The following is a 64,956-nucleotide window of genomic DNA, read 5'->3' as shown; positions in this document are numbered from 1 at the left end:
TGAAATTATGATTTTCTTCCTGGATTATTCGTGTTCCTCATGATATGCGCCGACCTCATTTGTACGCTAGAATTTTTCCAGTACGGTTCTTATCATTCAGTTTTTTGCATCTATCATAATATCTTACCATAACTATACCAAAACCATACCATACCATAACCATAACCATACTACATCATATCATATAATCATCATATAATCATATCATATAATCATATCATACCATAACTAACCATAACCAAATCATACCATACGATAACCATATCATACCATACGATAACCATATAATCCCAAAATTATATCACACCATACCATACCATGACCAAATCATGCCATACGATAACCATATCATACCATAATTATATCACACCATACCATAGCATAACCAATTTATACCATAATTATATCATACTATACTAATGATTTAATTGGATATTTTATTGTAACATGTGCAGGTATTAACAGAACTGTGTACGTACCACATTTTTATTGGGCAAGATGAACAGGTAAGAACCTGCTTCACTTTATTTTCAGCGGTTGTCTGTTCTCGCTTAAACGTTGTTGTATATTTCGTCTAGTTTTGTCTGATGCGTACTTTGGAGATTGGTTTGGTTGCTCATTCCACGACGTTAAGCGTATCTTGTCTCACCATATGTATGTTAGAAATGTCTTCAGTTATGGCAAGGTATGGCTACTTAAGATTGTCTGGAATTTGAGACGTTTTTTATGTCCATTAGCACTTTGTAAAGAATGAAGTTGATTTAAGTAATTGCAGCGTTTTTGAAGTTTATTACTTTGGAGATATTTGAAATCGTGCCTTGATAATGTGCTCAGTGAATTTACAGAAATGTTTTTCAATAAACTCCAGCCTAAATGTAACGTCTCTTGTTATGCGAGATACTCCTTCACAAGATTATTTGGGTAATAATGTCTAAATTTTCTGTCCTTAGGCTGCTCCCAACATATCTGGAAAAGTTTACTAAACTTTCGCCAACGCCTCAAGTTGTCATACCACTGTTAGAATTTCTCTCTGGTATGTTTCTTGAAGTTACGTAAATTAAGAAATCTTTTATGAAATATCAATGTACCCCCTAAGGAGAGCTAGGTTGTATAAACACTCAATCGTATTCGACGAAAAGTTGCTAATTCTTTTAAAACGTTTAAATAGCATTGTCAAAGCTTCGTGATTAGTACAAAAACTTCACAGCGATCCATTTGAAACAAGTCATTGGAATATGTTTGCCTTACACAGCATCATCGAGGTTTGTTTAACGCGATAACATCTCAAACTTTTTATTATTGGTTTTGTGAAATTGAATAAAATATAAACGAACTGATATGTTTCACCTTAGATACTCTCAATACACGGTAACTCTTGCTGATAATGTCATTTCATCCTGGTTTGTCAACTGTCCACTGTTGTTAAGAAAACAATTCGTGCCATTGATTACAAAAGTAAGTCCACATGTCATTCTATGGCCACGGAGATTGCTTGCTAAATTTTCAATAGATATTAAGAAGTGGTGTTTAAACTTTATACAGCTTAGGCAGTGTTGTTACATAAACTTGTCCATTTCATGTTACATAATTTTGCTTATATGCAAGCTCGTTTTCAATCATTTGTCCTTGTATTCCTTTAGAGTCTTAACAACGCAGATATATCTTCAGATGCTGCAAACCCATACCCTTAGTCACTAATCCCCCCACCAAATTCCATTCACTCCCAAACTCCTTGAGAAATCAAAGGAAGACTCAAGCAACACACTTAGTTCAGAGATGATGGAAATCGTGGGTGATATGATGGTCAAATATACATTTTCTTCTTATTTGACCCAACCAAAAAGGTCTGTATGTTGGTTTCGTATTTTTCTGCACTGTGTTTCAGGGAAGATGACTATTTTGTTGTTTTTATAGAGCTGCAGTTGTTGAACGACTCCTGCGCAATGGAGCGTCAAGAAGTTGGTTGCTTGGCAATGTGTTGATCACGGTTACAGTCAACAAGCGGGCAACTTCGAACATGTCATGCGCATATTTTTCGGCAGGAAAAGTGTTTGTGTGAGATGATTCACTGCAGAAGGGCACGGAGCCTGAGGTTTTAAAAGTTGAGCTTAAGAGAAACAAAAACGAGGCCTCAATTAGTCAGGTAAGGAAAATTCTTTCAGTATCATTGTTTAAATTGGCATACACTGTCTGCCCAGCGTATTCATGCTTAAACAACAAAATATATTTGCAAGAGCGACCAAGTTTTAATATTCTTCTAGTGAAAGCTCTTAGGAACGTATTTGACATTTCCATTGATAACGACAGTAATATCGTGTGTTTGAACGTTAAAGATGAACTCAGGGATATTCTAAACAATACAAATTATGGCCCTAGAGTTATTTCCGATAAAAACCTGTCGAAGTTGGTTCGTCATATTGCAATGCATGTTAAATAAATTTGGTCAGTAACTTAGGGTAATTTAAATGTCCGGATGTGATATTGACGGTATACGAATGTTTTTCTTTTTAAGATTGCGTCAGTTATTCACCAAAATCAGAAGAAAACTACAGATACCTAGGCTGTAATTGGTTACAAAGAATACGTCAGATCAAGAGGATTCGAGCTAGAGTTTCTCATGCGGTACCGGAACAATGTAGGTCGCTAGACTTAAGGAAAGACGCTCGTAATATAATAGATTTTACAAAATATATCCTTTGGTAATTCTTATGAGTTGCAATAAAACCTTTACAATTGTTCATCCTTCACTGATGAGCTCAGAATGTTTCGTTATCACGTGGTCAATGCACGACTCTTGCCCTGGAGGAGGAACCCAATCCGGATATAAATGACTTTTTTATCTAAAGTACTTCACGGAAATGCCTTCAGTTGAAATATGAAGAAAGTCGGGCTGATGTTTCAAAGATTTTATGACGCGAAGTTGAATCTTGGTTCATCGTTTCTTCAACGAAACGGGCACTGATAAGACTTCACAGATAAGATATCACAGTGGAAGCCAGTGCTCTTTCGCTGTAGCTTGCCTAGCGGCACAGAGGTCTCAACAGATGGTAGGAAATGACAACAGAGAGCGAACATGATAAAATTTTTATGAATAAAATTATTCCGAAAATAACAAAAAAGATCAACCTGGTTGGGTGACATCTAGAGGTCTAATTTTATTCTTTCTCCAACTATGAGATTTGATGTGAGCCTCATTTTTGTTTCTTCTGTCCATCTATATTTCTTGAAAACAAATACCATGAAACATGGTTCAAAATATTGAGACATTTTATAAGCACGATGTTTGTAGAATACTTTGCAACGCTTAACAAAAATCCGTAACTGGTATTTTCAATTTGTGTTTATAGCTTCAATCTCGTTCTACTGCAGTTTCCGATAGCAAAAATGAAAGTAGGATAAATTAATTGTAATTTAAATTTTAATTTAAATTTGATGAAGTATCGTATACCTCAAAACCTTCAACACCACTTTGCTGGTATTACTAAATGACGCTCAGAAAACTTCGAAACATTAATTTTGCACTTTAGCGAGTTTCGAATTATGGAGTTTTTTATTGCTGAGAGAAGAAGCACTGGCTGAAGCCGTTGCTAGATCATTCCTCATTTTTTTCATTTTCAGTAATAATCAGTATTATTCACTCGCATATATTTATGTATCTTTCTCTCTGTAGTGGCATTCGCAAGTAAGTGAAAGGAGTGAGCCGTTTGAACCCGTTCTTACTTACGGTCACTTATTGAAAATTACTAGCTATACTATTTACAAAAAGTGCTGAAAGACTTCTCTTTAGGCCTCGACTGAAAACCATTATTCCATTGCACTCTTTCATTCATCTCTATAAAAAAAATCACTTTATATTTTGAAACATCTATGACATGAAGAGAAAGTGCAACATTTGGAGAGAAAAACTCACAAGTGGAAAATTATCAAAGAAAGCCAAGTCAAACCTTCCCAACCTTAAAATTTGCAACCCGTCACCAGAGTTTTCGATGGGAATTAAAACATTTGTTGAAGTTTGCAAGTCGATTGTATTGCTACAAATATCACGAACATTTTTTTTTAATTTGTTTTTATTCTAATATCCATTACTAGCTATATATACTATTTACAAAAAAGTGCTGAAAGACTTCTCTTTAGGCCTCGACTGAAAACCATTATTCCATTGCACTCTTTCATTCATCTCTATAAAAAAAATCACTTTATATTTTGAAACATCTATGACATGAAGAGAAAGTGCAACATTTGGAGAGAAAAACTCACCAAGTGAAAATTATCAAAGAAAGCCAAGTCAAACCTTCCCAACCTTAAAATTTGCAACCCGTCACCAGAGTTGTCGATGGGAATTAAAACATTTGTTGAAGTTTGCAAGTCGATTGTATTGCTACAAATATCACGAACATTTTTTTTTTAATTTGTTTTTATTCTAATATCCATTCTACTTTACATATTTCAGTATAAAGTTGTTTTGTATTGACAAGCAATTGCTTTTGACTTACAGATGTGATTTACTACAATATTGAAAATGGCTTGAGTGACGAAGGTGGACTTGGTGGAGTTGTTGAGGATTATGCCATTGCAATGGCGACATAATTGATGAAATCAATGGCGAAAAGAATTCTTTAGTCAACTAGAGTCGTGTTAGAGTACCATGTTTAGAAGGCGCTTGCGACGACGACGAAAAACAGCGATTAAATTTGCAAAATATGGCTGAAATTGTGTTTAGTGGGGGTTAAGTGAAATGAAATATGTCGTATCGCAACAAAACATCGTTATTTCTTTGGAAATTTATAATAAATATATTAAAAGCATTTTTTTCATAATATGGCGAACATTTTTAGAAAATAGAAAAAATTAGACTTTTCCGGGTGAATCAGTAATTTTATGCCTAATTAGCAGTTGACCTGGAATGGTAAACATAATTTGCTTGTAAAATATAAAACTGATGATAATTTCACCCTCCAGTGACCACCCCTAAAAGCAACCATTCTGAACCATATAAGCAATTCAGAAAGACTGTAGCTTTGATAATTCAGGATTTAGAGCTATGGCGGTTATGACCGCCATGGTCATTTTACCCTAAAACAATTGAGATAACCTGTTTTGCATGAAATGCACACAAACTCCTTTACAGGGCCTTGACTAGTAAATATACCTGAGTTACACGGGCTGTTGATATCACAATTGTTTATCTCTTCACGCACTTGCAATAAATCACATCATTAGCAGGGGATGGGTTAACTTTGCAATTCCGGACTTGACTTGATATGTTCATATCAGAGAGATGTCGGTATTGGAGAGGTACATATTAAGACATGTTTACATTTTCAATTGCTGCTGCCATCTTCTTCTTTTGATATATGTGAACGAGTAGATAAGTTATGGATTTTTCTGATAACAGCACCGATTTCATGTATTGAAATGCAACGCTCAATACCCTACACACAACTAGTAGCGTAGTAAAATTCAAGATAAATGGTACGATAATTTATTCAGCTTTAGAGAGATTACATGTTCTGACGTTTTGGGTTCATTACGAGAGCTAAATCCCAACAAGGCTACAGGACCCGATATTATACCTCCTATTGCTTAACGAAAGATAGCAGAAGAAGTCTCTACTATGCTTAATGCTAGCCTCCTCCGCAAGCATATCTTATGTATTAATATTAGGCATTTATATTTCGCTTGGGTTAGCTGTGTCGGGGAAGGCGAGGAAAAAGTGGGAGAGATCAGCAATTTTTTTTCTCGCTCCCCGACAAAGCTAACCAAAGCCAATTATAAATGCCTAATATAAATACATAAGAGATGCCTGCGGAGGAGGCAAGCTTAATGCATTATACAATAAAGTAATCCGACATGGAGTGTGACCGTTGGACTGGAAACGGGATGAATGGATTTCAGTGCACAAAAAGGGCGATCGCCTTTCCAAAACCAATTAGAGCACCGGTTACCATACTGATAACCGTTGACAAAATTTTCGAGCATCTTCTTTGAAAGCAATTGAGTGAACTGACGGAAAAGATCTTTGACAACTTTAATTGGTAAAATACGGAAATATAGCCATGCCAAATTGCCATATTTTGTATTTCGCGCGGAAATTGAGTAACTAATTTAGTTACAAACTTCCAGCCGTAAGATTCCGGCTTTTCTCTATCCTTGTTTTAAAGATCCCGGCTTTTCTCATTCCCTGTTATAAAAATTTCGGCTCTTCCCATTCTTTGTTTTTAAGATTCCGGCTTTTCTCATTCCTTGATTTAAAGATTCCGGCTTTTCCCTTTCCTTGTTTTAAAGATTCTGGCTTTTCCTATTCCTTGTTTTATCGTCCCCCGTTCCCTTCCTCGATTCCCCGTAACTGGTTTTAAGGCTAGTTTCCACTCAGGAAAAATCTCCTTTGGATCGGAATGGACAGTAAAATTTCTTTTGTCGCTGAGTTCTCAGGCGGCGTTTATACAAAAGAAACTTTTCCGTCCCCTCCGATCCAAAGGAGAATTTTCCTGAGTGGAAACTAGCCTTTAAAGATAGCCCTTTTCCGCCCCTCCCTTGCATATGAACTAACCGCTAATTAAAAATTTTTGCGCTGTCACATGACCAGCCTTAACCAGGGTTTTCGCCGCAGCGTGGGTCGTGGAGCGTAGGTAGAATAGCCTGGCCTGCGAAGTTGGAATATGTCAATGTACACACACACCCGAATTACGAAAATTGCACTTGTCAGCAAATCGTCACAAAGGTTTAGTAAAATGTCACGTACCCTCAATATTCCATTATGAATAGGAAAGTTTACTTGAACGAGATCCGCATGTCTTCGGTTATTTGATACAAAAATCAATTCATATGAAGAAACATTGGCGTTGAATTAAAATCGTATCATCATGCACATGGGATAGAAACTTCGTCATAATTATTAAGTCGTTTTTTGGCTTCACCGAAAAAATAAGCCTGGAAAAATTTGGCATAAAACGATAGACAAAAACATGATTATCTTTAATTTAATTTCAAGATCAAAGAACGTTTTTTGGATCAATATTTAAATATAAGTTACGCTTGTGTTCCTTACAACGGAAACAAGACCACGTGAATGAAACAGCTCACAAATTTTATAAATCTAGCAACATCTATTGTTTGCTTTACTTTAGTTTATTGAAAGGGTTCCTGTTACTGTTTCAGGAGTAGCGTAGTATATTTACTGTGTTTTAGGCAGAAAATGGTTGTTTATAACAATTGAGTCTCATCATAGGTAAGTGAAGTTTCCTTCTCTTACAACAACAATAGGGCCATTATGGGATACCAGATATGGATACTGCACATCGACAACTTTACAAAAGAAGGTAAGAGTTTCCAGCTTCCCGCCTGCTTCAGGGTAGCGCAGAAAGAAATAGGAATTTTTTCCCCTACCACGGTTAGAACCAATATTTTACAAATAACCTAGTGAAATGCCACTCTGACAACTTTATGATGGTCTGGGACTTTTATTGTTGTCTTCAGATTTCCTTCCTTGGTGTATATTTGAACTGCCGTATGATCGTTTGTTGGTATCATGATTTCATTCTGCTGGGAAATACTCAATGAAAATGCCTCACTTGAGTCGTTGTCAAATTTGTATTTCAATTGACACATCTTGTTACAAACATACACATCAGGCCTCTGTGTTGGATGATGATGATATCATCGTCTTTGCATATTGCGATTCTAACTACAGAAGATATTTTGTCCTCGAGCAAATCTAATTTGTCTTCTGCTTTTACATTGTAATTCTCGTTCAATATCGTCAACAGGAATCCTTCACCAGTATGTTTTTAGCACGTAAACATTGTTATTGATATCAACAGAAAGGGCCATTAAAATATTGCCTGTAAATTCAGGTAATTCAATCCGTTTAATTTTTCCTTCCTCCTGGATAATCATAATTTTCTCATAAGGCGGAGTACGAGGGAAAGTAAGAACACCCCCTGACTGTTCACAGCATATGGAGAAGCTCTTTTTTTTCATGAAGGGTCTGTTCGTTTGGAGGATGAGGCAATTCCTCTTTTATAGAATTTCTTGCTGAAATTTCGTGCCAGCTTATTATTGGATGAAAACTGCGAGTGGGAAGTTCAATCGTTGGCATGCAGGCGGACACTTCAAATGAACATTTATTACTGAATTTGCAAACATATTGAAACAACACATAGTTGATTAACATAACCGACAGACGTTCTCCACCCGTTGAGTTTTATTCAACAACGATTTGACTCCATCGTTCAAAGACACTGAGAATATCTCTTGAATCAGTTGAATGGCTTGTAAGCTATGCAGCTTCTTCCAAAACGATAAACATTCGGTGATTGCGGTCTCAGGATAATCGAGATGTTCCACTATTTTTGAAACTATTCGTAGCTTCGCTGCAAAAAATTCGATCTTCGATACTAAATGCCTCATTCCAGAAAGCAGTGGTTGCTGCCTTGCGCGCTTCCTCGAATCTTTTTCTCGCAGTTTCTAACTCTCTGTCCGAGTTGATTTTAAGCTTTTTCCTGGCTGGAGGAAGCTCTATTGCTTGGTTTAAGATACCAGACAGAATAACGCTCGAAAGTTCACCTGGTTCGTCCTGAGTTTCGCTCTCTTTCTGCTAAAGATTTGATTTATCGAGAGAAACACTGAGTAACTCTATTCCTTCTTCTAGAAAATTATAACTGGCGAGTGAGTTGATCTAGAAAGGCCATCGATTTTAGACTTGATATCATTATAACTCGCGTACGACAATCTTACGAATTTCGCCGTCTTTCAGTTTGTCTGCCGTCGAGGCTATGACCTTATTCCATAAAAACAAGTGTTGAACTGAGTATACTTGTCACAATTAAAGTCGTATCGCGTTTCTTATTAACTGTACCCAAAAATTAAGGCTTTATTAAAAGCATCTGCTAAAAGGTGAGGAGGCAAAACATCATTTAGAACCGAAGCTTCTTGAAGCGATACGAAAGCGTGCGTCGTGGTTTGTCTAGAACGTCGTGGCCTTTAACCTCTGGCTTGGACCGATGGTAGAAATTTGGTGGAGGAGAATTCGAGATTTGTTGTGACACTTGAAGATAATCTTGTTTAGGTGCTGACGTAGATAAACCAGGTGATTCGTCATCTAACAGGGAAATAGTTGGAATGGATTCCTTGTTTTCTGCACTTCGAACTCCGGAGCGCAAGAGTACATCGTCGGTAGGAATGTAAGCCATGAATGCTGCGATGTGCATCTTTCGTTCGTCTGATGACATGCCTTTCCAATCGGCATATGTTTTACGAAACATGTGGTAAGCTGGTGCTAGGACGTAAGGACCGTCATCATATATGGCTTTGACAACATTGCTAAATAAACGGATACTGCATGCTTTCAAGGCATCTAGGCACTCTGAAAGTGTCGCGTCTCGATGACTACGACCCTCTGAATGCACGTGGGCGGATATTTCATCTTTTGACAAGACGTTTTGCCACTCAATTGGATTTTGGCCGCACACTCCGTCAATGGAAGCTTGCTTTCGAACGTTTTTAATCATTTTGTCCCTCATTTGCTTCTCTTTATGAGTTTCAAAATAATCCACGAACTGACTCGCGGGACGATTGCTGGTGTGTTCCTTTTCTATTTGAAGCCATTTTGATTTCAGTTGCAATAGCTTACGGTTGTAAATATGAGTACTTTCGCTTCCGTATCTTCTTCTTTGCACGTGGCACCACCGAAAATATCACTCAGGATAATTTTTTTTTGGATTGAAGGAAAATTTAACGACTGCAATTTTTTATCTACATTTGCTTGGGCATGCTCTTTGCCCAAAAGGTAAATGGTCTTTCCACTCGTTTCCTTAAGAATCCCGCTAGAAAGTGCTTCGTCTTCATCTGTACCAAAAGCAAGGATGTTGGCAAGAGCCGGATTCCCTCTTTTCACTGCTTGCCAAAAATATGCGAAATCCTGCGCTGATTGATTTCGATGGATCAGAAATGGTCCTGGAAACCAGGGATTCCTTAAACTCTCTCTTCCAATTACTGACATCTGCTTGTAGGTCGTTTGTGTCACGAGATGATTTGCAATGTTTAATGTAGTGTCACAAGCCAAAGGCGTAGTAAACCTGGGATTTGCTGATGAATGCTTGATTCTTGTCAAGCAAATCTGGGTCCATTTCGTCAGCAGTGGGTCTTTGCTCAAGGAGTTTAAGGATAACTTCCTGAATTTGATCGATACTAGATCTGGTTTTTGTTTCCCCATACAAATAACGGTAATTATACAGCTGCTTGGTATCCCGAATAGTGGTTGACTGTAATGGAGAATCAAGTTAATTCAGATACTTCGATTTTTCGTCTTCAATAACCCTTGGGGCACGAACATCTGTATGAACCGTTTCTTTCACTTCTTTGTTGAGAGAGTGCTCTCTTGAAATAAAGGATTTGGCGTGCGGACGTGTTGTATTTCCATGCGCTGTTGCGACTACGAGGACGGCATTCCCGGTGTTAAAATAGTAATGCATGATAATCGTGGAACATTTCAAAGTATATGACTTCAAATTCTTTAGACGACTATAAGATTCATTATATTCTGCTATTAGCATAATAAATATGACATATCTTGTAAATTCCGTCTGATACATTTTCATCGTATTCTTATGCGTTGCTCTTTTTCTAACTACAGCGTACAAGAGCTCCTTGCCTACGATCTGCCGAACCCAATTTCGAGCATCGCGGACGTCGCAGGTACCACCAACGATAATGCCATTGTCGTCTTTGTTCACCGAGACCTCTGATCCTCTGTCCGTAACCTTAACTTCATAAAACCTAGTTTGCTATTTTTCTCATAGTACCCAAGTGTTTCATAAGTTTCGATATCAAACGGATGCTTTACTTTTGCAAGTTTTTGGCCGACAACGAAGGTTGAGGTTGTAGAAATGCTTGTTGGCTTGATTTCTGCCTTTCGGTCTGCAGGAATATCCTTTTTTAAACAGATCTGGAATATTTTTTTAATGTCAGGGCTGGAATGACTGTAAATTGGAAGCCTTTTATCACCCCTGTAATGGACAAGATTAGGCAAATCAATGTCAAATGAGTAAGACGTATTATCATTTTCACTGTTCTCATGAGTTGACTGATTCGGGATCACTGGAAAATGTGATAATTTTCTTCGCTGTTTCCTCTTTTTATTGTTGGAAAAAAGATTTCATCGTCCTCCGTGAGATCCACAGTTTAGTTCTCTCGCGCTTTTTTCTTCTTTTCGTCGTTTCCCGATAAATTAGTTTTTCTTTTGGACATCTAGAAAAGCGGGTCATTTTTGTTATGTAAGTGCTCCTGTTTCTGCTTTTTTCTAGTCAGATGCCTTAAAACAGTTACGCATGCAGTTAAATATTAGTTTTGGATTGTCATCTTGATTACTGATGATTGACATTCTTGCATGACCCTTACCATGACCAAATTAGTTAGTAGATAATAATACCTTGTCACTTGAAGTACACTAGCTCACCGGCTGATAATATTTTCATATTGTGTTCAACTCCATTCAATAATTGTTACGTATTATGCTAGCCTCATCGAGTAATTGTATAAAGTATTATAGGAAAAATTAAACCTTGAAATAACCTATTGGAATAAACTGTCCAAAATTAAAGGCGTGTGCATGTGAATCTAGAATTCTCCATTACAATTTACATAAACAACGTGTCATATATTAAGGTAATGTTTCGCGAATATTTCACTCAATTTAAAATAAAACATTTGCTAAAAAAGGATTTGGTGAGATCCTGAGGGGAATTCCCCTGTCTCCCGGTTCTCCCATTCCACTGTTCCCTGTTCCCCGGAAAAAGTCTTGTGCAGCCCTACTTCGATTACTGCTCGCCCCTGTGGGATACTTGTGGCAATCTGCTCAGAGATTTCAATTTAGTTGCAAAGAGTTCAGTTTCGTGCAGCGAGGGTTTTAACAGTGCAAATTATGAACCTCTTGAAACTAGACGGTCTGGTGCTAAGTCAGTATTAATGTACAAGATACTTAATAACCATACTGCGCCCGCTCTTCGGGAGTCTTTCGTGAGAAGAGAAATAGGATCCCAAGGCCGAATCGAGAATACCTTAAAAAAGTTTCAAATATAGCCGCGCTATGCTTTGGAATCGGCTCACAAACGAAGCAAAATCAGCTGAGTCGCTCGTTAGTTTAAATCAATTGTTGTTGCACACTGAAATGCGTCCTAGTTACCTGTGTGTGAAACCTATACTGTATTCTTATTACTGTCTTAATAATTAAACACGCCCCTCGTGGAAACCAGCCTAGAGTTGATGGGGCTGGCATGTTTCTTGCGATTTCCACGTTTTCATGCGATTTCCACTTCTGTTCGTGAGCTTTCGTTCGTGTTCATAATTTTTTGATTCCTGTTCACTCGTGTTCGTGATCTTTGGTTCGTGTTCATGATTTTTTGACTCGTGTTCATTCGTGTTCATAATTTTTTTTGTGTTCACTCGTGTTCGTGATCTTTGGTTCGTGTTCATGATTTTTTGACCCGTGTTCACTCGTGTTCATTCGTGTTGATGATTTTTTAACTGGTGTTCACAAGCGTTCATATTTCTTGAGTCGTATTCTGACTCGTGTCCACTGGTGTTCATTCGTGTTCACTCGCGTTCTGACTCGTGTGTTGTTTTTGAACAGATCATGGCAAGAATCGAACCTACGCTTTTGCGATGCCGGTGAAATGCCCTTGCCATTGAGAACGTATATTTGACTCATTTTTCCATCCACTGTTCCTGGCTTGAATTTGAAGTGTGTATAATACCACTCGAAATTAAGACCTTTTAACCTATTTGATTCTTGATAATACAATCGCGTTCTTCCAACAGCTCCGTTTTAACCGTGTACTTAAGGGTAGACGGCTTGGTAAAGGAGACAATAAAACCTGACACGAGTGGGTCATTTTGGTATGACCAAAGCTGGTTCAGGATACTTAGAACATATCATCGTCGTCGTCATCATCATCTCTGCCTTTGTTTTCCTTCACATGTTCACATCGTTTAAAAACTTCTTAATAAGAAACTTTCGCTTATCAACGGCACCTTCTATTGCTTCTTCTTGGTCAAAATCATCATTTGTAATAAACATATTTTCTTATGTACCGGATCTTTCTTCAGTTGTCTCATCCACAAATGGCGCTTTAAATAGATATTTTCTAATTCTTCCTGGAGTCTAGCATGGCATTGAAGTAAGCTTTCTTTTTAGCATAGTGCTCATCAAAACCACTGTTTATAAGGCTTTCTTTCATTTCCTCGAATACTGTGTTACTTCTATGTTATGCTTCTTCTATTAACGGCATCCAGGGATCCAATTCTTCTTCACATTCTGAGTCCGTTGTCGTCGAACTTCCAGATTGCTGAGTGGAAGTGGTCGAGACATCATCTTGGAAATCACTTTCTTGACTGTCCGAGTCTGTTTGAGACATGTTTCTTTCTTGTTCTCGTAGTAGGCAATACTCCCGTTCGGGTCTGCGCTGATTGTAACTGCGGCTGAAATATCTTCTGCAAAATTGGCAGCTCATCCCCTTAGCACTAGAAGTGTGTAAATGCCTTGTTATCGAGCAGCAACGCAGTTTTATGAGCAGATGTCTGCTCATGTGTAGTTATGAGGATGTGCTAATCTGCTCAACGGTACTTTTTCCTAGTCCAGTACATTCACACAAACTAAAATGTTAGCAATCCCTTATGTACTTTCTTCGTTTCCCCCTAGATAGAGGTTGTTCGTTTGCAGTGCTTAGGTAAACATTAAAGTTTCTCTCCATCTCTTCTTGATAATAAATTTCTCTCCATCGCGCTCTAATAAATTTTCCAGACACTCCTCCATATCGAATTCCTTTGGTTCTTTACTCTGTCGAGGTACACATATTCCTTTCTTACTCCACTTTAACCATCTCTTGCGTTCCTCTGTGCCCATATCGTGTACTTGGTCGAGATGATTTGCTAACCTTGCTAAATTTGTACTACCACAGCTAAACACAGGACAGCTCCTACGAGTGCGACGCATATTTAGATGATTGCTCAACAAATTCCTAATAATAATTGGCTCATTTTTTTCGTAAGTCAGGTATTTTATTAGGCCCGTTTGGGCCCTATATGGCCTTATATGGCACTATTAGGCCCGATGGCCCGATTGCTGCATGACTAGGCGTCCTAACCCGGACAAGTCCGGGCTTTTCAATGCAAACTCTTGCTTACGGAAGAAAAAGTCAAACGATCTAAACAAGAAAACAATGTAGTGCCCGGACAATATGTTTAAAATATTTGTAAAATTGTTCTACTTAATTACATTGTTACAAGCGTTAATACGTGTCTTAATTTATGCTTCAAGCATCGCGTTGTCCATAACACCAATATATATTTCGATTCGCTCTAAAAATGCACACATTTTCGCATTCGCTATACCCCCCTTTTTCCTCCCTTTGAGGAGTTTGGGCCTGAAATATCTCATTAAGCGGATGAGCATCTGCTCATGAGCATTTATGAGCATGTGCTCATACACTGTTAATTCAAAAGAGTCATTTTGACTCCTTCAAAGGAGTCGTTTTCTTGACCCCAGGACGACTCCTTGAAGAGAGTCATTTTGACTCATTTTGGGTTGACACCTGTAAAGAGTCATTTTAACCCTTTAACTAGAGTCATTTTGACTACCCATGGAGTCGTTTCAAAATGACTCTTGCAAGAGTTAAAATGCGAATTAACTCCTCAAAAGTGTCGTTTTAAAAGAGTCATTTTGATTTTTGACTCTCTTTTGGCATCAATTTTACTCTTATTTGGAGTCATTTCGACTCCTTTTTGTCATCGATTTTACTCTTATTTGGGGTCATTACGACTATTCTGTGGCATCAATATTACTCTTATTTGGAGTCATTCGACTCTTCTTTAGCATCGATTTTACTCTTATTTGGGGTCATTACGACTATTCTGTGGCATCAATATTACTCTTATTTGGAGTCATTGGACTCTTCTTTAGCATCGATTTTACTCTTATTTGGGGTCATTATGACTATTCTGTGGCATCAATATTACACTTATTTGGAGTCATTCGACTCTTCTTTTAGCATCAATATTACTCTTATTTGGAGTCATTCGACTCTTCTTTAGCATCCATTTTACTCCCATTTGGAGTAATTTCGACTCTTCTTAAGCATCGATTTTACTCCTATTTGGAGTCTTTTGACTCTTCTTTAGCATCGATTTTACTCTCATTTGGAGTCATTTTGACTTCTTTTTGACATCGATTTTACTCTTATTTGAAGTCATTTCAACTCTTCCTTGGCATCAATTTACTCTTATTTGGGGTCATTTGAATTCTTTTTTAGCATCGTTTTTGCTCTTATTTGGAGTCATTTTGACTCCTTTTTGACATCGATTTTACTCTTATTCGGGGTCATTACGACTATTCTGCGGCATCAATTTCACTATAGTACTGTACACCAATATTAGTTTCATGAAGTTTGCATAAAATACAAAAGCAGAGTTTGAGTAAACGATGTTTAATAATGTATGTGCAGTGAGTATTACAGCATACACACAATACATTCCGCAAATCTGTTTCTTTTAAAAGAAAGTAATTATATAATAAATATCTATATATAAGCATGCAGGCTTTAAAATATCGGCCAACAGACCATCTGTCAAATGTCCGGTGTCTTTAAAAAATGAGTCGGATATACATTTTTAAAATTAAAATATGGTAAATGGCCATATGTTTAGTCAACCTCGTACCATCCTCGACCCTCAATTTTCCTATTGGTCGGACAGAACACACAGTGCTTTTCTCGCTATACGTCGCACAATTCACGAATGGGTCAAATCTCCGCGACCGGCCGATATTTTAAGGTCTGCAAATATAGGTATAATAAATATTTCAAAAATATATAAACATATTTAAACATATATAATACCGTATTAAAGTTCCAAATGATTACTCATTGTTTTGTTCGATGGCCATCATAGCATGCACTACCTCCGTCACTCGTACTGGCATTTTAGAAGGTTCAATGCTTAACATTGCATGCTCAAGGAAAATCATGACGTTTTTGACCATGGTGTAGTCAAAATCATACACATAATAACACGATATCAACGCAACTAAAGCATCCACAAGTTTGTCGTCTTTACTCAGGTCACACAGCAATTTATGTTCCCCTGCAATGTAGATTAGATCTAGATGATAAAGATCTAACCCACTCAATAAAACGATGGGCGAAATTGCGTTTTTAATCAAAGCATCCATGTTATCGTTGGTCTAAAAAAGAAAATGTCAAATTAGATAATAGATGTGTTTGAACGGTTTAGTAGAGGCATCTGTATGAAAGGGGGGTGGGTTTTTTAGGGGGTTTGATGGAACTTCTAAAGCTTGTTTTTTAATGCAATTACTTTACTACTGTACAAATGCCATTGGTCAATAAAAATCTTTTGGGATTGACAGTCAATACAACTTTTAGTACAGATTACCTTTAGTAGCATGAGGACCTTCTCTTCCCCGCTGTTCTTCCTTCCACCCCCACACCGTAGTAGGTAATTAGTAATGGCGAAAATTGCTGTTCTGTGGTTGCACTCTAAAAATTAAAAACACAGAAAGGCCCCAGAAATTAATGCTGAAGACAAGTAACTCAGTAGCATGTTAACTGTTATGCGCCTGCAACGCTTACTAAATTTACAATATATATATACTCCGGCAACTTTATAGCCAAGAAGACCATGAAGATGAAGTCTCTCTAAGAAAATATATTGCGTTTCATTTTAAAATGTACTGAATATCATAAATATGTAAAATTCAAAATTGTTGCACACACACTTTAACGAGGGGTGTATAAAAATATGGCTCCAACAGAGAGTATTTAGGGCAGGTCCTTAGTTGTAAGAAAAGGTTTGTGGCGGTTTCTAAATTCTTTTCGAAAGAATATGTCTTTAAGTCTTCGAAACGATTTTCGATTATTTTTTTGAGTTGATTACGATTCGAGGGAAAGGCTCATAGACACGTACTGTACAACTCTGACCAATAATTTTCTCTCCAGAGAGAAAACGGGAAAGAGGGATGCATCTTTCTCCCAATAGTCCGCGCATTTTCGGGATTTGGCATGGCATAATTACCGGATAAAGTCTTTGAAACGTCTGTGATTTTAAAAAGTATTCGAAAGTCTTTAAATCTATTTAGTCTTTGCATGAGACTATACGAAGTTTCCTTGTCAGAGATTTGACTTAATATATAAATTGCATTATACAAAACGCTTAATTTAATGGTCAAGTTATGTTACCGGTTGGACTGAGTTTATCTTCAGAAATCGCCGAGTCCATCTCTTCCACCAATTTCTTGAATGAGGACTTTTCACTCTTCTGTACATAGGATAATATTTTTGGAAGCCATGTATCAATTAAGCGTTCCTTCATTAATCTTGTGACATCTTTGTCCCCCATGACTCGGCACATTTCTTGCTTCAGCTTTAAATAATGAATACAAAATAGATTTTGTTAAATTTAACTTGAACTATGCATGCTTACTATATAGCCATGTTGTTGCTATGAAATAAATTGACACATGACATGAAAAGGTAAAGAGATTTTGTTTTAAAATAAGGTAACGTCATGGTCATATGGTAAATATTTAAAAAATAATTCAAAATTGCTTATTCGAAATATTTTCTGCATTTCAAACTAATTTAAAAAGACATTTCATCCAGTTATAAGCTCGCCCGATGATGAGTGAACATATATATTGCTCTAAAACTGTGAAGGATGCAAAAAAAGTAGATATAAAATGCATTAGCAATTTCCTAGAAGAAAATTTTGTTCAGATTATTATCTTACATGAATATGTTGCAGCAATGGAGGAAAGAGTTTCAACAAACTATCCACGCTCTCGGTCCCTTCAAGAATCATTTTTCGTCTGACAGGATATGTTGATGACATCAGTGACTTTACCAAGGTTTGATCTGGACGTGCAATTCGGCAGATTTTCTTTAGTTGCTGAGTCTTTTCCTTCATGGTATCTTCAGTTTCCCCTTCGTCAAGTGGTGGGATTTTGAGCCAAGGTTTAATATTTAATTTTATTTTCTTGACTACCGGTGTGCCAATTGATTCACCTTCAGTATTTGGCTTACAGTCTTGTGTGTGCTTTAAAGGGTTTCTCTGGAGACGTTTCATTCTGTGCTTTATCTTTTGTTCCCATGATCCCTAACAAATGTACACAAAAAATTGAGTTGCTCTGCAAACTACTGTATGTGAATCCAATGAGGGATGCACTGGAACCGATATTTTAAGTTCCAGCCGGAACTGACTAGAACCGAAGAAAAGTTCGGGCAAAAGCGGAACTGAATTTGTTAAGTATTTATGGTCATGTTTACTTTGTCTACTTGCAAAACAGTTCTCAATGGAATCAAGACATCAGTGGATCAAGGCATTACAATTGTTGTAAAAAAATAAATATTTCAGTAAATTGCAAATTTTCATAGTAGTGATAGTAATTAACATCTTTTTTTGTCTTCTCACGCACACCAATGTGCATGCACCTATGTACTGTATGTCAAGAACACTAGGTGGTTGTTATAATTCAGATTAAGTATGGTGAGAATTATAATTGACTGAAAAACTCTGCAGTCTTTGTACAGAACAATCTTTGGGTGGTCATCGTTCCTGGAAACGTCAAATACTGTAGTGTCCTCTATTTTTAAATTCCCACCCAATATGATTGACATTTTTTAAGTACTGTGTGAACATGTTGTACAATACCGTATTTCGTACACTCAATCTTACCCACTCAGTTGATGTAGAACAAATTTTTGGATCTTTCAGAAATGGGTATTTGGCAACAATCTTTTGGGCAATTATTTGCCTTTCTGCTTCTGTTGGGTATCTAGTATGGGTTGAAATGAGAGTACAGATATCTCTGTTTAACTCATTGCGTTGATTTCCATTCAAATTCCTAGAAGCTAGTCCCATCTCAACATTAACCGAAAACTACAACAAAATAACAAAGCCGTGGTTATAAATTATTAATAGTTGAAATGTTGTTTTTTCCTGTTGAGATATGCACTAAAGAATATAACATTGCAATACAACAATACATTGTATTGTATAAAAACATCCTTTGTTAGTATACCAACCTTGTCGGGAATTTCAAAGAACTGTACCCATCCAAACTTAACATTTTTCTCACCAGACCTTCCTCGCCTTGTTGATGTTGCAGTAAATGAACATGGGGTCTAATACAATGCAATAACATATGCTAATGTTATGTATAAAATTAATACACACTACTGTACTGTTATGTTATTTTAGTGTAAAATAACTGGAAATTGATTGCAATTTAAAGAGTGATCTGCAATTTTCACAATATCTTCAATAACTAGGCCAAAACAATGTACATGCAGTCAATATTGCACAATCAATTATTCATTAATTTGACTAAGTATTTAAACTGTGAATTAATTACCCAATAAGCTCCCTGGAGAGCTTCCCGTTAACAAGTAAAATTAATCGCCTGACATTTGTAAAAAAAAACGCACTGGGGCGCATTGCTAGTTAATGGTTAATATCAATTCACTATAGTTCTGTAATTGGTTGTTCCAGAATCCCCAACCCCCACGGAGGAAATTTTCATCTGTCCAAAGGAGGAGGGAGAAGCAACTTTGAATTTCCTAAGATGTACTAAGGATGCTTAAAGAGGAGGGGAGGAGTAATTTTCCTTTTTCTCTGTGATGGAGGTGTTGACCTTTTCTGGAATGTTATAATAATAATTATCAGTACCTTAGGAATCTCATCTACTGTAAAATTTGATGGGGAACCTTCTGTAGGAACCTCTGGAGATATTGGTTCTATCATCCTATGACAACTGGGAGTTGTTCCAATTTTTGCCGAGGGTGGGTTTGCGATTCTGTGGGAAGGGGTCATAGTTTCTGCATCATCTGTATGACTATCTATGACAATTGCACAAGGTTGTTTACTTTGGACAGGCATACCATTTCCATCAAAAGTCTAGGAGTTAAATAATTTAGCTGTGTCAGGAAATATAGTAGGTTTCTTAGAAAATACTGTATATCATATGTTAGTATAATGCCAGAGCTTTCAAAGTAATCCAGCCCCACTGGCAGCGCTAGTGAACAACACCAATTCTTAGCGTACATTGCAATGACAAGTGCATGATGTCACTGCATATGTGGTATTTCGGACCTGAATCGAAGGAGCTATATTTCATCCAGAGTACAGGTTGATGGGTGTCTGGGCAATGGTCACATGATCCATCCGTTCTTGATCATATTTTGCACTTATTTTTTCTTTATCATTTTTGTTGCACCCTTTTTTGTAATTATTAATGGTGCAGTCCATCAATAATATCATTTTTTACAAATCTGAATTTGTTTGGAAATCATTTTGAGAGTAATTCAGTAATCGCATCTTGTTTTTTGTTGCCATAGCATGATAGCAACGTCGAGTTTTGTAGCTCAAATTATGAGCTGTTTTACGACAAAAAATATTACTTTTATAATGAATAATATAAAAAATTAATCCAGAAAGTCAATTTAAACTTTTTGATCCTTCGAGAGGCTAATTATTTGGAAAAACAGACAAAAAGAGAGCATTTGTTAACTCAATATAAATATACTGGCAGACCTGGCTTGTTTCTTTTGACCACAAAGTCCGGAATCTCTTTACTTCTTTTATGCCTTTGATCATACGCTCAATCATCCACATCTCCAACTCAAAAAAATCCTTTCCATTTATAGATTCACCTATTTAAATATTTAACAAAGAAAATACAATAAGATTTTGAAAAACAGTCTATTCAAAGCATTTTAAAACTTACCCTCGAAACCTTTTACAACAGTCTCGTCGAAGTTGTTTTTACGTAACCAGTGGATTACTTCATGAGGAAAAGAGTCTTTTGAGAGTTTCTCATTCATTTTGTCAGTAATAAATGAATAGATAAATATTAAATGAGATTATATTTTATTTAAAGAAAAGCGTGACACAAACCCAGCCGCCCAGACAGCTAAACGACGAGAGAAGTCACGTCAGCTGTCAGCACGACCCAGTGAGCTCCAGATATATCTGGAGTAAGAACTTAAGACTTCCGCGAGGCCAAAAAGTGAAGCCAAAGATGGCGGATATTGAGGAGCTATAGTACGTCAGTTTCAGTCCTCTTATGTGCGCGGTTTAACTTTATTTTTTCCTATTTTTGAGTAAAAAATGAGGGGAATTTCAATGAAAGGTATAATATTAATGCTTTGTATTGAGATACTTTTATATTTCAATTAAATTAACAAAGAAATAAGCGATATCTTACAAGGAAAGCTAAGGAGTGGCGGATTGTTGACGTTTTCGGCTTTTCGCAAATCACAACATTTACTCACAGAATATGCTTCCCAAAAAACATAAATAAAACTTTTTTTAGTTTAATTCATCTATATAAGGCTTTCATTCATGTAAAAAATTAATAGGAAAGAAAATTATGCTGAAAAACGGACGAGTTTGAAATATGACTAATATATGATTATGAAATTTATAAACAAGACTCAAAATGCAAGTATAAAAAAAACTTTAAAAAAGCCCTATGCTAGGAAAGCTGGCCAAAAAATAAAGGACAACTAGTTTTAAAGCGTTTCGAAACCAAAAATGAAACAAGAAACTCAAAACATGAAAATATATGAAAATAACTCAAAATTATTAAAACAAATCTGAAATGCGCAGTTGAATTTACGGCGGAAAAATGCATATTTACTCACTCGTTCAGTCGGAAAATGCGGCACCCACATCGGGTAGATGCAGAGAAATAGATTCTCAGTAAAATGAATCAATTTTTTCCATTCTTGTGCTCTCAAAATGATGAAAAACACGAAAATCTGAGGGTTTCGATAACCGTCACTCCCGGTCAAAAACAATGAGAAATATTTGGCCGCGGGAGTTAGGGGACTGAAACTGACGTACTATAGCGCTTCAATTTCCGCCATCTTTGGGTTCACTTTTTGCACCCAAAGTTCTTACTCCAGATATATGTGGAGCTCACTGGCACGACCGCGCTCCACATCCGGGAGTCTTGTAAATAGTTCCAAAAAAGGCAATGTTCTCCTTTTATATCTAAATTTAAAATTTATGCCACCCGAATCTTGCGGGTAATTTCACATTTTCCCGCCCAAAACTGTCTAATATTATAATTCCAGATTTCCAGTTTAATATCACTGACTGCAGAGAGCGATGGCTGGACGTAAAATTTAAAAAAGGAAATGTAATTCATAATTGTATTGAAAAATGGCTATGCTCTATAGCTGTGAAATGTGTTCAGGCAATCGCGTGCCATTTGTTGCGCTTAATATGGCATTGATTATTAACCATTATGGGCGGTATCATCGTCACGATCCTGATTTTTTCGTCACATGCAAGGTTGGAGGTTGTACTGCATCATATAAAAAATTTGAAGGCTACAAAAGTCATCTGCGCCGTTTTCACAAAGACATCGACCAGATCCCTATTAACAAAGAAGGAGATGTAGATGATGTGGTGAATGGTGAAGAAGACATTCAAGACGATCAATGCCGTATGATGATTGATGATCATGAGGAGACCATTGGCTATCATCATGTCGACTTGAAAAGGCAGAACGCATTGTTTCTACTGAAGACTAAGGAAATGTATCGGTTAACACAAACGGCGACTGATGCACTTGTCTCTTGCACAACGTCCATTGTTAAGAACTCTATTGAACAGTTGAAAAAGGGTTACAAAATGCTTAGACAACGTTGGAATGCTACTCGGTGACATTCCTGGACTGGAAAATATGTTCAGACAAGATAGTAATGAGAGCAACCCTTTCAATGGCCTTCAAACCAAGACAGAACAGAAGTGTTATTTTCGAGATAATTTTGGGCTTGTGGTAAGTCCATTGATATAAATTTGTAGCTAGCTCTTGTATCACACACTCCTTTTATGAATACCCATTTTTAATGCACCCATCAATGTTAAGCCCGGGGGCCGGGGGAGATCAGGCGTACATATTTGGGGTATTTGATTTTTTGGGCAAATATTTTATTAATTCCCCTGCTATCGGGCAAAAAATATTGGTCAAATGCCTTGCCAATTTGCAATAAATTTTAATAATAACAGTAATTTGGTTCATGTTGCCCATACTCAGTCCCAAAATGCTAATCAAAATCCCCAGGGCAAGGATGCAATTGATTATCAAATACCCCACATATTCCTAGTACATTAAATCATGAAATGCTCAATGATCCTATTTTTAAATTTTTGGAATTCATGCCCCCCCCCCTTCTCCACAGGTGTTTAAACCCTAATCCTAGGCAGAATTCCACTCTTTGAATATGGGCAGAGCTGCTCATACTTATATCTGGATATACAGACCCATACACCTAGTTTATATATACAGCTATATTTCTGCCCCAAAAATACCTTAACCCACTAATGCCCATTGCATTCTTCAATATTTTGCTCTCTCTATAATTGCCAGGTAACTATATTGTCTCGCATATATGTATGGAGTAAAATTCTCTGGATTTTAAACAGTTAGAGTAGTACAATATATACTGTATGTTACTACTGTACTCTTAGTGTTTATTCCAGAGAATTTTACTATATAGTATAACATATAAATGCAAGACAATATAGTTTGTGTACCAAGTTTATACAGCTAGCACAATACCATTATATCAGTGTTTTCATATTGGAACCTATAGGACCCTGAAAGATATATTCTGGGACATAATCATGTTCAAGTTAGATCTGGTGTCCATAGAAAAAGAAGTGCAAAGTTTGATGAAATGGTGATCATTCCTTTGCTAAAAAGCCTTGAGGCAATGCTGAATGAACCCTCTATTCTTTATGAGGTAAATATTATAGTATATTTTGGACGGTAATGTCACATAATTGTCCACAATTATCCGTAGATCTTTATTATCCATAAACTCTTTTATTTAACATAAACTAGAAATACATACCTGCAGCAACCCCTTGCTTTTTAACCAAGAACGCAACTTCATTTTCGGGACATGAAGTATTGGTAGACTGTTGTCATAGCAGCATAGCATTTTTATTCTTTCTGTATCTTTCAAAAAAGTGTGAAAATTCTAATGAAAAAATATCAGTTTTAATCACAAACATTTGTCATTAATTTGCTTTTAGATAAAGCATTCACATAAAAGCAGACAACCTGGTCGAATTTGTGACTTCTGCGATGGTGAGTTATTCCAAAGGCATCCACTGTTTTCAAAAGACAAGAGTGCGCTGCAAATCATTCTCTATTATGACGAAGTGGAATGTGTCAACCCTCTTGGGAGCAAGACCAAGAAGCACAAATTAGGTATGTACAAGTACGTACATTGACAATTAAGTAAAATTATCTGGGATGCATTGTGGCTTGATGTGTAATATGTTGTGTTCCGGCATTTGTTGAGAGGAACAGTTCAAATATGTGATGCAATTGAGCTATGTTGTCAATGTTGTGCTAGGGTGTTGTCAAGCTGTCGCCAATGCGTTTACAAGCTGCTCTGTGATCATTAATTGTGATTGGCCAATCCAATTTATATTCAAATTGTTGCTTCAATGCGTCACTACTTGACTGCCTTTTGCAGTATACATATTTGCCTTATATGTATGCAATAAACATACGCAAGCATAAGAAATAATTATGAACTACTGTAAGATATGCATGCATGCCGTTGTTGTCATCAGAAAAATAGGAGTTTCAAAGGCTGCATCATGCTAATATTGTTCCCATTTTCACCATAAAGTATGTGTGACTGATGTTTATATTGGATCAATCACCCATTGTTTTATAATAAACTTTACTCTTTATTTTCTAGGACTGTTTTACTATACATTGGGTAACATTAGTCCTGTACATCGTTCCCAACTAAAGTCCATTCAGTTGTTAGCTATTGTGAAAAGGCCACTGATAATTAAATATGGTATGAATGCTATTTTGGCACCCATTATGGAGCAGGTCTTGGAGCTCGAGCAAGATGGTGGTTACCAGTTCACTATAAAGGGTGTGAAAGAATCATTTGCTGGGACAATAGCATTTGTCTCTGGTGAAATTTAGGATCACAAGAACTGGGAGGCTTCAAAGTTGGACCTGGCTCCCATCTTAAATGTAGAGACTGTTTAGGTAAAACTGAAGATATTAAAACAAAGGTAGTGTATATGTATAATTAATTATCTACGTTGTATATAACCTGAATGTCAGGCCTTTATTTTTTCGCCTTAACGCTAAAAGGTGAAAAGCGTTAAGCGAAAAAAAAAAAAGGCCTGACATTCACGTTACATTGTATCCCATATGGTTACTTAAGAGTACTCAACATTGTAGAGATTAGAGCAAAAGACGTTACTGACATATGCTGTAGTTACTGACACTGCATGTACCTCAGATACTCACTTTTTGCACTTTTCTGGTACATTTGTAAATTCATGAATGATATATCCTTTGAAATTCAGAAACGTTGCCCTCACCGTCCTATGTGTGCTTTTCCATTTGGACTATTGCTGGGTTACCAGTGTACTTTACTTTATTCTAAATCTTTACTAACATATGCAATAAATGTCCTTTTTTCAGTTTCGAGAAGACCAGTTTGTTCTACGTACTGCAGATGAGCATGATGATCAGTGTGACGAGATTGATGAAGATCCTACTTTGGCTTCAACTTATGGCATAAATTTCCGCTCAGCTTTGTGCCAGTCCAGGTACTTCCATGTCATTGGTGGATTACCAGGTGACTCAATGCATGACATATTGGAAGGTTGCCTTCAGTATGAGGCTAAAGAGCTTTTGAAGTACCTAATTCAGGAGCGGAAATATTTCAATCTTCAATACCTGAATTCCAGTCTGGAGAGTTTCGATTTCGGATACCAAAATGAGAAGAATAAACCATCGGTGATTTCAGATGCAACCCTGAATTCAGATAGCAACAATCTTCATCAAAAAGGTATGTACCATAATTAAATTAATAAAGATCACATGCCTGGATTTGAAGATGATATGATTTGATTTTTTATTGATATTTGGTCTCCTTCGTCGAACGCAATAAAGCACATTTGGTACTATGTATGGTTATGTTTCCCTGACACAGCCTGACAACAACCTCAGCTGCATCCCTATATATAGTGATACATCAATCTCAAGAACACCATATGGCGTATTTTCTAGAATATGGCAAATTGTCAGATTCATGTAACTGAAACATACAACATTGATTAGTTTGTTGTGAAATGAACTTTTAATTTGCAAACTATACAGTAGTATTTCATAAGAATAACATATAAAATAACTTTTTTCCTGTAGCATCTCAGATGTGGTGCCTGGGTAGATTTTTACCGATGATTGTTGGAGCTAAAGTTCCAGAGATGATGAGAAATGGCAGCTATATCTAAAGATGTTGGATATAACTGATATGTGTTCTCTCCTGTAACAAGTGCAAATCAAGCTGCTTATCTAGCCCAACTAATAGAAGAACACCACAAAGAATTTACAGTGTTGTACCCGAACTGCTCTATCATACCCAAATGCACTATATTGTCCACTACCCAAGTGCTATGATCAGGTAAAACTAAACTTGTATATATTTGTTGAGTTCCTGGCTGATGTACAGTGTTGTGTTTCATTTAGTGCTAGTGAGTCATTGCGCTTTTTTTTGAATAGAAAATTATATCACAGCTCCAATAAACCTCATAGAAACAAATAAATAATTGAAGTGAGAATCGGGTTCGTTTTTACTATATACCCAAGTAGTATTAACTGCTGAACACACTGTAGAAGTTGTCACAAGGCTAATTGACAGCTCCGAAAACAACATTGTTCATTTAACAGTAATGTCTGTACTGAGATAGCTCAGCTTCCGCAGTGGGGGCAATGATGTTTCCCACAGATATATTACCTTTCCCCCCCGCACAATATTCACTTACAGATTGAAAACTCTCAAACAAATTGAAAAATATTAAATAATGAAACTCAAAAACGTTGTCGTTGTTCACTGTTTATTATCTCAAATGTTTCTCTCTCAAATTCCCTGAACTAGATGAACAGTAACCTTAGCTATTGTTATGTAAAAATGTCATGTATGGTTTTAAAATTTGCAGTATATATTATATACTTCAACTAATTAATAATTTGTATATATATACTTTAGGTTAGGACCAATGATAACACACTGGTGCATGAGATTTGAGGCCAAGCATCGTTATTTCAAACAACTAGCTACTGCCATTGGTAATTACACCAATCTACCATGGACATTAGCTGAACGACACCAGAGTCAGCAGTGTTATATCTCTGCGGCATACACAAACCTATTGAGTGTGGAGCAGGTGTGTTAAAATTATATGTTAAAATTGTTAAGCATAAGTATGATTTTATTTTAATATATCTAGTCCACTGATTTAATAATACACTGGATAGAGCTTCCATATCCATGAAAAGTGAAGCTGGATGCTATTCGGTTTTAACCCCAAAAGGAGGAAGTAAAACTTCAAAAATGAATATGGTAAACATTTTGGGGGATTTTAAAATAAATAACAGATAAGAAAGATTGTTTACCATATTCGTACTTCAAAGTTTACTTCCAGCTTTCGGGGACCAAATTGAGTAACATCCAGCTTCACTTTTTATAGACAAAGAAGCTCTAGCCAGTGTTTTATTACATGCATCAGTGATCCAATTACATGTATGACAATATCCTTAAAAACGATGAAAAAAGTTTTATTTTCTACACTTAATTACCCAATTACTTTACACAATATATCCACTATAACTTCAACACTGTAATGGGATTATTAGTTTTGGCAAATTCCAATTTTTTCTTCAACCTGAAAACTCTTTTTCCTATTTTTACTGACTTAATTTCAAAATAGATTTAATTTGAAGAAAAAATACCAAGTTCCTCTTAGATGTAGTGTTTATCGTGGTTCGGACCATGGTGTCTACTATACTGAAGTGGTATCTACTACTACTATACTGCATAGTATTTCAGTGTGGAAGATGCTTTTGTATTTTGACTGTAGAAAATGGAAAAAACGATTTCACGAAATGAAATTCTTTTCTGACCTGTACTGACCTGCGTTTTTTTAAGCTTGTTACTGGGAACACACTTTTTTGTACTAACTTGGGTTGGAGGAGGTTGAATAGAGGGGGCTGGGTCTTATTGTTTCACTAGTCACTATTGTAATAAAACTAGGTTGGGTTATGTACTAGTAAAGAAAATTTGCAGATTTGTCACATCCCCTATACTAATCAATGCACAGCTCCTCCCTCTCACTCACAAACACAATTTATCCTCTTGTCCTCCAAAACATAACGACTAGTTCAGATGACTTGAAAACATATTAGATTTAATACGTACGTTACTGTACCTTTACTGCGTATATATATTCATAAAATATCATCCCACAGGTAAACAACATGAAGCAAGCACCAGAAGCTATTTCCAACTACTTCAAGGGAAAGATGTCAACATAAATGCCCACTCACTTGTTAATGAGTAAGTTACTTTCCTTTTGGTCAAAAGCATGCATTAATTTTTATTTTAGAGCAACCTGTTGTACATATTGCTAGTAGTATGTATGACCTAGGTACAAAAAAACAGCCCAATTCTTACTTCAACTATTTATTTATTTCTATGTATAAGTTTTATTTCAGCTAAAGATAACATTTTTAATCAAAATAATGTGTGGTGTTCTACGCATGGTGCAAATGTCCAATCACCATTGTCATGTTAGCCCATTAAGCTCCAGTTTAAGTTTGTAAAAAAAGATAAGTAGGGCACATTGCCAGTTAGTGGGTTAACATCAAACAAAGATTTATACTGTATGCCTTATTTTAGGAATGAATATTTTTCAACGAACGAATGAACACTTTGCTATTTTAAGAGTTTTATCATTTATCATAATGTAATCTTTCACCCACTACTCATGGATTCGCCCTAAAATAATTTATGCATCAATTATTCTTAGAACATTGTGGATTATAATATTGGGAACAAAGTACAAAGTAGGAGCTGTTGTTCAGCATGGATTTCTGCATCTGCTACCAACATTTTCAGTTATAAAGAAAATTGTTGTTGTTGATGGTGAATTAAACAGCTGTTTTTTTATTCTTGAAAGACTACATACTATAGAGTTCAATGAACATTACCATGCATATAAGGTGGAGAAGCCTATTGATATAAGTTTAGGTATTTGCACACAAGAAGAACTTGTATCTTTTATGCCAATGCATTACACAAATCCTGTAAATTCCAATGGATCCTTTGTGAATATTAAATATGACGTTGATTTATATCAGCATGAGTAAGAATTATTAAAATGGATTTATGTACAATATATTTTTATGTGTGCATATCCTGTTCCAGCTGACATTTTCAAGAAACATAAAACTTATATACAGTGTAATATATATTTTATATGTAAATATATTTTTTTATATGTAAATATTTGTATATGATATTTGTGTCATAAATGAGTATTTTTTAATGTGTTGACTGGTTATTTGCTTCAAATACAAAGGATTTGTAATACATGTAACATGCCTAATGACTTCAATTTAATATATTAAACAAATTATTTGTTTTGTATATAAGTGGCTGTTATAAAAGCCAGAATGACTCTAAGAAAGAGTTCCACCACTCCAACAAAGAGTCATATGGCTCCAAGAACGAGTCACATGACTCCATGTGAACTCTATTTAAGAGTCTATTGACTCTTGCGAGAGTCTTGTGACCCTTCAAAAGAACTAAACGAATCCTCCGAATTGTCATTTTGACCCAATGTCGGAGTTAAAACGACTATTAGAGTCGAAACGACACATTAGAGGAGTAAAAATGACCTTTTGAATAAAGGTGTTGAAATGACTCGCCCTGGTCAAAACGACTCTTTTGAATTTACAGTGTAGGCCCGTTTGGGACTTATATGGCCTTATATGACCCTATTAGGCACGATGGCCCGATTGCTGACTGCATGGGCATCTTAACACCCGAATATGGACAAATATTCGATTGAACATTGGGGAATAAATGTTCCCTTAGAACATTCCTCTGCAACACTGCAAATCTATACGTCGTATACGTAAACATTTTTTTATTATATGTATACGAATACAACGCCCATAGGATATGTGACCTTCCACGGGAAAACGTACGTTAACGATATTTTGTTGAAACGGCAAAACGGACGGATAACGAACGGGTAGTGAACGATCTGTAATAACGTTTCAACGAACCCAGAAAACGTTTTGACGAATTCAGCTAAAAATGTGAACGTTTAAAGTCGAGAATACGAACGGATAAATAAACGTTCAATCTGAAGCCGTTTGAACGATTTATGTTTATTAACGGTTTTAACGAATTTGTCTGAACGCCTGTTGCGCGTATAATTGACGCAAGATATTATTGACTAATTTATCTAATTAAAAGAATAGGAAATATTTTCAAACAAGTAACATGTGTTGTTCCAAGTATGTGTGTACATAAATAGCTATACCTTCATTTGAATGTTTAACTAAAATTATTAGCTATACTACCTAAATCCCATTATTTTATACTTTATATACATATATACATTGGCGTTTTGCATCAAAATTCGGGTTATAATCGTTAGGAAGCCTTCAGTTATTAGTATATATTATCATCGTTATGTCAAATTAATGCATCATCTGCAACTATACCCATCAAAATATTCAGCGCGTGTTCATTTGCAACATCGTTACAGGTTTTGTAAATTTTTCCACGAACAAACTCTATGTATGAGTGGTTAAAGACATATAAACAAAGACATACAGGCGATACAGCATGCATCCGTTTTATTAACACGGCTGTAAACCGACAGTAAACAAAAATTGCCGTCTCAGTTTGGTTGAGTTTCAGCTACTGGATACATACTTTATGTTAAACTAAACACAAGAGATTCCATTGTACACTTTTGTTTATACTCTTTGACGCGCAAACGATTAAATTAATTAGCGCAAGGATCAAGTTGTTTACAGATGATAACCAAACATTAATACAGAATATCGCATACGCAAAGTTCGTTTGTATGCGAACCAGCGTAGTAACGTGTGCTTGCATGCTGTCAAAACTTATGTGGTATAAATACTACATTAAATATCCACACCATTTATACACATGAAATCCACATTTCAATTTCAGCAATGCATTGGGCGGTAATAAAATATTTAAAATATAGGCTTGGATATTTACCTAGTGCACACAATATGTTCCGTGCAGCAACACCAGTAGCCTAGCTTTAGCCGCGGTCAAGCTTGTCGCAGAATGTCGCCTATACACAGTACTGTCAGTAGCAAGTCACTAGCAATTAACACGGGACGAAAAGATAGATTTGCCTGTATGCAAATGTATGGGCAAATTTATTGCCAATTTCAAATTCGATCGTATATGACCACATTTGCACCATTGCAAATTTTTAAATTTGCCTCGTGTTTGCACCTAGTGCGATACAGTGATTGCCGCGATGACACCGGGTGCAAATTTAGTGCAAATTTATGGTAAATTTATAACATTGCACATATTGCGATTGCAGTGTGATTTTGTTGTGAACATAAAATTTGCGATTTGTATCACGCGTGTTGCCATTTTCGTGGAAAATGCAAAATGAAACTTGTTCAAATTATGCTGGTCGGTTTGATTTGTTTGCGTGTGCTTTCTATTTTTGTGTCGCGCAATTGAATTTTTTAAAGTGTAAACGAAGGTAAATAAAAAATGATTTTTTTATTATTTTTAAAAAATATATTGAAATCGTACATATATATAAGACAATAATATAAACACGTAGAGTCATAGATTCAATATAAACCTATAGATGTTCAAAAATATCCTGAATAGATCCTAATGCGTACAATAATATAGCTACATGCTATTTATAAACCGATATAATTTATATACATTTAGTTAAAAAATGTCTATACAACAGAATTCGAAGCCGGCAACCTATTTTTTTCGCATATCGTTCTTATATTGTATCTTCTAAAATCTTATAAAATTTTTCAAATTGATTGTTATTTTCCATACTCTCCAGTCATATATACTTCATATTTTTTTATAAAACATGAACATGGAATTTTTCATCATGTAGACCACAGTTAATAGAACATACATGGTTTAGAGACTACATATAATTAATATATACGGTATATAAATATATATATATATAAGTAGTTACAATAGAACTCATTAACTATATATATATATATATATATATATATATATATATATATATATATATATATATATATATATATATATATATATATATATATATATATATATATATATATATATATATATGTCGTCGGGAAACATTTATGCAAAATTGTTCCTTATTCGCCACGTGTCTATCGTATTTTGAACAAATAAACCAATAGTAAGGTCTGAATTAACATGTTGTTCAAGAGGATCTAAACCAAGCTATAATTACTATTTGTCAATTGGGCAAAAATACAATAGACATGCATGTGACGGATAAAGAACAATTTTCAGCATAAACCTGCAGGGCAATAACATAAATAATGAGTTTTATTGTACTTCCATCTATAGTATCCAAACCATGTATATTCTAGCTAATAACTGTATGTAGACTAAGGTGCAAGTTTGCCGGGTTGAGAAATCCTCAACAGTACTAGTACGGAAAATAGCTATGCAAATTTAAAAGATTGATGGCTATATTTGTTTTCCATACTGCTCAGTATGGCTCTACAGCATAGAAATACTGGACCATACGTCGTCAGCATATGTGACTTAATGAGTTGCACATTTTCTTACGTAAAGTGTACAAAATTTACGTAATTAAATTTGGTTTTTCCATACATCCAAAAAATAGGTAGCGCTGAACTCTTATAATATAGTTTAATCATGCAACAGACTAGTTGTTCACAAAAATGGAAACATTTTAACGGTAATTAAGTGTAGTTTAATAACCTGTTTTTAAATTTAACTTTCTTCCATCATCAATGGATGCCATATTTATCTAATTTTTAATCATCCAATCAGGGATGTCACTTGGTGGCAAACAAACCATTCTTTCGCCCTAATGTTTCTTTGAACATGGAGCGAGCCTTCTCGAAATTCGCCTGGTATATTTCCGGTCCAAGCTTTCCAACACGCTTTGGAATCTCTCGCTACGCCATGACAATGGGCGGGTTTTTAATATTTTCTTCGTACCTAAAGCGTCATCGTCGGATTCGGACTCGTCATCTCTTTCAATTACCTCTTCCTCGCTGTGCTCGGGAGACATACATGATATTTTCATCCCCTTTCTAAATTCTGCCTTTTCAGCCTCAGGCCAAGAGGTAGTTTTATATAGTGCATCCAGCCGGCGTCGAAGTTTCTATAAATATACGAGAAAACAGTGCATTAGCTGTGTAATCATTAGCTATGTTGATCTGAACTAGATTATTTTATGATAATTATGTCTCCCATAGATTTCTTGTTATTCTTATAGTTGTATTTAAGTTGAATAAGAAATGCGTATTATTCTTTTTGAGGCCCAAAAATGGCAAAGAGAGGGATTGATGTCCCAAAAATTAACAATGTTTGAATGTCCCAAAAAATTGCGAGAATTTCAGATGAAGTTATATGTGTCGAACGAGAGGTTGGAAACGTTTTGTAAATCAGGTTCGTAATTTCCGTGCATTAAACTAAAGTATACAAATTTGCAAACTTTGCAAAGCCACATTTTTGGCATCTCATGACATTTCGCAACCAAACGTTGCATTTCTACTAATTTCAGTACGCTCTTTTTGCTGTGGTGATTTTAATGGGTTATCTTGCATGTATAAAAAGTTGCCTATAATGCAAAAGGTCCATTTAATCTTTATGTTTGATGATTTAATCTTTGTATTTGGCTCGTGAGAGCAAAACGTGAAATCCGTCTCATGGTTTTGAACAACGGCATATGCTCTGCGAAAATTGGAAAGGCAAACGAGGTACGTTTTTACATTGATTTCTTACATCTGCCTTGCGATGGCGACGTCGTTCATTTTGCAAATATTACTTCTCTGCCCTGAATCGACCTCCTTGCGTCTCCTCCGCATTGTCAAGAAATGTGCCTTCATTGCTCCTAGAAAATGGTATCAGACTGCATGATTCAATCTTGAAAGTTCGTCCGAAAAAGGGCAACGTTCTCATGATAAGTGGGATTCATGCAATTGTCTCATCTAAGAGAAGATTGGTGAGGTACGTTTTTCGTTTATGGCACCAGAGTCAGAGGAATATAAACTCAACTATTCCGGCATATATATAATCAATCACCTAATCATATATTTATCATTTATAGACCAGGGGCCGGTTGTATCAAAGCCGGATAGCGCTATCCACCGAATAGTGATTTTTTCAACCGTTCTAAAAATGCTCGAAAGGGGATAAAATTTCAGCTTGAAAGCAACAATTATTAAAGAGGATCTTCAATTTAGGAATACTAAGATTTAATCAAAGTTGTAGCAAATAACGGGCGATTTTGAAGCAATTGAAAAAACCACTATCCGGTGGATAGCGCTATCCGGCTTTCATACAACCGGCCCCAGGGGCCGGTTGTTCGAAAGGTGGATAATTCGCTATCCAACGGATAACTCGCTATCCAACGGATAAGTTTTATCCAGCGTGTGATTTGCGTTGCACGAAGCTTGCATAACTTTATCCAGCGGATAAAAATCGCTATCTACCGGATAAATTTATCCAAGGTCCGGAGGTGGTTTAAATCCACTATCCAGTGGATAAATTAAAGATACAAGGTAACATTGTAAACATTTATATAAAATAGGACAAAAATGCAATATTCCTGTTACTGTGTTTCAACAAACTAATGCACATAATGATTGCATGTATTCACTATTAAAAATGGTTTCGCGAAGTGCAATTTTTCGCAGCAGCGTTTTACGTTGCCTAGACATTCCTTTCCGAGCGGCGATTTTTTGGACATCCTCGCATTTATAACAGGCAGTAAATTTACTATTGTTTAAGTCTTTCCATTCAGTAACTATACTCGAGAATTCGTAATGATTATGAATTCAATGTTGTAAATGCTTAGCAACAGCTGACGTTGTGGTACGAAATTTCAGTATAATCGAGTTTTCTTCCGGTAAATTTTAACTTATCTATTGGATAGCTATCCACTTCACTATCCACGCTTCGTGCAACGCGTTTTTATCCAATGGATAACTATCCACTGGATAGCAGATTTATCCGTTGGATAGGACTTATCCGTTGGATAAGTTATCCATCTTTAGAACAACCGGCCCCTGGAGCGAGGGGAATTCGATGAAATATTACCCCGAAGGGAAAATATATCCCGAGGGCTTCGCTTCCATATGAACGCAAATTCTCGATTTTTCCCGGTAAGCCGGTATTAAAACACGATCACACACGCTTGCCTGCAAAGGTAGGATAATAAGTGGGATAATAGGCGGTATGAATTGCATATGAAACGACCTTCAAACTCATCTCAGCAAGCCGAGCTCTCCTGGCTAACCGGGCTATCCCACCTCATATGAACAGGCCCTTAGTTCCTTTCGAAATTGATTATTTTTACGGTCTGCTAACATGAATGTATGAATATCAGCATCTCCACTTAACGATACTCCGCCGCAGCTTGTTTTATGCCGTGGGTCAAAATCAAACGTAAGCTATGGGAAGTTTTCAAAATTTCCTACTTCCGAACAACCCGTGTACCGGCGGTAGCAGTTTGGGTCTATGCTTGAAGCAAGAACAAATTGAAACGGAGGCTAGGTTTGATCGGATTCAATTTTTATTTTTCAAGGAACAAGCCCTTAAAATCGTTAGCTATCTCTAAGTTTTGATGTGAAAATTAATAATGATAGATTGATAGTCCTATCACGTGTTGTATCAATCAAAATAATTTGTGACTACACCCCCGGTTAAGCTTAACACGTGCGCCAGACTGATTCGTCATCTTCGTTGCCATGTTTTCGTGTTGAAAAATATTTAATGGCTTGAAAATTGACTCTTGTATTCTATATTTTATCCTATGAATTAATGGGCTTAACGTACTCCTTTTGTGTATGAATATTAATGTCAAAGTAAGTATGTATTAAAATGTATTCAAACCGCATGATTTTGTGTTTGCCTAAGTCGCAATATACATTCCGGGGATATTTTCATTAAATTTTTACAGCTAAAACCCAGAAACAAACGTAATTGAACTGTCTCTCCTGACGGGATAGAAAACTCTACAAACATTCGAATCACCTCAAATATATTTTCATGCATGGATGCTGAGACCTACTGTACACACGTTGTTTACCCTGTCAATACCTGTTTGCATTTTGTCATCCAGGGCTGAAAGTGAAAGTTACTTTTCAAATAAACTTCTTGTATAAACTGCAATATACCCCATCTTTACTAGCTATAATGCTCAATATGCACACCGGTTCCTATTTAGGCATGCATATATAAACAATTTATAGTAATGCAGTATGCCAGATGAGTATACAGGTTATTGAACAAGGCAATAGAGGGTACCATGCAGAATTACTTAGACAGAATTCAATCACTTCTAACTGCCTACCAGAGAATGGCGATAAAAAGTGCTATACCTAACCATTAATTGGCTTAGTAACACCTCATAATTTTGTTATTCTATTTCTGGTACTATACAATGATCCAGGCTCGGAACATTAAAAAATCATTTCTATGACAGGTAAAATTTGCCATTATATATATTTTGAATATTTTGAACAAAAAAACCCCTGATTCAACCCTGTAGTTTGTATGCTATTGAACCATCTAAGGGCTTGGTAGACTTTAGTGCTAATTAATGCCTAGCTGCAAACTATTGCAATTGCTGTTCTACATCTAGCAGATCTTTTTATGGATTTAAAAAGTTCCCTGAGTAACTTAATACGTTAGAGGATGCCATGTAAATGTCTCTTAACACTGGCCTCTTTGACAGAGGATGAGTCTGAATTGCAAAAAAATATATGGTGCTTACAATAATCACTTATTGGTGAAAAACACAGCCTATTGTTGTTGTAATCTATGCTTTTCCTTTACTGCAACTTACTTTCAATTATCTGATCTGACATCTTTTCCATGCCAGTCAATGCCTTGATATTTGTCACCAGGAGTTTGTTGGTGTCTTCATTAGCTGTTGCTCTAAACTACATTATAAATTTAAATACTAAAATGTTGCATGTATCTAGGCAATTATTAATTCTTTTTTAAATTCATTTTATGTACCATTTGCTATATGATGTACAAAACCTATTACATCACAAAATGTGGAATATATATACCCACCTCTGAGTTAAGTCCCATCCCTGTTCTAAGCCTTTTACTGCTGAACGGACAGTACGCTGAGAAATTAAATGTAATTGCATATAGGTTATTGGGTAGTTACTAAAGCTCTCTTCTTTAATCTATATAAATATTGATGTGCATAATAATTATGTCAATATTGTCTGAAATTGTTTTATTTTTAGGAAGTTTCACTTGAAATCCAAATGAAAATGATTATAAATCAATGAAATTGATGTAAGTATTCATCATCATGAAGATTATAATAGCATGCAATATAACAATAGAGTTGATGTTTGCTGGCATAAATGGTTTTTGGCCCGACTCTGAACTTATTTTAGCCCGAGCGTAGCGAGGGTTAAACAGTATTCTGAGGAGGGCCAAAAACACATTTATGCCCAAGAACATCAACTGTATCACTATTATATTAACTTTTTAAAGGGCGATTTTTGTATAGAAACACTACAATGGATAAACACTACAGTCGTTCTTCTGATTGGCTAAGATCAAGGTGGGCTAAAATAGATTTTAGCCTGGCAAATTTATCATTTTAGCCCGCAAAGTACACCGCAATGCCCACCAAAGTTAATATAATAAAATATTAGCTACTACACTTCTTTACTAAAACTGTCTTGTATTATTTATATATATCTGACCATACATAATATTAATATTGTCTAAAATCTTTCATTATTTTATAGGGAGTTTGGATTGGAATCCAAGTGACAAGTATTAATTAATCACTGAAATTACTGTAAGTTTTCATCATCATTGAAATTTACAAGCATGCAATATTCCAGTGGCATGTATGGAGTTCTACCCCTGTTTAATCACCAGAATATTCACATTTAAATTATCATGCTGTTGACAATTTCTACTGTCATCTCTGACCCTGGGCAATTAATTTTCACCCTTTTAAAGGGAAAATCATAGGAAATGGACTAGACAAACTATAAACAGAATAAAATGAAAATCTGAAAAGGGAAATTTGCTTTATATCACTATACCCAATACTCAAGGTCAGCAGCAAACCATATCCTGCATGACATGCTCATGTTTGATTTCATTGTTGCATTGATTAATGATTTGGTTATATGCACCATTATTATTATATGTTGATACTGTAGTCCTTCCTTCCAATCCCTCCTCTTCTTACAAATTCAAGTTATCATACTGTACTACATTGCATTGTTTGCTTTGGGACACCATTGTTGTATACATTTAAGCATTTGCAAAAACTGTATTCTGTTGAAAAGGCTTAGTGGATCGTAATACATACACAGTTTTTCTTCCCCATATAGAAATGATTGATTAAATTACTTTAATTCGAATGAGTAAGCATTTACCTTTAAAATAAGGGGGATTTTCTCTCGGGTAGCAAGCTGTGCCCCGCGCTCTTTAGCTATATTCTGCTCTTGTTGATGTAATATTTTTTGATTTTGTTCAATGATTGTCCGTTGACTTGCCAAAATACGTCGCATGAGTTCCTCATTCTGACCATTGATTGCCATTTTTTTAAAAAACTGGTAGCTTTCGTTAAAAAATTAAATGTTAAGTGTATAAAAACTGGCTTGTCAAAACAACTTGAAAATTTTTCCTTCGAGTTTCCCTCTCGAATTCTAGATTTAGCGCGAAATAAATATGAGGCTTCTAATTGGTTGGTTTAGGTCACCTGGACACTTATAGTGTCCCTGAATAGCATCTACTACCCCCGTTTAGCCCTTTGTGTTTCTTTTAAACTCTTGTTTTTATATCAACATCGCTTATAAAAATCTAAAAACAATCATGGCTGAATACAACAACTATATGACCTTGTGTCCACATTGCGAGACCTATTTACCTGCAAGAACTTTCAGGCGACATAGGGAAGTTTATTTTGACCAAAATTCAAACTCGTGGCAAAGAGATCCAATTTTAGAAGGCAGTAGTGATGATGAAGACAACTTTATTGAGATCGACCAGGTCACTCCATGTTTCCCTCTTCCATCAAATCATTGCGATAGCAATTATACTGAACCTGACTCGGCTGATGAATTGTTCCGCGAAGAACTGCTTGAGCGTGAGATCTGGGATGCGCTTTAAACGACAAAATATTTTTCTCGTCGGAATCATTCCCGGACCTAGTGAGCCCAAGAATAACATTAACTCATACCTTAAACCACTCGTTGATGAGCTTGTTGTTCTTTGGGAGGAAGGCGTGACCCTACGACATTCTGGCTCACTTATTTACCAGAACGCTTTCGAGCTGCTTTGTTGTGCGTAGCCTGTGATATGCCAGCCAGTAAGAAGGTTTGCGGGTTCACTGCTCCCAACTCTAAACGTGGTTGCAATAAGTGCACCAAAGAGTTCGTTACTGGTGGATTCGGTGATGCAACTGATTATTCCGGATTCAATTCGAGTAGTGGGAGAAATATTGTTGACCATAGGAGGCATGTTGAGGAGATTTTAGCGCAGTTGACGCAGGAATTGCGTAATGCGAAGGAGTCTCTATATGGCGCTAGATATTCCGAACTTCTCCGACTACCATACTTCGACTGCATTAGGTTTACTATTGTTGATCTGATGCATAATTTATTTCTGGGAACTGCGAAACGCATGATGGAATTGTGGTTGGAACTTTCTCTTTTGACACGTGCAGATTTGGAACTTATTCAACAGAAAGTAGACATATGTAATACACCTTCAAACATGGGTCGACTTCCGTTCAAAATAGCCAAGTCGTTTTCTGGATTTACGGCAGAACAGTGGAAAACCTGGGTAACTGTCTTCTCTCCGTTTGCATTGTTAGGTCATCTACCTGGTAAACATTACAAATGCTGGTTGAATTTTGTTAAAGCTTGTAAAATTCTGTCACGGCCAATGATTAAAATACATGACGTGGGTCTTGCGCATTCTCTGCTTGTAAAGTTCTGTCGTGATGTCGAAAAGTTATATGGAACACAACGCATTACACCGAATATGCATATGCATACACATTTGGCCGATTGTATTCTTGACTATGGACCAGTGTATAGTTTTTGGTTGTTCAGCTTTGAACGGTACAATGGCATACTAGGTAACTATTCGAACAATAATAAGTCAATTGAATTGCAAATTATGAGAAAGTTTTTGAGAGATCAGAACTTGAGAGAACTTGAATTCCCAAAAGAATGTGTGCAGCATTTTAGCGATTTGACTGATAAACTACAACAGCGCGAAGGCCATCAATCTTGTAGCGAAGTAGTTGATAGCAAGCTTGCAATTGATATTCTTCATTTGTGTGATGGTAGGCTTGACATTCGTGATGAGTTATGGTTTACTCTGGATGGTTACTCCTTGGTTTACCTCACGTTATTGAACAGTTAGATTGTGATGAGCACGAGTACCTGAGTGCTGTTTACAAAATATTTCTTCCTGACATACCAGTCGACAACATTCCTTACCTCTACGACAAATACGCGTCGATCGAATTTTCAGGGGAACGATACGGGTCAGAGTTTTCCCGTCTAAGTCGTTTTGCTTACATTTTAGCAAGGTGGGCAGGACGATTCCATGGAGGTGTGGATATGGAAGGTGTAGAGGAAAGACCGGGCATTATCGATTGTTTCGTACGCCAGTCGATTTCGTATCGGGATAAGGTACATTCGTTTTGTTTTGCGCACGTTCGCTGGTTTCAACGGCACCCTGAACGATTTCATTATGGTAATGATGGAGTTACGCCCGAGATTTGGTGCTCAAACTTGTTCGAGAGTTTTGGTCCGGCGTCCTTTATACCCGTTCAACGCATAGCGCGAAATTTAATACCCGGTTATGATAAAGTTGATGACGAAACCGTCTTGTTTGTTATGCCATTGGAAAGGCGAATTCTTCTGTGATTCAGATGGAATTTGGAGGCTAACTAGTTTAAGTCTGACTATAGCACATTCAAATCAATGCCCTTGATCATGGTTCTTCGTAGTGCTTTAAAGTTCGTAATACCGTGCTGACAGAACTGTGACGATTTAATACCCAGAAATGGGGGCAGATCAGGGTTAAAGTAACACATAATTAACGGCGTTAAGTGGTTTAATACATGAATGCATCCATGCATCACGCTATATAACCATATGCCCTAGATTATAACCGCTATTTGTATTATCGCGTTATTAATTCGTGTAAGCCCTAATGGATACTGAACAATATTAATTTATAGGTTCCTTGAAAGCTTGCATGTTGAAAACAGTATTTTATCGTACGTTTGTGGAAATACCGCGTGAAAAATTTAATTTTGCAATCCTCTGGGGCCGGTTGTATAACTGCATGTACTGTAGTTAACGACAGAATTGGCCAATCAGAGTCGTGTATTGCTCATTTAACTATGCAAAATGTACTTAAAGAGTTTTATACATCTGGAGCCGGTTGTATAAAGCTCTTAACTACATTTTGCATAGTTAAATCGTAGTTAACTCAGAAATACATGACTCTGATTGGTCAATTCTGTTACTAACTATGATTAAGAGTTTACTACATTTTTATACAACCGACCCCTGGTCCCTGATCTGCAAAATTATATTCACGCAATATTTCTCCAAACGCACGATAAAAAAATTGATTTACTAAATGTAGACTTAAATTTAGTTCTCACTGGAACAAAGATATTATCAATTAGGTAATTTAAGCACTCTGTTTATACTATATATGCTATCCGAATTTGCTTTCTTGGTATACAATACCACCTTATACTAGCAAGAGACCGTATTGCCCGCGTTGCTTCTAAGCAGTTGTTTTGTCAGCCACCGAAAACCGGGTTTTTGGTTAGGGGCTAGGACTTTTGTTACTTAATTATATTCTAAGTTTTAAAGTTTAATATATCCTGGTTCCGGTTTATGGTACATATTGGTTGAACGTTTTTCAGTGGTTAGGCCAGCCTGCCAACTTAGTCCTGCTATTCTCGTATTTTGATGTTTAAAGAAATCAGTAATGATAATAACAATATGTTCCCATTCGATTAATTTTTCAGTTTTTAAACGGATTCATTTAGAGATTTTCCCCTTTTCGAAAGGCTCTCACTTTTTGAAAGTGAATAAAATTCTAGTTGATGCTTTTCTAGAGAAGTCTCGAAACGCTACCCGTAAACTGGATCCAGGGTGTTTTGTCAACATTAGGTTTAAGACGTTGAATCCAAAGTTATTCAACGTTTTATTTAAAAATATAATCAAAGGCCTTGTATGTTTAGGTACATTTGTTCATATAGCGTTTTATTTAATGCATTTTAAACTATTTAAACGTGATTAACGTTGTATTACTTTTCCTGATCTTTGATTCTGACGCCCTTTAGAAATCATACAAATCATCAGCCTTGATACTGCCTCGATTAATTAAGGGTCGTGGTCAAACTTCAGATGAAGAAACGGGTAAGGAAAGTCCAATGGGTGGAGTAATTTTAACGTAGTTGAGTAAACTTTATTTTTCAGCTGTTTTGTTTTTAAACCAAAAAGCTTTGTAGTAGGGTATAGAGAGGCTGCTCTGTTTACTGCTAGGCGCCGAAAACCAGGCCTGCGTAACCCTATGTATAGGTTTCGGCTTTTACTGACGTTTTTGAACGACTGCACTGGTTCTGCTCGAAGATTTTAGTTAAAAATGATAAAAATCCTCGTTTGAAAGCAGCATGTACTTTATTACATAATTATAGTGCTAAGGAACGATTTTGGTATTTTTAAACTGATTGCGTTTGAAGGATATCGTCGATGCGAAGTTTTTTTGAATAGCTTATTCTTTCAAAGGAAATAACTCGGGTCTTTAAAAAGCATGGGTAAACAGGATGTAAGGAGCTCTAGGTTTACTTCCAATAGTCAGAAACAAAGGTGCGAGATCATAGCGGACGCTGTCACTTACAACCGCAACCTGTTTCCAGGATCTAGACCCGTAATAATATAACTGTTAACTGTTTACTTTCCGAGATCATATAGTCCAAAAACCTAATAAAATATATAAATCTAACAAAATTGCACAGTAAAACTTGCCAAAATCCCGAGAATTTCTAAACTTAGTTTGCATAAAGAATAGTTTTATTAATTTAGAACAAGTCATGAGGAAATAACATTAGATATTAAAATATTTTCCCCTTAATTGTGCCACGATTATGTGCCTCTGATCGATATGAAAATCTGCTTAATAGGTATGAAGGAGCCAGTCCTTTTAAGCATCGTGAAAGTCATCACTGCATCTTTGAAACGTAACTGACGGGAAGCCAATTTACTTGACGTAACACTGGTGTTAAATGGTCATATTTGCCTTTCGCAGTCACTATTCTTGCAGGAAAGTTGTGTACACGTTGCAGTTTGGCGACATTCTTGTTTCGTGTATTCGCCTAAACAGAAGAAGAGTAATGTACGTAATCTGCTGGATACTAAAGCGTTAGTTTATTATTGTCACAAGGGTATGGTCATCTAGGATATGTTTAATTCGGTTAATTTGACACAGAGATTTCATACATTTCGATACTAAACACCCATCCAATTCCATCCCAAATCGTTTGCAGCGGACAGTGGTTGTAGTTGTTTATCAAGAAAGGACACACTGAAATCTTGTATTCCCTTCAACATTTGTGGTAATCCAAAGCTTTTTTTTTCTGGATTAATAAGCAGACTATTGGAAAAACATGCACCACGTTGCATGCACCACACTGCAATTTTCTGCAAATCATTCCTAAGTTGAGCCTGTGGTAGACTTATTTATAATAAAGAACGACAAGTAGACTTTTGAATAGTCCGCAGAAGATTCCAAAGGGCACGTGCACTTGTCATGAACAGTCGGTAAATGATTTATACAGATGTTAAATAACAATAATGGACTAAGCATGGAGGCCTGAGACACACCATATTCAACCGAGCAAGTATATATCTGACAAATTTTGACCAATTTGACCGACTGTTTCCTTTTAGACAAATAACTCTTAAACCAAGCTATTGTGCGGTAGAAGCACCCATTGAGCGAAGTTTGTTAAGAAGTTCAGATGATTAACGCTTTCAAACGCTTTTGATAAATCTTATCAAGCGACTGTAGTCCATTCCTTTCCATCCATATAGCATCCAAGATCGCATCTGTCAAAAATAGATTTCTGTCGAATGACTCCTTGTCTTACTGCTTTGATGAACGGTAATATAAGGCGTTTTTTCCCTAGTTAAATACTCAGGAAATTGATTTTGCGCGACCACATGGAGCATTTAGCGAAGCTGCTGGGAGCGTGACAGAGGCCGGTTATCATTTAGTATATATTTCAAAGTCTCCTTCTTTTAAAAGTGGTGTGACTTTAACAAGAACAATTAGCGATCTATATCTCTTTTAATGTTGGTAATATAACAGGTAAAGCATCTTTAATCACTCTAAACGATACCTTGTCTATGCTAGGTGCTTTATTTGGTGAAAACGAGTTCACACATCTCATACGTTGATACCGGATAAAAGCGGAATTCGTCCATGTCCTTAGCTAGCCGGTTGTAAACTTTTCGTTCGCCGCACCTTGCGTCCCGCATTTTTACCGCTGATATTTCACGAGGCGAAGCCGATCCCCGCGGCTCACCCCCGGTTTGTGACACATATCGAAAAATTAAATAATTCGATAGATTGAGTTTTTTCAACTTTAATTTATATAACTCGGACACGGACAGGTAGTTACCTTTTTAATGTTCGTTCCTTGTTTTTATGTAGAATTTATTTTTAGCTAAGTTATTGATTGTATTTTAAATTGAGGGCCTACATGAAAAGCACCTATGGGTGATTGTGGCACCCTCATAAAATATTTTGATAATAATAAAAAATAATAAATAACAGGAACTTCGTGTAATGTCAAGCTAAGCATATATAGTCTGCCGCCTCGCTTCGGCTCGAAAAATAATGTTACTTTAAAACGTCAAAAATCTGTTTCTTTATGACATACCTAATGACTTTAAAGTGGTATTCTGATTCATTCCGAGCAGTTAAGCTTTTTTATATAACGAAAAGTAAATTTTTCGGTTTCTAATGTGATATTTCGCAAACTCTGATCTTTTATCAATATTTCGCGCTCTTTATATAAATCTATATCGCTATATAAATTTATATCGCGACTGTATCGATATGTATCGATAATACCAGTATTTAATATGCTCAAACTTATCAAGTAAAGTAGATTGTCTTCCTTCAATGATGTCATCAGGGGGTTCCTTTTATCCCTATCGCCCGGTGACACTCATAACGCTAATCCGCCCCCGCACACTTGCGCTCTAATACTCACGCCACCGATACCCAGAGGTTTACAATCTAATTTAAATTAATCGACAACTATAAAAAAGGTTTTAACGCACTAGAAAAACGCTAAAAATGAAGCCGCGTATAGGTTTCAACCAAATTAATATAAGGTCTTCGTTTAGATGGTTAATAAGTATAGATATAGTTTATAATAGTAATTGTGATTTGAAAATTGAAATTTAATTTAGGAATCGTTCGAAAATTTAATTCAACAAAATTGCAATAGATTTGCTCTATACAGCAAATTTGACACGGATTTGGTATTATATTTGCTACAGTAATATTTATATGCAAATTTGTGTGCCAATTTGTTGCCAATTTGTTGGAAATATATATGCTAGTAACACATGAAATTTTTATTTTAAGCCCTGTTTACAATTTCTTTGAGGTTTTCCATACTTATTTTTGTACGCTAAAGCATAAAAACCGATTTTAACGAACTTACGAATTTACTAGAGAGCCTGATGAATTTGCTCAAAATTGGCACCTATACGCAAATGTCTTGCAAATTTTGGGATAAATTTGCCACGCTGGCAAATTTGTGGCAAACGTGTTGCAAATTTATTCGGTTGCAAAGATGAATACGCAATGGTTGCAAATTCAAAATACGAAATTTGCACCAAATTTGCATCTGGTGCAAATTTTGTGCAAATCTAAATTTTCGTCCCGTGTAAGGGCATCATTACCTTAAGAATATTTTAAATATTGACAATAATCATTTTGTCGATTGCATGCACCATCGCTATATTTTCTTCGCAAAGCTAAAGCTGCAATGTCGCTATTTCTGCCGCCATATTTTTTTCATATTAGTTACATATTTTGTGACCATACGATCACATATGCATGTGTTATGATTTTTAACCAGTATAACAAGTCGCTAATTAATACTTGTGATCTAACTAAATTATTGGTGGTCACTATATTCATTCCCCCCATATATTCGACCATCTACATAGTTAACTGTGTAAAAATGCCTAAGCTAACTGCATGAGCCTAACAATAGTGACCTAAAGACATAGAACGCATAAATTAGTGGGATAATTTTCGAAATCTTCATTTCAAACGACCGCGGCAATCCGCAATCCTAAAGGTCCGAAAATCCGTCCTGCAAAGCAACTTAATACTCAACCCCGGCAGCAAGACAAAAGTGCACATTATTTTTACTAAAGCATATAGCAATAGCACACGGCCCATATAGAAACCGAGTTTTTAAATCACAAAGAGTGCAAATAATTTTTTTCTGCAAAGCTTATAGCAATGCTGCCGCCCATATAGAAACGACAATGCCAAATGCATGCACAGGGGAGTTTATACTCACCATTTTAAGAAACACCCGATCCTTAACATCTTCGAGACATCTACTTGTGACACAATTTGTGCCTCCTGCTTACAATAAAATTAACTAATCAAGATTTCCCCAGACAGATGATTAAGGCATGCATCAAAGCATCAATCCATTTTGTCTTGCGAAAACTTTTTATATCATATAATTATATATATATTTCAAGGTAGCATCTACCCACATATTTTTTGACAAATGTCAGAAAAGTTTGCAAACAATTGTTGTTTCAATGTGAGTAAATGCATCCTATTAAATTGTAACCACCAAGCTAACAACTACTCTAACCTCAGCCAAGCCATTTTAAAGGTCTGGCAACCTTTCATGTCATGTTTATTCGGAATGATTGGATGATCGTGGCCCAACTCGATTCCACCGGCCATGGCAAGTAATCTAAAGGATTATATTGCAGTGCGCATTTATATCCGACTCCATTTTACTCGCGTTAGCATATATACAAAAATGCAATTGAGAACGTCTTGTTATATACAATTGCATGATCATCTATATGAAATCTTACTTCGAATGCGTGTCATATTTCGATATATGCATGGATCAATAGAGAGCTACAGTTTAGCCAGGCAAACACACTCAAGGAAAAAAAACTTTAAATCGAGCCAACCGTAATACGAATTCTGTTGATGATTTCATCGATAAGCCTGATTTCAATGCTGGGAGGGAAATAATTGCAAGCGCGCCTAATAAAGTATGCCCAGTCATGACTTGCCTTATATAATAGCTAATGTTTCGTATAGTCTCATACCTTTATACTTTATATGCAGGGGTAAAACGCCTTGACTTCTCCATATAGATGTTAATATCCAGCAAATATTTGGTTTAGTCTTCGCGAAATTACTGGTAAAGATCTTTACCCGCGCGCTCATATACGCATAAACAGTTGATAGGCGCCATTTCAAATTTGTTCATTTTGCCGCTCTAGCTGGCAGGCTTCAAGGTGCAATGACCATGCATAATTGCAATTTAATATCCGGAATGTAATTTCCTAATAAAGGAGCCCAAATCAAAATTAGTGAATATTTTCCTGTTGCCCAAGCAGCTGATATGTTGTCCAAGCAAGATAAATTCTAATGTTCGTTTTCTGATGAAGTATGGCGAAATATATATAAGCGAAATATCCGAAAGGTCAAACTTAAATGTTTGTACACGTTAGCTTGGCAACTTGCCCTTGGGCTTGGGCCAGTTGTGCGCAAGGCTGCACGCACTTGGTTAAAACATAGCGCTAAACTCAATCTCACAAAACACGGAATTTGTAGACGGCGTCTTTGATGGTTTATGTAGTTAATATCAACAAAACTTAAATGGTATAATATAGATCATAATTTCTGTTTTGTTATATTTTTCACACGGGCCACAGCTCTAATTATGTTGACCAGATGATATTTTGTGCATTATCAAAGCCTATAGGCTAAATTTCCCTGAGCAATATTATGATTCATTGTACGACACTCTTGTTTTTTTATTGTAATAAACAATGTCACACAATGAACATCATTGATATAGCTTCATTACTTTCATACAGTCTCTATGATTTGTACGATTTGAGACTTTTCCGCGTTCCACGTTTCCGATTCGAGGAGCTAGTCGAGAGAAATCAAATCACAACCAAAATATAGCTACATGCATGGGGAGTGAATTGTGCTGAAATGTGCATATATATATCAACATATATGAAGTAATTTTTTTGTGAATTAAGAGTCTAAATAAACATTTACAATGCATGAGTTATATTTATGCCATAAGTTATATTTATGCCAATTGATACCTTTCAACATGCCAGCAACAATCGAGCCAGATGGCTTAGATCTGGTGAGACAAATATACCCTTTTAAGGAAATAAGACAATTTTGCAAGCGGGGCACTGCTCCAGTTTTAGACTAGATGCACGCGTCATATTTAAATTGCTTGGATATTCATGCAGTGGCATAACGAACAGAGGATGGGGTCTTGAGATATACTTGGTACTGCCGGGTCCCTTAATTCGCTGTTTGTCATTGATCACGTTTTGCTCATATACTATGATGTTTCGTTATCTATTCTGGCCCCCAATAACTGGGGAACCTTATTTTAGTTCTCGTCCTAACCCTACCGAACGCGCGTTAGGTCACTGTATTTATGTCTTCAAATATTAGCTAGGGTATTTCAATTGTTGTATATAATTTGCATGTCAGACTGCATTAAAGACAACGAGCTGAAATGCTGAACCGCATTCTCGTCCTAGGATGCGGTCCTTTATTTTGAATACATTTTAATCAGTAGCTGCTTCGGACGGAGGCCCTGCTATCAGATTATCAGATGTAAATAAATTAGCTTAAATTTATCGCACTTTGTAAATAAATTTACAAGTGCGATAATATGTAACACGCAAAATCCCTCAATTTACTGATTTTAAAATCTGGTTTTGTCTGTTTACATACATTACAGACTTCCGACAATTATGCAACTTAATTAGCACCTTGCCAAGGCATATTATGGCTCGTAATGCTGTAATATATGGCTTGCGACGTTGTTTGTGCGCGCGGTGAACTTTGGCTTTATGGAAGCTACAGAAGTATATTAAAACACAAATTCTAACCATTCAGTGCATTACCGAAGCACAAAAACGATAAATTTTTAAAAGAAAGCTTATAACGTGAAATTTGTCGCTAATGAAATAAGAGCACGCTAAGCATAAACCAGAACATGAAGCGCAAAAAAGCATTCGATTAGGCTAAAATGATATAACCCTACTATTTCCTTTACAAGCCTTCTACTAAGGAACTGAATACATTTCTGGGAGTATTTCTGTGTAACACATTCTGCGCTTCTTCTCTAAAGTTGTAACATTGCAAATGTTTAATCGAATGTTGAACCAAATCCAATGCGATTGAACGAAATTCCGGCAAACGTTTCAACGAACGGTAAATCAAACCGTTGAACGCTTTTGGACCAATTTTCGAACGATTTTTCCTAAGCGTTCGAACGGGCAATTTCGAACGATGAACGATCTCGAAAATCGTTTCAACGAACGCTTGAAGCGTTTGAACGGCAAACGAACGGATAACGAACGATATTTTTGAACGAACGAAATAGCGTAAACGTATGTTTTCCCGTGGAAGGTCACATATGTTAATGTAGTCTTTACATATGTGATGTCAACAGTTATTTAACACAAATGTTCGCCTATACTCGCGCGATTCTTTGACGTTCATATGGTAACCGTATTTCTTGTTTCGCATAGGTGGTTTGTTTGAGTAAAAACGAGCTAGTACACTGGCTAGTACACTGTTGGCTTGTTCTCCCTGGATTTCCTGTTTTACTTGCTCTCATAGATATTTAATGGAATATTTTTCCATAATCGCGGGTTAGGACGCGCAGTCAGCAATCGGGCCATCGGGCCTAATAGTGCCATATAAGGCCACATAGGGCCCAAACGGGCCTATGAGCATATGCTCATAAATGTTCATGAAAAGATGCTCATCTGCTCAATGAGATATTTCAGGCCCAAGCTCCTCAAAGGGAGGAAAAAGGGGGTATGGCGAATGCAAAAATGTATGCATTTTTAGAGGGAAATATATATTGGTGTTATGGACAACGCGATGCTTGGAGCATAAATTAAGACACGGATTAACGCTTGTAACAATATAATAAAGTAGAACAATTTTACAAATATTTTAAACATATTGTCCGGGCACTACACTGTTTTCTTGTTTAGATCGTTTGACTTTGTCTTCCTTAAGCAAGAGTTTGCGTTGACAAGCCCGGACTTTTCTCGGGGCTAATACGGGGCTACGGGGCTATACGGGGCTAATAAAATACCTGACCCACGAAAAAATGAGCCAATTATTATTAGGAATTTGTTGAGCAATCATCTTAATATGCGTCGCACGCGTAGGAACTGTCCTGTATTTGGCTGTGGTAGTATAAATTTAGCAAGGTTAGCAAATCATCTCGACCAAGTACACGGTATGAGCACAGAGGAATACTGCGCACTGCGCAAAAGGTGAAGTCCGCCATGTTTTTTGCTTCGAAAAGATGGCGGCGAAGTTACCGAAAAATGACGAACCAGTCCTCCAGGAATTATAATATAGCTCAGTGTTTTGCACCCAAAGTTCTTACTGCAGATATATGTGGGAACATCTAAGGTCAACAAGTCCCACAGTTAGTTGAAGTAGAGTAGTACATGAACTGAAATACGTCTCCAATATTACTCCTATAGCTTCGACGATGTCCGGAATGCACTATCACTGTAACCTATGCATTAACTTTACATGTCAAACTCTTCGCTCGTTGATCAATCATCTCGGTCGGGTTCACAAGAGTGATCGGGATTTCCATGCGCTATGTGGCATTAATGAATGTCCACGTACGTACACGAACTATTTCTCTCTGCGAAACCATTTTGTCAACAAGCATAGTCAAGTACTTCAAGCAGAGGAAGTTGTTGAACGAGATCCACGTGCCAACAACGAGGGAGATGAACTTGACGTTTATAATGGTAAAAACGATGACGATGATTTTTTCGTATTTGTTTGCGAGGTCGAGAGTAATCAACGATCAAATGTATTGGGCTTAATCAAGGTCAAAGAGGAAGGCAAGGTACCCCAAACGATTGTCAATCGATGGTGCAACATACCACCCAGATTGTCGAGAACAGCGTCGATGCACTTCAGTCTGGTCTCTAGCAATGTTTATCGAATGCGGGTTTGTTTACCAAAATACGCATAAGTTTTTTACCAAAAGTTGTTCAGTACAGTCTGTATATATATATATATATATATATATATATATATATATATATATATATATATATATATATATATATATATATATATATATATATATATATATATATATATATATATATATATATATATATATATATATATATATAGTTGTTTCAACTCTAAGGGTAGTTTCGACTGGGGTCAAAACGACTCTACAATAGAGTCTTGTTACTCTACCAAAAGGTAATGTTACTCTTCGAAGGAGTCAATTTGACTCTAATTGCAAAGAGTAACCGAACTACGAAAATTACCGTTTCGTCTAATTTATAATTATGCAAACGTTGTTTTGTTGATTACTGGTTGCGCCCAATCACACTGATCAGTGATCACACACGGCAATAATTTTCAATTTCACTGAGGCAAACAGTTATACAGTATTTATATAATCATGCACATGCACAGCAAAATCGAGAATTCTTACCTAGAATAATGTTCTTGAGAAATTCTTATTTTAAGCAAAAGTTTGCTCAAAATAAGTAAAAGGGGATAAATTATTCTTATCAAGAATGAATTTTACTTGAATAAGTAAACTTTTTTTAAGCAAGAATAACCGTTTCTTAAAACAAGTAAATGTTCTAGCTTGTATTCTAACTAATAATTTTGGTATTCTTAAAACAAGGAAGCGTCTTTGTGGATTCTTGGCAAGAAACATTGTTAACTTAAAACCGGCAATCAAAAACGCTTGTTGCCAATTCACTTGCCAAGAATACTAATTTCAAACAACCAATTTATTTCAAACAACCAAGAATATTTTTACATTCTTACTAAGTAACATTTAATAACCGAGCAAAGATTCGCAAGTTTCGTTTCATATGCAGACGAAATGAAGGTTTTAATGCCTATTTAAGCATTCTGAATGGACGTAGTTCGTTTCTTATGAAAATATATATTTTAAACTTCGCTAACTGCCAACTGGCGGAAAGAACTGTGGATTATTGTGGATTACTGTGGATAGGATTTACTGACATTATGTCGCAAAATTTCCTGCAGAAGATTGCGCAGATTGTTTTAAAAGTGGCTGGGAATCTCAGTCTTCTAAGAGGTAAGGATTTAAAATTATACGCGCAAACAGACGAAAGCTATTTTTGAATTTGCCGCGTAAACAGTAAACGTATTTATAAACAATAAACAGATATATTCACAGTTTTAATACTCATCATTCCCGATAAATGAACGACGTTTATATAAATATATTATAACGTGGTTATACTATAGGCACTATGCCATAAAAAGTGTACGTGATATTGACGTTAGCTATAAAACCATGGTCAAATTTTAGCTGAAACATTTGTACTCAATCTTAGGATCATGATATACTGAATCTTGGTTACTGGATATACATAAGTTTTGATTAAGAATTAGGATGAAATAACTGTTATATTGCCTTTTAAATTTTTTTATATGCATTCTTAGATGGTGGATTAACAAGTGGTGATGTTTATGTCTAAACCTGTAATGAAAGAGGTCTCATTGGAAAGTAATATCTGTGGTAAGTAATGCATTATAAGGAATTGTGCAATGCTGTTAGATTATTCACCTAAGCATATGGCTTAGTTTTTAATGTATAATATAATATACCGGTAATTATATACTTATTGAACAATTGATTATATACTTATTTATCATGTAATAGATAAAAGGAAAAATCATTGACAGCTTACCAGATGACTACCCTTTATGCCTAATTTTATATATGCAGAGCATGCAAAACTGTGCATAGCATCCCCCAATCATATATTTCACACATATTATGCACTGCTTAGTTTCTTTAACATTTGTTATCTTAACTCTGATTTCTCAAGTATGCTTGCTTTTTTGTTTTATTAGGAACATGGATTGAGGTAGTGAGCAAGAAATTCAGTGGAAAATTTGCTATACCAATGGTTAATTGGACCCACAGTGTTTCAGCACTTAATTTTCAAGGAAAAAAATACTCCAGGTGATCTTATTAATATTTTCATGTTTGGCATGATATACAAAATTTAAGAACAGCTGGTCAATAATCAAAGGGAAACATTGCTCAGGAATGAATGACTTTAGCTTATGTGTAATAATTGAAGACATGCAGTGAGTTTGCATAGATGTGTTTGTCTTCTTCCATGAATATTTTTATTCAACTACTTCTGGGTTCATACAAGGGCTTAATTTCATTATCTGAGCTCTATCGGATACTTTCCTAAACTTGCCAATTGGCAATTTTTAATTAAGTCCTTGAAAGACTTGTTTATTTGAGCAAGGTATTGCACAAACCTAGCAGTACTTTGAAAAAACTATTTCTGTCAGATGTAAATGTATGGCATTTATATATTTAGTATGGCCACTAAATAAGTAGTTTTAATATTTTGAACTAAAATAATGTATAAGAATAATGTATCTGTGATGTTTTCTTTTGTCTAAAAATTTTGTACTTATTATAAGTAAAATTATTCTTGTTTTAAGTAGTTTTTTTCTTATTTGTAACATTCTAGGTAAGAATTGTGTGAGTAGGTTCCTTAATATACAATAATAATTTTGCTTATTTCAAGCAATGTGTTACTTAAAACGAGTATTTTTTCTTTAGAAAATTCTTGTTGCAAGAATTGTTTTTCTTAAAATGAGATTCCAGTTAAGAATAATATTCTTGCCTGGATTCTTGCCTAGAATAATATTCTTACTATACTGACAAGAACAATTTTACTTGTTTGTATTTTTTTTTCTTAAAATAAGACTCACGATTTTGCTGTGTGCATGTATTATGGATTTGGCTTGATTTACATGAAATTAGGTTATAAATTATACAGGGACTGAAAAGCGTAAACATGCAGTGCTTCCACTTCCAACTCTAGGCCTTTATGTAATGTGATTTATTTACGCATAGATATATTGCCAGGCATGAATTTTGCATACCCTTTCCGCAGCTCAGTTTTCTGAGCATCAATAATGACACATTAAATTTTACGCCGTTTTGGGATAATTTTGGCTAGGAGTAATGGTTCTCCTAGCCGCTTTATTTCTGTTAAACAAAACGATATTTATTAATACATTGCATTAAAATTCCAAATAGTTACGCTCAGAAAAGGGTGGAGGCAAATTACCGCCAGCACCTGTAGATACGGCCTACGACCATCACTAATTGAGATATAACGTTCCTCTCTCTATATATATCAGCTACGGTAAATCGTCCAATGTACATAATTGTTAGCGGAGGCTTTGGGGAGGAGGTGGGTTCAACTTTAAAGGAGATCTGTCTTTCGCGATGTCACGCTTAAACTGACCGTTTATGGTTTGGGTATTCGGTCTTTGTTAGTTTTCGATTTGCTGCTGGCCATTGACCACCTTTCCCATATTGCGTGCCATCCATTACCTGTCGGTCTTTTAGATAGGACGCAAAGCCCATAATATAAGATTTTTAATTATCGTCGGCAAGGCGTATCCCCTTGGGGGAACACCTTGCCTTAATAGTCTATTTATAAAATCACATTACATAAATTTCTTATTTCCTTCGTAAATATTTTGTTTTATATTATACTGTACAATCATTCACATGATGGTTATAGTCGGTGCAAACACGCAGTTTGCTTGCAACTGCACATACCATTGTTTAGGCGATAGCTATCCGTTTTGACGCGAAACTTCACAGTCACGACCGCTGGATTCGATCGATTTCTTCAACAACTGTTTCCGAGACAACGTGTCCGCGATGTTTTCTGGACCCGGAAGATACTTAACAGTAAAATCATAATTCTGCAATCTCAGAACCCACCTTTCGACTCGTGCAGAGGGCCTATGGGTTTTGGAATAAATCACTTCTAATGGTTTATGGTCTGTCAAAACCTCAAAGTGAATCCCGAACAAATACACATGAAAACGCTCACAAGCCCATACTATACTTAATGCTTCTTTCTGCGTCTGAGAATACCGCCTTTCCATGTCAGAAAGACATCTACTAGCATATGCCACAACCTTCATTACATTTTGTTGCTTTTGCACAAGCACTGCACCAAGACCAACAGGACTAGCATCTGAGATTATCGACGTTTCTGCATCCTTATCAAAAAAAGCCAATGAATCAGCGGTAGACATCGTATTCTTAAGCTCTTGAAACACCTTATTTTGTTCATTTCCACAAACAAAAGGTGTAGTTGTCCTGGTTAACTTCCGCAGGGGTTCAGCCGTTATAGCTAAATCTGGAATGAACAGACTACAGAAATTTACCAGACCAAGAAAACTCCGAACTTCAGAGGCTGTTTTCGGCTCCGTAGCATTCACCACAGCCCTGACTTACTCCTCAGTGAGCCCAATTGTAGTGTATATGCCTTGTCTCTGATACGGATTGATACAGATTGATCTAGTCTTCATAAAATGTTTTATTCTCTGTTTTATTCTATGTTACAGCATCATCCAGCAAGCCAACAACGGTGCTAATTACGCATGCATATTTATACCTTACAGCCTAATTAAATATTCAATATATATATATCACATAGACTACAAGATCTGGAGCTGAACGCCCATGGTCATTTAATTTACTTTATCCTTTTCACAAAGTTCATAATGAAAAACGGTTATGGTAGGATTCGAACCATCGATTTAACACTTCGGAGACCATTGTTTTCGCCACTAGACCACAAGGTCTTGTGCTGAACGGTTATGGTTATTTAATTTACTTTATCCTTTTCACGAAGTTCATAATGAAAAACGGTTATGGTAGGATTCGCACCATCGATTTACCACTTGGGAGACCATCCTCCTCGCCACTCGACTACAAGGTCTTGTGCTGGATGGCCATGGTTATTTAGTTTACATTATCCTTTTACGAAGTCCATAATAAAAAAAGCTTTTGGCAGGATTCGACCCATCGATTTAACACTTGGGAGACCATCGTCTTCGCCACTAGACCGCAAGGTCTTGTGCTGAATGACCCTGGTTATTTAGTCTACGTTATCCTTTCATGAAGTTCATAATAAAAAATAGTTTTGGCAGGATTCGAAACATCGATTTAACACTTGGGAGAAAATTGTCTTAGCCACTTGACCACAAGTTCTTTGGGTGAACGGCTATGTTTATTTGATCTACTTTACTGTTTTAACGAAGTTCATAATGAAAAAGGGTTATGTTAGGATTCGAACCATCGATTTACCACTTAGGAGACCATCTCCCTCGCCACTAGACAGCAAGATCTTGTGCTGAACGGTAATGGTCATTTAATTTATTTTATCCTTTTAACGAAGTTCATAATGAAAACGGTTAAGGTAGGATTCGAACCATCGATTTAACACTTGGGAGACCATCGTCTTCGCCTCTAGACCGCAAGGTCTTGTGCTGGATGACCATGGTTATTTAGTTTACTTTATCCTTTCACGAAGCTCATAATAAAAAATGGTTATGGTAGGATTCGAACCATCGATTTACCACTTCTGAGACCATTGTCCTCGCCACTAGACTGCAAGATCTTGTGCTGGATGGCCATGGTTATTTATTTTACTTTATCCTTTTACGAAGTTCATAATGAAAACGGTTATGGTACGATTCGAACCATCGATTTAACACTTGGGAGACCATCGTCTCGCCTCTAGACCGCAAGGTCTTGCGCTGGATGACCATGTTATTTAGTTTACTTTACCTTTCCACGAAGTTCATAATGAAAAACGGTTACGGTAGGATTCGAACCATCGATTTACCACTTGGGAGACCATCGCCCTCGCCACTAGACAGCAAGATCTTGTGCTGAACGGTTATGGTTATTTAATTTACTTTATCCTTTTAACGAAGTTCATAATGAAAACGGTTATGGTAGGATTCGAACCATCGATTTAAGACTTGGGAGACCATCATCTTCGCCTCTAGACCGCAAGGTCTTGTGCTGGATGACCATGGTTATTTAGTTTACTTCATCCTTTCACGAAGTTCATAATAAAAAATGGTTTTGGCAGGATCCGAAACATCGATTTAACACTTGGGGGAAATTTTTCTTAGCTACTAGACCACAAGTTCTTCGGGGGAACGGCTATGTTTATTTGATCTACTTTATCGTTTTCACGAAGTTCATAATGAGAAAAGGTTAAGGTAGGGTTCGAACCATCGATTTAACACTTGGGAGACCATTGTTTTCGCCACTAGACCGCAAGGTCTTGTGCTGGATGACACTGGTCATTTAGTCTACTTTATCCTTTCACGTAGTTCATAATAAAAAATAGTTTTGGCGGGATTCGAAACATCGATTTAACACTTGGGAGAAAATTGTCTTTGCCACAAGACCACAAGTTCTTCGGGTGAACGGCTATGTTTATTTGATCTAATTTAGCGTTCTCACGAAGTTCATAATGAAAAACGGTTATGGTAGGATTCGAACCATCGATTTACCACTTATGAGACCTTATTTGATCTAATTTAGCGTTCTCACGAAGTTCATAATGAAAAACAGTTATGGTAGGATTCGAACCATCGATTTACCACTTATGAGACCATTGTCCTCGCCACTAGACGCAAGATCTTGTGCTGGATGGCCATGGTTATTTAGTTCACTTTATCCTTTTACGAAGTTCATAATGAAAACGGTTATGGAACGATTCGAACCATCGATTTAACACTTGGGAGACCATGGTCTTCGCCACTAGACCGCAAGGTCTTGTGCTGGATGACCCTGGTTATTTAGTCTACTTTATCCTTTCACGAAGTTCAAAATAAAAATAGTTTTAGCAGGATTCGAAACATCGATTTACCACTTAAGAGACAGTTGTCTTAACCATTAGACTGCAAGGTCTTGTGCTGAACGGTTATGGTTATTTCATTTATTTATCCTTTTCACGAAGTTCATAATGAAAACGGTTATGGTAGGATTCGAGCCATTTATTTAACACTTGGGAGACCATCGTCTTCGCCACTAGACTACAAGGTTTTGTACTTGACGGCCATGGTAATTTAGTTTACTTTACCAGTGGCGTAGCTAGCGGTCCCGCTATCCCGCCCGGCGGGACAAAAAATGTCCTAAAAATTAGACTAACTAATTAACTAAAATCGCAATTAGATCATTACTTATTTCGAAAAAATTTTCAGTGCTTTCATTACTTATTTTATGCATTTTACGCAATTTTGCAGCAGTCTACTTGTCTTACGAAACAACGGAAATTGACGATTAGCTAATTTCCACGCAGTTTCGTTGTTTACTCGCGCGATTCTGTCCCGTGTTCCGCCGATTTTGAAATGGCGGAATTTGCAATAATATTTATTAAAGAAATTCTCGTTTCTGGTTGGATAACTAACGCAGCGCATGCTCAGAACGGCCGATTTCAATGCCGAAGTCCCGCTATTTTATAAAGGCGGAGGTTGTTAATATTCAGCCTTTCTTACGAAGTTTTCTGCGTGAGTACACACACAACCGTGACGGTAGGTTAATATATTCATATTTGTTATTGTCCTTTCTCCTTGAGATTTGCATACAAATACAATGGCATCAACAAGCGTGACCAATCCTGTTTCTGTTCAATCATGTGTATCTGATATTGTAAATGCTTTGTTGATGAGATCTTTTTCTGTTCGACCAACTGTTGAACAAAATGTTATTGTCAAGGAACGACCAACTCCAAATTTAAATATTAAGAATAAGGGGAGGTCATTCATGAAGGAGTGGTACTCTAAAAAGGATTGGCTTTGTGGCAGCTCTGTTTTAGCAAAATTGTTCTGTTGGCCATGTCTTTTGTTCTGTCCGGGAACGTCACCCACATGGACGAAGACTGGCTATACGGACATGAGAAGCTTGATGTCAGATGGGAAAAAGCATGAAAAGTCCAAGTCACACTTGGCTGCCTACAAGATGTGGAAAATGTTTGGGGTGAATGTGGGAGTGGATTCTCTTCTTTCGCAAGCAAGAAGGGATGAAATTCAAAGGCACAATGAAGAGGTAAGGCAAAATCGGGAGATCCTTAAGACTGTGACCGAAGCAGTACTATATTTATCAAAACAGGAGTTGGCATTCAGGGGTCACGATGAGAAAGAAGATAGTTTGAATAAAGGAAATTATAGAGAGTTGCTTGAGTCCTTTGCCAAGTTTGATTCTGTATTTGAACGAAGACTGCATGGTAGGTTGGCTGAATCTGGAAGGGGTGGGCGTTTTACTGGGGTGTCTCCTGAAATTCAAAATGATTTAATTAATTGTGTTGATTCTGTTATTGATGATGTAATTATGAAGGAGATAGATGATTGTACTTTTATCAGTGTGCAGGTTGATGAGACCTCTGATGTTTCTACCAAAGAGCAGGTAAGTATAATTGGACGTTTAGATAAGGGTAGTGAAATTGTTGAAAGACAATTAGGATTTGTGGATGTGAGTATGAATAGGACTGCTCCTGCAATATCAGAAGTTGTGAAAGATAAACTTGGTCAGTTTTCTACTATGAAGGAGAAGCTTATAATGCAAACTTATGATGGTGCTTCTGTCATGTCTGGCCACATTAATGGTGTTCAAACTTTGGTTCGTCAAGAGTATCCTTTTGCCCATTTTGTCCATTGTGCAGCTCACAGGTTAAATCTTGTTTTGTGTCAGTCTGCCTCATCTATTGCCCCTGTCAAAATTTTTTTTATCAATATAGGTGGCTTTTGTACTTTCACAAGTAATGCCCCCAGAAGAAAGGCATTTCTGACCTCCCATAATCTTGAATTCCCTAGCCCTGGTGATACCAGGTGGTATTATCGAGCCCGTGTTGTTAAGGTTTTGTATAATAATTATGAGAAACTTTTAGAACTTTTTGAAGGAATAACAGATCAACCTAATGGTTGGGATGATGAATCATTGAGTAAGGTTAGTGGCTTACTGCACTATCTTAATAGTTTTCTCTTTTGTTTTTTAGTATGTGTTTTTTACAAAATTTTAGAGCAGTCTTCTATTTTGTATTCAGTGCTTCAGAGTACAAGTACAGACTTTAGCTATGGCATAAGCAAGATTGAAAGTTTTAAAAATTTTGTTTCTTCTCTTCGTACCGATGAAGAGTTTGGTAAATTTTATCAAGAAGCGGTAGATAAAGTAGGTCAACCTGCAAGTAAAGCAGACAAAAAACATAATTACAAAGCCCTTTATTTTGAGATAATTGATTCCATTGTAGGAATGTTAAGTGAGAGATTCCAAGATATGAAACAATTTGAGTTTTTAGATCTGGTAAATCCAAAGGTTTTTTCAACTTGGAATGGAGTTCCTCCTCCTGAGAAAATAACCCTTCTCAAGGAAATGTATGGAAGCCTTTTGATCTCCCAATGCTTCAGAGTCAACTTAGTTTTATTTACAATGATAAGGACTTCCATAAGGAGTCTAGTAATGAAGTTCTTAAATATATATTTCAATTTAATCTTCAGTCTAGTTTACCAGAAGCTGTCAAGTTATTCAAAATGAATGGGGTCTTAGCTGTGTCAAGTGCATCAGTTGAAAGATCATTTTCCTGTTTAAAAAGGGTTAAGGGATATTTAAGAAACAGGATGGGCCAGGCCCGACTCAGTTCTCTTTGTAGGATTTCTATTCACAAAGATATCATAAAGCTTTTAGAAGATGACAATACCTTGCATGAGCACATTATCAAGAAATTTGTTGAAAACCAGGAGGCTTCCATTTTTTTAAATGATACTTCATTATTTTTTTAAATGATTTTCCTTTTAGGGCTATAATATTTTTCTAATAATAGAACTGTGGGGAGATATCCACAGTAGTGGTGACCCCTTTTTGTTAAGGCATACATCCACACTTTTTTAATGTTGAGGAGATACCCACTTTAGTGGTGACCTCATTTTGTTAAAGTATACATCCACACTTTTTTAATGTTGGGGAGATACCCACTTTAGTGGTGACCTCATTTTGTTAAAGTATACATCCACACTTTTTTAATGTTGGGGAGATACCCACTTTAGTGGTGCCCTCATTTTGTTAAGGCATACATCCACACTTTTTTAATGTTGAGGAGATACCCACTTTAGTGGTGACCTCATTTTGTTAAAGTATACATCCACACTTTTTTAATGTTGGGGAGATACCCACTTTAGTGGTGACCTCATTTTGTTAAAGTATACATCCACACTTTTTTAATGTTGGGGAGATACCCACTTTAGTGGTGACCTCATTTTGTTAAGGCATACATCCACACTTTTTTAATGTTCTATTTGGGAGATATCCACGTGCACCTCAGCACCTGCAGTTGAGTTTGAGTTTTTGGGCAATTCAAAAATCTATAATAATTGACGTCTTCGGACGGAACTTTTACATCTTAGAAATAAATGCAATTATGCAAATGCAGCATGTTGAAAGTGTTTCCTTTTTTATTCTTAGTATATATTTGGGCTATGATGAGTGTTTTCATGTTCTGCATAGGCAATTTTTCGGTTTTTTCCTGCCGAACGCATACCTTAGAACTACAGAGAACTCTGAGCCTAAATTGTTAGAAAATACTAGTGCAAAGTTCAACCGAGAAGGAAAAATTTGAGACATCTACGCGCAAATTTTATATTTCAGGGGTGTTTTATAGCACTGCATATTAGCCTCTTAACAATCTCAAAATCGCCGAAAATGCCATTTCCGAGGGTCTAGATTCAAAAATTTTCCGGGGGAGAATCCCCCCGGACCCCCCTTATTTGTGTCATCCGGCGGGACATGTTCTAAATCCTAGCTACGCCACTGTACTTTACCCTTTTACGAAGTTCATAATAAAAAATGGTTTTGGCAGGATTCGAAACATCGATTTACCACTTAAAAGACAGTTGTATTAGCCATTAGACTGCAAGGTCTTGTGCTGAACGGCGATGGTTATTTAATTTACTTTATTCTTTTCACGAAGTTCATAATGAAAAAGTCATGGCAGGATTCTAACCATCGATTTACTACTTGGGAGACGATTGTCTTCGCCAGTAGGCTGCAAGATCTTTTGCTGAGCGGTTATGGTTATTTAATTTGCTTTATCCTTTTCACGAAGTTCATAATGAAAAAAGGTTATGGTAGGATTCGAATCATAGATTTAACACTTGGGAGACAATTGACTTAGCCACTAGAATGCAAGATCTTGTGCTGAACAGCCATGGTTATTTAATTTACTTTATTCCTTTCACGAAGTTCATAATGAAAAACAGTTATGGTAGGATTCGAACCATCGATTTACCACTTGGGAGACCATCCTCCTCGCCACTCGACTACAAGGTCTTGTGCTGGATGGCCATGGTTATTTAGTTTACTTTCTCTTTTTGCGAAGTTCATAATAAAAAAAGAAAGCTTTTGGCAGGATTCGAAACATCGATTTAACACTTGGGAGAAAATTTTCTTAGTCACTAGACCACAAGTTCTTCGGGGGAACGGCTTTGTTTATTTTATCTACTTTATCTTTTCAAGAAGTTCATAATGAAAAACTGTTATCGTAGGATTCGAACCATCGATTTAACACTTGGGAGACCATCCTCCTCGCCACTCGACTACAAGGTCTTGTGCTGGATGGCTATGGTTATTTAGTTTACTTTCTCCTTTTACGAAGTTCATAATAAAAAAGAAAGCTTTTGGCAGGATTCGAAACATCGATTTAACACTTGGGAGACCATTGTCTTCGCCACTAGGCCACAAGGTCTTGTGCTGCACGGTTATGGTTATTTAATTTACTTTATCCTTTTCACGAAGTTCATAATGAAAAACGGTTATGGTAGGATTCGTCCCATCGATTTAACACTTGGGAGACCATCGTCTTCACCACTAGACCGCAAGGTCTTGTGCTGGATGACCATGGTTATTTAGTTTTCTTTATCCTTTCACGAAGTTCATAATAAAAAATGGTTTTGGCAGGATCCGAAACATCGATTTAACACTTGGGAGAAAATTTTCTTTGTCACTAGACCACAAGTTTTTCGGGGGAACGGCTATGTTTTTTTATCTACTTTATCGTTTTCAAGAAGTTCATAATGAAAAACTGTTATCGTAGGATTCGAACCATCGATTTAACACTTTGGAGACCATTGTTTTCGCCACTAGACCACAAGGTCTTCTGCTGAACAGTTATGGTTATTTAATTTACTTTATCCTTTTCACGAAGTTCATAATGAAAACGGTTATGGTAGTTTGAACCATCGATTTAACACTTGGGAGAAAATTGTCTTTGCCACAAGACCACAAGTTCTTCGGGTGAACGGCTATGTTTATTTGATCTATTTTACCGTTCTTACGAAGTTCATAATGAAAAACGGTTATGGTAGGATTCGAACCATCGATTTACCTCTTATGAGACCATTGTCCTCGCCACTGGACGCAAGATCTTGTGCTGGATGGCCATGGTTATTTAGTTTACTTTATCCTTTTACGAAATTCATAATGAAAACGGTTATGGTACGATTCGAACCATCGATTTAACACTTGGGAGACCATCGTCTTCGCCACTAGACCGCAAGGTCTTGTGCTGGATGACCCTGGTTATTTAGTCTACTTTATCCTTTCACGAAGTTCATAATAAAAAATGGTTATGGTAGGATTCGAACTATCGATTTACCACTTCTGAGACCATTGTCCTCGCCACTAGACTGCAAGATCTTGTGCTGGGGCCATGGTTATTTAGTTTACTTTATCCTTTTACGAAGTTCATAATGAAAACGGTTATGGTACGATTCGAACCATCGATTTAACACTTGGGAGACCATCGTCTTCGCCTCTAGACCGAAAGGTCTTGTGCTGGATGACCATGGTTATTTAGTTTACTTTACCCTTTCCACGAAGTTCATAATGAAAAACGGTTATGGTAGGATTCGAACCATCGATTTAACACTTGGGAGACCATCGTCTTTGCCACTAGACCGCAAGGTCTTGTGCTGGATGACCCTGGTTATTTAGTCTACTTTATCCTTTCACGAAGTTCATAATAAAAATAGTTTTGGCGGGATTCGAAACATCGATTTAACACTTGGGAGAAATTGTCTTTGCCACAAGACCACAAGTTCTTTGGGTGAACGGCTATGTTTATTTGATCTATTTTACCGTTCTCACGAAGTTCATAATGAAAAACGGTTATGGTAGGATTCGAACCATCGATTTACCACTTATGAGACCATTGTCCTCGCCACTAGACGCAAGATCTTGTGCTGGATGGCCATGGTTATTTAGTTTACTTTATCCTTTTACGAAGTTCATAATGAAAACGGTTATGGTCGGATTCGAACCATCGATTTAACACTTGGGAGACCATCGTCTTCGCCACTAGACCGCAAGGTCTTGTGCTGGATGACCCTGGTTATTTAGTCTACTTTATCCTTTCACGAAGTTCATAATAAAAAATAGTTTTGGCGGGATTCGAAACATCGATTTAACACTTGGGAGAAAATTGTCTTTGCCACAAGACCACAAGTTCTTCGGGGGAACGGCTATGTT

General features: G+C 36.4%; 3 protein-coding genes and 2 long non-coding RNA genes across 5 annotated transcripts; 4 read left to right on the top strand and 1 right to left on the bottom strand.

Moving 5' to 3' along the window:
• Positions 1–15,813: 15,813 nt before the first annotated feature.
• LOC114543224 lies at positions 15,814–20,888 on the bottom strand. The gene is made up of 9 exons (XM_028562306.1): positions 20,792–20,888; positions 20,599–20,717; positions 19,735–19,962; positions 19,092–19,190; positions 18,742–18,945; positions 17,797–18,162; positions 17,247–17,430; positions 16,444–16,547; positions 15,814–16,234 (listed from the first exon to the last, which is right to left on the bottom strand). The coding sequence occupies exons 1-9, from the start codon at positions 20,886–20,888 to the stop codon at positions 15,911–15,913; spliced, it is 1,725 nt and encodes a 574-aa protein (XP_028418107.1). The 3' UTR covers positions 15,814–15,910.
• A 1,408-nt stretch (positions 20,889–22,296) lies between these two features.
• Positions 22,297–25,036, top strand: LOC114543223. The gene is made up of 5 exons (XM_028562305.1): positions 22,297–22,519; positions 22,716–22,855; positions 23,673–23,822; positions 24,118–24,295; positions 24,798–25,036. The coding sequence occupies exons 1-5, from the start codon at positions 22,297–22,299 to the stop codon at positions 25,034–25,036; spliced, it is 930 nt and encodes a 309-aa protein (XP_028418106.1).
• A 7-nt stretch (positions 25,037–25,043) lies between these two features.
• On the top strand, positions 25,044–26,320 carry LOC114543228. The gene is made up of 3 exons (XR_003689932.1): positions 25,044–25,128; positions 25,547–25,916; positions 26,273–26,320. It is a non-coding gene; the product is annotated as an uncharacterized LOC114543228 (long non-coding RNA).
• A 685-nt stretch (positions 26,321–27,005) lies between these two features.
• LOC114543227 lies at positions 27,006–29,327 on the top strand. Its single transcript, XM_028562307.1, has 4 exons — positions 27,006–27,012; positions 27,241–27,294; positions 28,376–28,463; positions 28,936–29,327. Exons 1-4 carry the CDS (start codon positions 27,006–27,008, stop codon positions 29,273–29,275), a joined length of 489 nt encoding a protein of 162 aa, XP_028418108.1. The 3' UTR covers positions 29,276–29,327.
• Positions 29,328–37,448: 8,121 nt separating this feature from the next.
• LOC114543226 lies at positions 37,449–42,620 on the top strand. The gene is made up of 3 exons (XR_003689931.1): positions 37,449–37,478; positions 37,943–37,995; positions 42,538–42,620. It is a non-coding gene; the product is annotated as an uncharacterized LOC114543226 (long non-coding RNA).
• Positions 42,621–64,956: the final 22,336 nt, after the last annotated feature.

This window comes from Dendronephthya gigantea, unplaced genomic scaffold, assembly GCF_004324835.1.
Source record: "Dendronephthya gigantea isolate DGI-Jeju-01 unplaced genomic scaffold, DenGig_1.0 000420F, whole genome shotgun sequence".
NCBI classification, from domain to species: domain Eukaryota; kingdom Metazoa; phylum Cnidaria; class Anthozoa; order Malacalcyonacea; family Nephtheidae; genus Dendronephthya; species Dendronephthya gigantea.
The sequence above is the reverse complement of the archived record's forward strand: the minus strand, read 5'-3'. Positions and strand labels throughout refer to the sequence as shown.

What these genes read in the sequence shown, in the direction of transcription:
- LOC114543224 (XM_028562306.1), bottom strand. Translation starts at nt 20,888, where the DNA reads ATGAATGAGAAACTCTCAAAAGACTCTTTTCCTCATGAAGTAATCCAC. An exon ending in AGATAAACTCAGTCCAACCG is followed by an intron (nt 16,548 to 17,246) that starts GTAACATAACTT and finishes TTTAATTTTTAG; the next exon opens with AGTGCAACCACAGAACAGCA. An exon ending in AGGTCCTCATGCTACTAAAG is followed by an intron (nt 16,235 to 16,443) that starts GTAATCTGTACT and finishes TTTCTTTTTTAG; the next exon opens with ACCAACGATAACATGGATGC.
- LOC114543223 (XM_028562305.1), top strand. Translation starts at nt 22,297, where the DNA reads ATGGCATTGATTATTAACCATTATGGGCGGTATCATCGTCACGATCCT. An exon ending in CATTCAAGACGATCAATGCC is followed by an intron (nt 22,520 to 22,715) that starts GTATGATGATTG and finishes CAAAATGCTTAG; the next exon opens with ACAACGTTGGAATGCTACTC. An exon ending in GAGATAATTTTGGGCTTGTG is followed by an intron (nt 22,856 to 23,672) that starts GTAAGTCCATTG and finishes TGGAACCTATAG; the next exon opens with GACCCTGAAAGATATATTCT.
- LOC114543227 (XM_028562307.1), top strand. An exon ending in ACCTATTGAGTGTGGAGCAG is followed by an intron (nt 27,295 to 28,375) that starts GTGTGTTAAAAT and finishes ATCATCCCACAG; the next exon opens with GTAAACAACATGAAGCAAGC. An exon ending in GCCCACTCACTTGTTAATGA is followed by an intron (nt 28,464 to 28,935) that starts GTAAGTTACTTT and finishes AATTATTCTTAG; the next exon opens with AACATTGTGGATTATAATAT.